Here is a 72089-nt window from a genome sequence, read left to right as displayed (position 1 = left end):
TTAAAAATTAAAACGGACAGAAACAATTACATATATGATTGAGTTCGTACCCTAGTTAATACATTGCTCTTTACGCTAAATTTTTCTTAGTAATTTCATAAAAGTTATTTACTCTAATTAACGGTCTTTGTGATTAAGAGGTCATTCTTAAAGAATCGGGTAAAAATTTGAACTTTAGCGTAAAGAGCGAGGTATACGTAATAGAAATATACGAATATAGAAGTTCGTTACGTAAGTGAAGTCGTAAGTTACGTATATTTATTACTAATAAAAACGTTCGTAAATAAAATTAAACAACTTTAGAGAAAGCCATTTAGCCAAAATAAAGTAAAATTAATATGGAATTTTTTTTTAATTATTTATATACGGTGAGCCAAAATCAAAAGCTGCATTAATTCAAAAAAGGTCAGAAATTAAATATAAAAAAATCAGGTTTTTTAACTGAAAGTGAGGAGCGGCATTAAAACTTAAAGGAACAGAAATTATTCCGTATATGAAAGGGGCTATTCCCTCCTCGACGCCTCGCTTTTTACGCTAAAATTTGACTCTGTCTCACAACTTTATTTTTAAAAACAATACAAAACTTTAGCGTAAAGAGTGGGGCGTTGAGGAGGGGATAGCCCCTTTCATATGCGGAATAATGTCTGTTCGTTTTAAGTTTTAATGCCGCTCCTTACTTTCAGATAAAAAACTTTTTTTTTTTTTATTATTTAATTCCATTCAAGGACGAACTCAAAGAGTATGGGTAACTTATAAGAGTTGGAATTGGCGCTAGTGTCGGCAAAAAAAAACTATCAACGTCATCTAGCATTTGGCGACACTTGGTATTTTAATAATACTTGGCATAGTAATAATAAGAACACTTACTTTATTACTGCTACTACTAATAACTCACCACAGCACCAGGCCGCCTGAGGCCAACACAGCTACGCACGCTCCTCCTCCATCCCAATCTACTGAAAGCTTCCCCTTTTACATCCTCTCAGGAAGTTGCCATTTTCTTTAAATCTTTCTTTATGACATTCTCCTACCCCAACCGCGGACGACTTGCTTTCCGTCTAGCCCTAGACGGTTGGCCGGAAAGGACTATCTTCGGCTATCTGTCTTCCTTCATCCGCACAACGTGCCCTAGCCATCTCAACCTTTCTTTCATTACAGCCCTAGAAAGCGGGATTGAACCACATTTTTTGTACAATATATTGTTTGAAATACGGTCAGTCAGCCGTGTACCAAGAATAATCCGTAGGCAATTACTCTGGAAAACATCTATCAAAACCTTCATCCGTTTTTTGGAGCGCACATGCTTCAGAGCCATATTTGACCACTGTCATCACTGTGGCTTCTAATGTTCTAATCTTGGTTTGCAGACTTATCTTCCTATTCTTGCAAACTTTTTTTTAACCCTGAAAAAACACCCTGAGCCTTGGCTATTCTACTTTTAAAATCTTCACTGCTCCCACCGTCTGAACTAATAATACTACCTAGGTAAATGAAGCTGCCCACCTGATCAATCTTTTCGTTACCCAACGTCACCTTTTTATCTTCACTTATTCCTAGTCTTAGTGACTTAGTCTTCTTAACATTAATTTTCACCGTATTCTAGCAACCTGAACTCGCAAAACCTCTAAAATTTCATTCATTTTGCTCATATTTTCATCTAGGATGCTTAAATCATCAGCATAATCTAAGTCCAGGAGATTTTTTCTCCCTATTTGATTGCATGGCCTCCCATTGCCTTTCCTCTGCTTCTTAAGACGAAGTCTATCAAAATGATCCATATAAAGAGGAATAGAACACAACCCTGCTTAACTCGGGATTTAATACAAAACCAACTGCTAACCTCACTTCCTACCTTAACCACAGCAGTGTTAATCTCGTACATCGCACTAATCACTTTAATGTATTTGTCTGGTATACCATACAAGGATAAGACCTTTTATAAAGCTCTTCTATCAACAGAATCAAACGCTTGCTCATAATCTATAAAACTGAGGACCAAAGGTGTTTGACAACTCAGGTTCTTCTCAAATATGAACCTAAGAGTGAAAATTTGGTCGACACATCCTCTGCCTTTCCTAAAACCGCACTGTTCTTCTCTTTAAACTTTGTCTACAGCATCTCTCATTCTAAAAAGTATCAAATTACTAAGTAATTTGCTACCTACAGAGGCCAGACTAATGACTCGATAATTACCACACTCACTCTTATCCTTTTTTATACAGTGATTTAATTAAGGGTTTCCTAAAATCGTTAGGTACTTCCCCTTTTTCAAAAATCATATTCATAATCTTCAGTAAAGTATTTATAACCTCATAGCCACCATATTTAAGAAACTCATTTACCACACTATCAGCACCTGGAGCCTTATATTTTTTTAATCCTTTTAGTACTGTCGCTAATTCTTCGTCAAAAAGCAAATCTTCCTTCCCCTCCAAGGTATCACAAATGTTTTCATTTTCCTCTACATCTTTTCCTGCACCTCTGTCTCGGTTTAGGACATTCTCAAAATGTTCTGACCCTCTCTCTTTAACTCTTTCCTTATCACTAACTGTGGTCCCGTTCCTATCTTTAAGAGGGACAAGTCCTGATTAAATACTCCCTCTTAATTTATTAACATGCCAGTACAATATTTTACTTTTATAACTTTAATAAATATTTTTTATAACAACATTTTTACTTTTATGACTTTAGTAAATCAAATAATATTAACATTTTGATTACTAAACATCAGTATGTGTATGTAAAACTGACAATGCAAATTTATTTGTATTTTTTTCAGCAAAGTGTAAATTATATTCTGGCCTTGGGAAGGCATATGGGTTTTGAGCCCTACTCATGTTAATCTCTGCTCGTTTTGAGTTTGACTCGATTATTTATTGTAATTTCTTTTCGTTTTAGGTTTCGTTTATTTATCTATGCTCATTTGTGGTATTTTTACGCTTGATAGATTATTTTATTCTATTTTTGCTCATTATTGGTCTATTGGAGCTCTTTACTTTTCTTTGACAAACTTGTTTTATGGAAAAAGTTTTTTTAATTAATTTCTGTTTATTTTATATTAACATAGCATTTTCAGAGAAATCTAAAATAATAGTTTAAGTATTTTCGTTTTCCATTAAACTTTATAGTTAGGCCTACTATTTGTATGCTGGATAAAATTTTTCATCAGTTTTTTAACAACATATACCCTTCTAAAAATCTGGATATAAATATTAGGGTTTAATTTAGTTTCATACCTCCTCTAGTTGACTTGAAATGGAAAATTTGATACCATTCGCAAAAAAATCTGTTAACTTTCTTTGATACCTTGGATACACTTACGCTATTTTGATTTGGTTAAATTTTAAGAGCAGAAGTAGTCCCGAAAGTTTGAACTTAATACCCTCAGTCTTCTTGGGATACTGCTGAGATGCCTTATTGGGAATTGGCATTAACACAGTGCATTTTGATTTAATCTTAAGGCAACATGTAGTTTTTAAACATCTTAATCTTAAGGCCTTTCGATTTCCAATCGAATGAACCCTTTTTGAAACGACAACGTTTACTATAAACACTTTATATGCCCCCAGGACATAAATTACAACCCTTACCCTAAGGGCTGTTAGGGTGGTTGTCATCCTCTAAGACCTAATTTCCAGAACTTTCAACTACGTTAAACACACAATTTTGATTTGATGTGCTTGGGGAAATGATGGGCGTGAGAGGGGCGGTAGTCACTCTCCAATGACTTTCAACTATTAAAAATGGACCTAGCCCTTTAAATTTCCAATCATATGAGCTCTTTTGAAGTTTCTACAACAACACTTTCAATAAAAAACTTATATGCCCCAGGGTATAACTTACAACCCTCGCCCTGAGGGCTGGGGGTGTCATTTTCAAAGACTTAATTTCCAGAACTTGCTACTACGTTGAACAATATGGCTATCTGAAAATTTTGATTGGATGTGTTTGGAGGAACGGTGGGCGTGAGAGGGAGTTAGTTACCCTCTACTCCCTTTCGACTATTAAAAAGGGCACTAGCCCTCTCAATTTCCAATTGAATGAGCCCCCTTTTGAAGTTTTACGACAACTCTATCTAAAAAAAACTTATATACCCCTTGGCATAACCTACAACCTTTGCCCTTCGGGCTCTGGGGGGTTTGTCATCCTTAAATACATAATTTCCGGAACTTTCAACTACGTTCAACAAAACAGCTATCTCTAAACTTTGATTGAATGTTTTTAGGGAAATGGTGGGCGTAAGAGGGGGGTTAATTACTCTCCACTCACTTTCGACTATTAAAAAGGGCAATTTCAATTTCCAATCAAATGAGCCCTTTTTGAAATTTCTACAACAACTTTCTATATAAACTTTATGTGCCCCCAGGGCATAACTTCAACCCTTGCACTGAGGACTCTGAGGGGGTTATCATCCTAAAAGACCTAGTTTTAAGAACTTTCAACTACGTTGAACAAAATGGATATCTCAATATTTTGATTAGATGTGTTTGGAAAAATGGTGAGAGGGGCGTTAGTCGCTCTTCAATCACTTTCAATTATTAAAAAGGGCACTAGCCCTTTCAATTTCCAATTGAATGAGCCCTTTTGAAGTTTCTACGACAACGCTTTCAATAAAAACCTTATATGCCCCAGGGCATAACTTACAACGCTTGCCGCGGGGGCTGGGGGAGGGGTTCTCATCCTTAAATACCTAATTTCCAGAACTTTCAACTACGTTGAATAAAACGGCTATCTAAAAATTTTGATTGGATGTGTTTGAGGAAAAGGTGGGCGTTAGAAAGGGGTTAGTTGCCGTCAAATCACTTTCGACTATAAGACTGGGCATTAGCCCTTTGAGTTTCCGATAGAATGAGCCCTTTTTCAAGTATCTATAACGAAGATTTCAATAGAAACCTTATAAGCATCCAGGGCATAACTTATAACCCTTGCCCTGAAGACTGTGGGGGAGTGTCTCATGAAAAACATCATTGCTATCCAGGGATCAGCTACACCGAACAAAATGGCTGCCTAAAAATTTTGATGAGATGTGTTTTGGGGTAAAGTGCGCGCGTATTGGGTGTTAGTCGTCTACTGAACACTACCAACTATTGAAAAGAACGATAGATACGTTAAAGTCTAGTTAAACAGACCTATTCTAATGATATAATGACAACTGCTTAGACACGAAGTGCCCTGCTCTAAAGGAAAAAAATAATAAACAATACTTTGTGCCAACATCGTTCTTATATGCCCCCAGGGCATAACTTAAAACCCTTGCCCAGAAGGTTGTGGGAAAGTTTCCTCCTCAAAATCATAATTTTCTATCTGGAAATCAACTACGCTGAACAAAATGGCTATCTCGTAATTTTGATTGGATGTGTTTGGGGGAATGATGGGCGGGGGGGGGGGGCTGGCTAGTTGCCCTCCAGTCACTTTCGACTATTAAAAAGAGCACTAGCCACTCCAAGTTCCAATCGAATGAGCCCTTTTCGAAGTTCCTACGACAACTCCTTCGATGCGAAGTGCCCTAGTATGGAAAAAAAATAATACATTGTGCCAACATCGTTCTTTACTTAGGCAGCGCAATCGCGCTGCCTGTGATATCAATAACAATACTCCTATATACCATAGGATCTTGTATTGATCGTGCCAGTCTTCGGTTTACTATAACATAACTAATAAGGTTAGCTGTCTTACCATCACGTAAATACCATGTTAACTTATGGACTATTTTATGACCAAACACCGTATTGGTTATAACTAGATTGTTAAAACTAAAATTGTCCAAGTCCGTAGCCATTACTGTTTTCTTTTCCTACACCACATTTACCCAGGCCAGGATACCATCTATCTCTATTTCTACCGACCTGGGCGTTAAAATCTCCTAGTAAAAGCATCATATTTCTGCCTGGGACCCTGTCTATTTGCTCCTGTAACTGTAAGTAAAATTCATCTAAGTCACTAGTATCTTCGTCAGCCGTTTCTACATGGGTATATACTGCTATAACTGATACACTGAACTTTTTAGTCATAAAATGAGCAATTAGTAGGCTATTCTATTATTAATACCTTCCCAGCCTAAACAAGAATTAGCAGCTTCCTTATTCATCATGAGCCCTACTCCATGTCTATGTACCCCATCCTTCGTGCCTGAGTAAACAAATTCTATATCACCTAATTTCATGCTTCCTACCCCTGGGATATGAGTTTCTGAAACTCATAATACGTCCAGTTCGAATCGTCTGAATTCGTCAGTGAAAATGTTCATAGCCTACGAATAATGCGATAGTCATTTTTTAACGTCGTAGCATTCCAAGTTCCAATGTTCATGTTTATTAGATTATTGAAATTATTTTGGCCTGAGGAGAAGCAAAGATCCCAGATACCAGTGCAGGACGGGGATCACATATCTTCTCCAGTCTACACCGGTGCGCTTAAGCCGGCTTAGAACTGGACAGCAAGAAGACCCTGGGACCTCCAGTATGAATGGAGGCTTTGTGCAATCCTTGGCCCATCTTGGTCACAACATGGTTTTCAACACTGGCGATGCTCTTCCATCAACAAGAGTCGAAATCCTGCACAGACAGTCTCAAGCCTATTACCTCCGACTGATTATATATTTATACCTACAAATATTATGCTTCTACGGGGAGACAGCCCATAGTAGATAAATTAGCTAGGGAGAGGTTTTTCAGCCCAAAAACGATCGTCAAAACAGACCAAACGCAGAAAAATTATCCATTAATCAGAATACCTTGCGAATGCTTTGTCGTTTACAAGGCTATACTTCTTCGAGGGGCGCCACTTGTCAAGTGGGGATAGAGTTGACCGCAAGGTCCCCAGTCTTGCAGGTACTCTGAAAGGGTCAATGCAGCTCTTTGTAGAGGCCGTTGTCCATAGATCTGGATCTTACGACCTGCCGCAGTTGTCCTCCTATAAGGGATCCTCCCAGAACGGTGTTCTGCTTCACCTTGCAATTTAACCCATTACTGGGAGGCTTGTAACTCACGGGACTTCTGTACACGCCGATGTGCCCTCTTGAGTGTACATTTGAAGGGTCTTCTTCCTCCTCCACCTGTATTTATGGCCCCGGGCGAGGGTGCCCTAGTTTCTATTATGGACCCCCCCCCAGACAATTGGTAAAATTTGAGTAGTAATAAGTATCTGATCTCAGTTCCTGACAGAAAAATGATAACAGAGCTTGAAAAAATGCCAAGTGCCGTCAGACGCTTGATGGTGTTGATGTTTTTTTTGTTTTTTTGTCGACACTAGGCCCAGTTTCCAATCTTACAAGTTACCCATACTTTTTGGACGAATTGCTATTTTTGCTCCATATGAATATCCACTAAAGCACAATGTTTGGCAACATGTCATCCTTCATCTAGAAGACTTGAATTGGGTTCTTAACCTTTCTTTCATTATAAACCTTAGAAATTGAGATTGAAACATTTCTTCGTAAAACTTTTTTTATGTACAGTCAGTCAAACGAGTTTTTAAAACTATTCTTAGACAATTCTTCTGTAAATCTCTGTAAATCCTCTCTAAATCCCTGTAAATCCGTTTAGTAAATCCCCACCCTTTTAAAGTGCCTGTCTTCCACCGCTCAGTGAAACAGTTTTTCAGATGATTTTAGCTAGAAATGGGATGCCAGATTCTTCGCCAAAATCTGGAACTTATTCCGAAATACAAAAGTGATACAAAAGATAGGTTTCGTTCTGAACGTTTTTGATGCTTTTAAGTAAGGTTTGGTATTCAAGATTGATAAGTTGTATCGATCGAGGATTAATTTTAGTTCAATTGACAGCAGTCTTTTATTTAATCATGTGTAGTTTTGACAAATATTGCTGAAAGTGTTTTCAAAAATCAATTTTCTACTCTGGTCTTTTTTTTCAGCAGAAAATGAAATTATATAGTGACTTACCTGGAAGAGCTGAAGGTCTTAGAAATAAATTCGACTTGGCAAAACGAGGATGGACTGATGATGAATTAAAAAATTCTTCCAGAAAATGACAATATAGTGTGATAATTTTCGAAAAAAAATATGTTTGAAAAACAACTTGAATTTGCTTATGATTCTTGTGATATCGTGAAAGAAGAGGGATTGGGCAAGAAAAGGAAAATTGTGAGAGTTTGCTATTTGAAGTGTATGCCTTTGCACTTTTTGCTTTTGATTTTTGCTGCCGAGAAGGAAGTCTCAGATCATGTTTTGTTTTCCCAAAGATGTAACTAGGGTATTGTTCACTTACTTTTCGTCAAGTTTGATCAATATTGCTCAGTCCACATTCTGGTAGCTGTTCTGATGGTAAGAATTTAGCGGCCCCTATAAAGTCTCATTTTCAAACACTTTATTTAAGTTGGCCTCTGTAGATAAAAGAAGTGTAAGCAGCAGGTCTTGTAGTAAGAATTTCACATACTTTCTGTGGTCTGATGGAGCTGAAATTTTGCGTGCGCATTGATATTGAACTGAAATATATCTTAGTGGGCCCGTGACCTACTCGCCGAGCTCACACAGCTGCCTTTAGATCAATACCGAAATTATGTTTGAAAATCTAACTCCCGCTTTGTACATTGTTTAGTTTTAGCACATTTGTAATATTAAGTTTTTTATTATTATTATTTATTTTATTATTGAAGAACATTACGATTTTGTTCACAACTCTTGTAATACAGTGTAGAAGACAGTGTAATATATATATATATATATATATATATATATATATATATATATATATATATATATATATATATATATATATATATATATATATATATATATATATATATATATATATATATAATTTAAGCTTTCAAAAGGTGCTTACGCTTTAAACCATTTGACTTGTTGAAACTAGAGGAGTAAAATCTAGTTGATGTCGAGGGGTGACTAAGTAAAATCAGGAAGACATAAAATTATGTAAGTTCGAAAATCTGAAAGGAGTCTGGATTTACGGGAGCAACCATTATTAGAAAATGAGTTTCAAACATCAGATAGAGGAGCTATTTAATCTGCTATTCATTTATTAATGGTTAAAGTTTTTATTTAGGTTTAAATGCACGAAGGAATTTCCTAAGTTGAGTTTAAAAAATAAATACAACTAATTATAATTGCCTTATGTGAAATTCAAATGGAATTCCTCGTGAAGATGAAGGTGCTATTCCTTTTCGGAAATTCTCCTTATTTTGTAATTTTAAAATATGATCTCAAGCCCAAAGGGAGGAGCTCCCCAAAAATAATACAATGCATTACCAGGAGACCAGGTGACCATCATCAATACTAAATTTTGCTTTTATTTCCATCATTTCCTCTATGAAATTAAAGATAAAAATCAAAATTCGGAACTTATTATATTTTTATTGAATTGATTGCGTTTAAAAGTAGGTCATAATTTTGTTGTCGTGTATAATGGTCGTATGTGACATATTCGTACTTTTGAAACAACTGTAATACCCCTTTGCTAAGCTATTCTAAAACTGAGGATCAACAGGGTAATGTAGGTCAATAAGATCAAAGTATAATTGAATGTTGCTCTGCTAATCTTCCTTTTGAGAATAGGTTAGCAAATGGTGTTTTGGAAATTCTCTCTAGGGTGAAAATATCAGATATAATCTTTAGGCGTTGTAGCAATGGTAAACTGATAATTATGAAAGCTTCTACTTGATAAGTATTATCATAGAAGTGTGTTGAACCCAAAGTTGGGATGTTTTATTTCGTGCGACTTGCAGACGGTTGATGCAAAAGTGTGTTACACCTCCTGTAAATGTGCCTAGGCCAATTTGAAACTTTTTTTTACTAATTTCAGATGCTCATTGTGCAACTATCACGACTCCATTCTTTCTTTATTCATGCCTTATGTTGATGTATCCTCTTTTGTTTACCTTCATCCGTATGTTTCACTGTATACAGTACTCTCCCTTCCCATCTCGTCTGATAATATTTTTTATGCACAATCATCATTGGAATTACTCTTCCATGCGTGCTTTGTTCTAATTAAATAAAAAAAAACAAGTTTTTAAACTGAAAGTAAGGAGCAACATTAAAACTTAAAACGAACAGAAATTATTCCGTATATGAAAGGGGCTGTCCGCTCCTCAACGTCTCGCTCTTTAAGCTAAAGTTTTTTATTGTTTTAAAAAATAAAGTTGTGATAAATAGTAAAAAATTATCGTAAAAAGCGATGCGGTGAGTCGGGGACAGCCCCTATCATATAAGGAATAATTTATGTTAGTTTTAAGTTTTAATGTCGCTCCTTACTTTCAGTTTAAAAAACTTGTTTTTTTTTTATTTAATTTCTGATAATTTTTTAGTTAATGCAGCTCTTATTTTGGCTCACCGTCATTGAATGAGTAAACAAAATTTGCATAAAAATTTTACTTTTCTTTTGCTAAATGGCTGTCTCTAAATTTGGTTCTGACGTAATTTACAAATTAACTTACGTAACGAACTTCTATATTCTTCGTATATTTTGCTTCTGGCAAAAAATACAGAGCTGCATATTTTTACAGATATGAGCTTGAAACCTACGTTCTTGGGTTTTATGATACACTGAATTTGATGGTGTTAATTTCAATAAAATTCTTACACTTTTAGTGGATGTTTCCACCCTCCTTAAAAAATCAGGTCAATTTTCTCAGGCTGGTAGCCTTTGATGAGTAATATTAAACTTAATAAAATTCATATATTTAGAATCAGCATTATAATCCCATTCTTTTGATATATTTATTGACATCAAAGTTCCGTTTTTAAAAGTTTCGATTACTATTGAGGCGTATCGCTTGTTTTTTTTATTGTTTTTTTTTTTACGTATATGTTATTACGTATATGATGGGGTTCTCCCCTTAGTCAATACCACGCTCTTTACGTTAAAAGTTAAAAAAAATTTTAATTCACAAACCCCTGAATCACAAAGGCCGTTTAATTTTTTATTGTTTTTTTTACGTATATGTTATTACGTATATGATGGGGTTCTCCCCTTAGTCAATGCCACGCTCTTTACGTTAAAAGTTAAAAAAAAATTTAATTCACAAACCCCTGAATCACAAAGGCCGTTTAATTGGGGTTCTCCCCTTAGTCAATACCACGCTCTTTACGTTAAAAGTTAAAAAAAAATTAATTCACAAACCCCTGAATCACAACGGCCGTTTAATTAGAATAGATAGCTCTTTTGAAAGTACTAAAAAAAACTGTAGCGTAAAGAGCGATGTATTGACTTGGGGGAGAACCCCCTCGTATACGTAATAATTTCTGTTCATTTTAAGTTCTAATGTTGCTTCTTACTTTCAGTTGAAAAAACTTGTTTTTTTTAATTTAATTTCTTATCGTTTTTTAAATAATGCTTGGAAATGTCCGAAATGTTGGAAACGGCGCCCCCTTCATAGAAATGTCCCTTACCCCAAAGAAACATCCTCCACGGAAAGATTCTCCCGAGTAACCCCCTCCTCCAGCCCCCCCCCACCAGAAAAATTTTTTTTCCTGAAAATGTCTGTATACTTCCCAATAACCAATACAATATGTAAGCAATGGGCAAAGTTCATAACTTGCAGCCCTTCCCCTGGGAACTGTGGGGGATTAAGTCATCGTAAAAGACATATTTATTAGATTTTCGACTATGCTGAACAAAATGGCTATCTCAAAATTTTAATTGGGTGACTTTGAGAAAAAAATGAGCGTTGGAGGGGGCCTAGTTGCCCCCCATTTTTTTGATCACTTAAAAAGGGCACTAGAACTTTTAATTTCCGTTCCAATGAGCCCTCTTACGATATTCTAGGACCACTGGGTCAATACGATTACCCCTGGGAAAAAAAAAAACACAAATAAACACGCACCCGTGATCTTTCTTCTGGCAAAAAATGTAAAATTCCACATTTTTGTAGATAGGAGCTTGAAACCTCTGCAGTAGGGTTCTCTCATACGCTGAATATGATTGCGTGAATTTCATTAAGGTTCTATAACTTTTAGGGGGTCTTTCCCCTTATTTTCGAAAATCAGCCAAATTTTCTCAGGCGCGTAACTTTTGATGGGTAGGATTAAACTTGATGAAACTTATATATTTGAAATCAAAATTAAAATTCGATTCTTTTGATGTATCTATTGGTATCAAAATTCCGTTTTTTAGAGTTTCGGTAACCATTGAGCCGGGTCGCTCCTTACTTTTACAGTTCGTTACCACGAACTGTTTGATAGCAAGAGGAAAAAGAGTTGTTTCTTCAACTGTATGCTGTATATGTTGAGCATAGAATGAAAATATCTATGATTCTGAAATTCCTTTCAGAGAGCTGGTGAAACGAGCCTAGGACGCTTAATAGATATTTCTGCGGTAATCTGTCTTCCATCTATGTTTTTCTCAGTGTCCCGCCCACTCTTTAGCCAAAAAAAAAATTACTGTCGTGGATGTTTTCTATCTATATCCTGTCCCCACCTTTATTTGTTCTTTCATTATATTATGAGAAGGGATGTTTTTTATTTATGACCTTATTTACAAGGTTATTTACAAGGTCACTTTGTTGAGCCTCCTTGCCATTGATTTTTTCTTAGTTATTTTAATTTTTAGTTATTTTTTATTATTATTTTTTTAGTTTATTTTACTTATTTTTTCTTAGTTATTAGTTATTTTGTGATTTCAACTCATGTACTTAATTCTTATATGTCGCCAAGCTTGTCAATAAATTATTTTGTATCATTAGACTGTTTGGAGTATCGACCTTAGTAAGTTAGATTGTTTTGTTAGATATATTATGAGAAGGAATATTTTTTATTTATGACCTTACTTACAAGGTTATTTACAAGGTCACTTTGTTGAGCCTCCTTGCCATTGTTTTTTTTCTTAGTTATTTTATTTTTTAGTTATTATTTATTATTTATTCTATTTACTTTTATTATTTTTTTTGTTTATTTTACTTATTTTTTCTTAGTTATTAGTTATTTTGTGATTTCAACTCATTTACTTAATTCTTATATGTCTCCAAGCTTGTCAATAAATTATTTTGTATCATTAAACTATTGTAATATATGTGTGTTTATTTGAGATACTGTATCAGGGAAGGATGTTTGGAGTATCGACCTTAACAAGTTAGATTGTTGCTAGACTTGGCTGTAGCCAGGTTTCCTTTGATTTGACGAGACTCATCAGTCTTATGGGACCAATCCAACCGAATTTTGGGATTGAGCTACTTTTACTAATATTTTACCACAATAGAATTTTTTTTTTAAATCAATAAACCAAATTCATTTTTACTGGCACAACAGTTGAAACTCAATAGTCTTATCTAACCTGACAGTTCTGCTTCATACAATTATCCACGTTCCTTGATATTTCTCTTTTATAATTAAAAAAATTTAAACTAGCGTATTTTGGTCGAGTTTTTGGTTGTCAGGCAGAAACCAACAAGACAGTTATGTCGTGTTGACTAGGGGAACTAGAAAAAAATAACCTGGTTACATTTTTGACCAGACATTAGGATTTTTTTGTAATAAAACTAAATCTTAAAAAATGGTTCCGCTAAAACTATAAATCCTGAAAGTTTTGTTTACTTGCTTGATTCAGCATGATAAAATCTATTTGAAAAACTTATTTTGACTCTTGAAAAAGAAAAAAAAATTTAATTCGTTGGCTAGTCACGAGGGATAATTAGAATGAAAATATTGAATTTTAAAGGGCAATTGCTGGGCAATTATGGAAGTCTGCTGTAAAAAACACACCATACATGAAATATATTGGGAGAAAAAAAGCTTGCCTTTTGTTTAAGTATATAATCTTCAGTAATTTGAAGTAGGCTTTTATTACCTTTTTACCAAGAGTAAGAATTTTGTGTTTTTCAGGACTATTTCGCTTTATATATATATATATATATATATATATATATATATATATATATATATATATATATATATATATATATATATATATATATATATATATATATATATATATATATATATATATATATATATATATATATATATATATATATATATATATATATATATATATATATATATATATATATATATATATATATATATATATATATATATATATATATATATATATATATATATATATATATATATATATATATATATATATATATATATATATATATATATATATATATATATATATATATATATATATATATATATATATATATTGATAACTGATTCGCATAACTATGGAACTGGACATATATGGGATTTGAAAAGTGTGGATTTCACCAAATATTTTTTACATTTTATCCTTCCGGCACTCTGCATTAAAGCGCCATTTCTAGTTCGTCATCTTTTTCACACAATAAAGACAAAAAAAGGTGGTACGCGTACCCCCATGATTACGTAGATCTGTGTGGGAGAAGGGGATTTACGCAAAAAATAACAGTAATGGTGGAATCAATATATTGACAGGGTTGCGCCGGAGGTTACGTTCGTAACTTTATTATTTTTATAATTAATTCATATTGTTATTTAAATAACTGTAAGTAAAAAAAAAGTCTCACCATGTCTCGACTTTTTTATCATGGTTGCATCGGTAGCTGCAATCTTATAAAGAAGGAACCAACGCCAAAAGTAACCAAAATGAAAATGAAACGCGTTTAAATAAAAAACAAATAACTTGCTAGTGAAAAAGAATTGCAATTCGTAGCTGATTCAGAAATGGTAACTATTATCTAGATCTCGAACAGTTCTATTAATTTTTTCAAGGTACTCTGACAAGATTGAGTCCATGATAAAGAAATTACAATTTTGGAAATCCTTCCTTATTAAAAACCAGAATGAAGTTTTTGGCATACTTCACAGTTTACTGATGGAGAACAATCTCGAACTATTAGAGGAAATGAATAGTTCTACCAAAATGAAATGCTACCATATCACACTGAAAAATACTTGAAATGTCATTCAGGAAATGTTTTCCGGAGCAGAACAGTTAAGAGAACTGAACTTCAAATCCGTTTGATCAAACAGTTTTTGGGCAAGCAACCGACTTTTAAACTTGAGATAAAGAGGCATTAATTGAAGTTACAACAGATTTTTCTCAGCGTTCTGAGTTTATACATGCAAATCTTACTCAGTTCTGGGCATGAACAAGGAAAGAATATCAAAGCTTCGGTGACAAAGCTAAGAAGTGTCTCTTGCCGTTAAAATGTTCAGTGCTCATTGAGAAGGGATTTTCATCCTATGCATTTATCAAGAACAAACATGGAAATAAACTTGATGCAGCTCCAGATTTAAGGCTCTACCTTTCATCATTTGGTCCAGATTTTAAAGAGCTCAGCTTGAATATCCAAGCTCAAGAATCTCACTGAGAAGTATTAAGTTTTCTGTTCGTAAATATTCATGCTAAATTAAAAAAAAATATATGTAAAATGTTCTGTTGCTTTGAAATTATGTTAAAATGTGTCCAAGTTAGGTTTCGTATTGTTCTCAATGATCTTTTTCTTTTGACCTTTTTAGGGGGTATTCCACGTTTTTTTTTTTTTTTTTTTTTTTTTTTTTTTGAGGGGTACAGGCTTTGAAAATATATGTCTTAATAAAATAAAAGTATGATCATTATATTACCTATCTTGTGCCCTTTTCGAGTATCATATTTGCGTTTCTGACAATATAGAATGTTCTCATTTTCTATTCGGATATTAAATATCTGACTTACTTGACTTAAGTCCCATCCGTCCTTGAAGGTCCTCTTGGGGCCTCTTTCTTCGTAATGGCGTGGATATGCCTTTTGTATGCTTCACGGTCTTCTGCTAGGCGAAGATGGTCCGAGAGGCGGTAAGGTGCAAAGTTTTCCTTCCACCTTTTTGAGGGACGAGGACGAGGACCGTGAATTTGGCCTTCGATGGTGATTTTTGGGAGACGGGACCGACTCATCCGTTGTACGTGACCGAGCCATCGAAGTTGCTGGAGCTGGATCTTCATGAGAATTGTTTGTTGTACTTTAAAGTGCTCGAGAAGTTCGAGATTTTAAATTCTATCAAGGTAAGTGATCCCGCCAATGCGGCAGAGGCACTTAGTTTCAAATGATGCGAGTCAATGATTGTCATTTACCCTCAGTATCCATGTTTCACATGATCAGTTTGCGATAGGGATGACCAGGGTATCGACAAGTCGTGTATTATGCCGCAGAGACAAATCCTTGCTTTGCCATATGGGCATAAAGACTTTGAAACTGGAACTCGCGAGAGCGATACATCTTTTAATGTTTTTTCATAGACTTGTCGCAGGTGATCAGACTACCGAGGCGAGGGAACTCTTCGACCCACTGGATACTTTCTCCGTTAATTTTTAGGTCTGGCTTTAATGTATCCTGCGTCTTTCGTCAGCAGCACATAGCCTTTGTTTTTGATACATTTATAATCATTCCAAAAGAACTAGTGGCTTCGAAGACGTCGTTAGCAACGGCTTGTAGATGCTCGGGTGTTTCAGCCATTTCGTCAATATCGCCGGCGTAGGCTAGCTCTTCTATCTGAACACCCCCTATATGTGCGCCACAAGTTGCCTCCACCAGGGATAAGACTGCTGTGAGGAAAAGGTTGAATAGCTCTGGAGACAAAAGGCATCCTTGAAGGACACCTGCGGAAGTTTGGAAACTGTCAGTGAGACCTTCACTAGTCATGACGCGACACCCAAATTTTGAGTGCATATCTTTGATAAGATCTACTAGGTTCGTGGGACTCCGTAATGGAGGAGGATATGCCATAGGCCATTTCTCCAAATAAGGTCAAATGCTTGCCTAAAGTCGATGAAGAGCTGATACAGGTCAAGACCGAATTCCAGATATTTCTCTAAAATTTGGCGAACAGTGAAAATTTGGTCAACGGTCGATCTCCCAGGGTAAAACCCGGCTTGGTACTTTTTAATGACTAAGGACGACACGGCTCTGATCCATTGGAGTATAATTCGGGTGAAGATCTCGGCAGTTTGACTTGTTAGGCTAATAGGACGGTAATTATCACATACTGCCTTTGACCCCTTCTTGTGTAGTGGAACAATTGTGGCTTCGCACCAAGAAGTTGGGAAATGACTCTTTTGCCAGGCACCGGATACAATCTTGGGGAAAAGATCTATGAGTGGTTCACACTGGACTTTTAGCAGTTCTACCTGTATCCCGTCCGGGCCAAGGGCCTTGTTAGTCTTCAGGGCTAGGATGGTATCCTTGACCTCAAAACAGAGAGGAGGTGGGCCGAGGTCTGAGACACTAACGGGAAACAGGTCCAGGACAGCAGGGTTTGGAAGGATATCAGGATTAAGCTTTTCTTTGAAATGTTCCATCCATCTCGATCGTATACCTTCTGTATTTTGTATCTGGGAGCCGTTTTTATCTAGCAGTGCACAAGAACTGAGACTTTTCTTGCTTGTTAGCTCACGAACTCTCTTATACATGAAGTATGAGTCGCCTCTTTTAAAATCAGCCTCAAGCTGTTCACATTTGTGTTTAATGTAGGTGCGATGGGCTCTACGGGTGGCTTTTTCTACAGCACGCTTCAACTGCTTATATCTATCCCTGCTCTCTCTGTCTGACCTGTTATTGGGTTTTCGTTTCTCAGCACAAAATAAAATGATTTCTTTGGTTATCCAAGGCTTTTTATCACCCTTTTTGGTTCATAGGGCGGACAGCGCTACTTTGCTGATGATCTTAGAGGAGTATGTGACCAGTTTATCGATATCCTCTTTAGATGGAGTTACAGGAATATTAGAAAGAAGGTCCGATATTTGAGTAGACAGTTCATCGATGTAGGTTTGGAGAGTTTGAGGGTCTTTGAGAAGATGTGTGTTGAAACGCGCGGGTCTATTATTCAGCTTTGCAGAAGATTTCAGGCGTATATGATATTAAATATCATATATCTTTGATTGGTGGGGGGAGGATTCACTAAAAAAATTCATAATCCGATTGAGGATCGTTGGGATTGTAGACTGAGTCAAAGTTCGCAAAAACTGTGCCTTTCAACTCATAAAGCAAATCGCTACAAGAAGGGGAAAAAACAGAGCCAGGATTTTAACACAGGAGAATTTATTATTGTAATGGAAATTCTTCCTAAGACAAATTTGAATAACTTCTTGAAATTATCGTTTATGTACAAATTAGAGCACCAAAGTAAAAGACAATGAAAACTATTTTTTTAGATTGCTCATGTGAGAATTTACCCAACACATGCTTAAAAAATTGGCAAAAAATTAAAATTCAGTTTTGATGGAAAAGACTTCCGTTTGAGCGAACGTTACAAAGTCAACATTTTTTTTCATTATCGTTTGAGTCATGCCTTTATTGTCGACTTGGAATAGCATAATAAACACAATTATTCGGCGATAGTCTGAAATCATAATATTACTTTAAGACTAATTAGTACTAAATTAACCAAGTCTCAGCTTGTATTCAGTTCTTCAGCACAAAAACATCATTTTCTTTTCGCAAATGGATCCAATTAACCTTCCATTTTGTATTTGCTGAAACGTATTCTGAATTGAACGCTAGTCGTGTAGACAAAAAATTAAACAAAACGACAAAATTTCTTGTCATGTCAACGGAAGTTCTAATGCAGCTATGCAGTCTTAGGAGGTAGTGGGTGCCAAATTCAAAAAGAGAAACATGAGTGGAAAATCAGCAAAATTAAGTATAAAAAAGCTGGCATTAAGCGTCTTTAAAAAGTATAGTTGTCCTTGACGTCTGACAAAACCGAAGGAATGAAGAAAGAAAAAGAATCCAAACGAAAGTGACATTCAGCAAGGGAAAAAATAGACATGCTAAAGCAGTTTTTTGTTTTAGACTTCTACCAAGCCGTTCTCAGTCCAAAAAAAAGAAAGATATTTTAAAGTAAACTGTAAAGAACCAGAGAAGTGATTGAAAAAAAATCATTCAAACATTGTATTGAGTAGGAATTCATTCCCTAGCAACTATTGCAATCTGTTTAATGATTTAATTTGCATTAAGACGGCTCATTGGTCTTGTTTTAAAATGAGAAGGAATATATACTGCTGATAATACAAAAATATTTCCAGTATCTCTTTTTCATGTTGTGGGTTTATGTATGAGCTTTTTTTTGTATAAGCTGACTCTGTAAAAGATTATTATAAACGATTTAATATGGATATCTTATCAAGAATATGACATGAGTTGGGTGTTAATAGGTGTGGAGGGCTGAAGCAGAATCAAAATCGCCATTTCAATTTTTAGAATTTAAAGATTAGTATGTTGACAGCTTGTGTTCGCTTAGTCTTTTTCCAACCGTTGACAAATATTACCAGTGTAATAGTTATAATCTTTTCAAGGTTGAGCTCATTTTTGAAGGAAACAACCACAAAAATGGTTATCCGTAAGATCTTGTTTCTGTGAAAATTTTACGATTTTATCGCTGAGTCAGGGAATGGTAATAATATTGTAAATTTTTTATTTTCTTTTGTAAGGTTGATATAAGAATAAAAGATGGGCTTATTACTTTCATTTTTGTCTTTTTAATTTTACTTATACAATTTGAATAATAAGATTATTTGAGTAACCATTACAGAATGAGATTTATTTTATGTAATTTAGTTCAGAGACAAAATGAACATCTGAACAGGTTTTTAGAAACAGAAGAAGATGTAGCTTCAATTTCGGCCGATTTGAATAAAAAATAAAAAATAAAGCAAAAATAAGAATTTGAGTGACATCTAATATGACATGAATAGATATGACTTTGTTTTTCTATACATCCTTGTAAGTTCTTCCCTACAATACAAGATTTGGTAAAATTCAACTTTAGTTACTTTTACCTATCTTGGAAAGGTGTGAGGCTAAGAAGATGAAACTTTCAGGGATGGGTCTACAGGATAAAGTATGTCCTGGGAAGGTATTTTGAAGTACATATCTCCTCTCCTTCTCCCTCTAGAGGATCCTGAAATTTGCCTACATGACAGGTTGAAATGACCTACATGACCTATTGAAATTTTGACAAAACAACATTTTACCTTAATTTTCAGTTGTAAGATTCTTTTTTCTCTGGCTTTAGTTCTGGAAATGCAATTCCTGTTATTTGAGTAGTAGGCTATTTTAAGCCATATCAATGTTAATTTTCAAAATTTAGGAAATGTATTTGCATATCTTTAAAACTCTATAAATCAGGATTGAACAAAGTTTTGAAGCTGGAAACAATTTTGTTGGACTTCATTTTAAGTAGAAGATCTATATTACAAGGTTTCACTTTTTATAACACACCAATTTTTAAAGGTAATCAAAGGTCAGGTCCCACTAGAGGGAGAAGGAGTGGAGGTAGGTACTTCAAAATACCTTTCCTGGACATAATTTAACCTGTAGACCCATCCCTGAAAGTTTCATTTTTCTAACCAAACCCCTTTCCAAGATAGCCAAAAGTAGCTAAAGTAGAATTTTACCCAAGATAGGTCCTAGATCTAGACTAGTGATCTTCTAGTATGGAAAAGAAAAAAAAAGACTATTTTTAGGCTAGGTGAAGTTCTAGTTAAGGGGCTTTTGGATATCCTAAATAGTAATTGATCCAAGTGAATCAAATGTCATCCATGGCCCAAAGCATACCTATGAAAGTGTTTTCAAACTAACATTTCCTTTTTTTCTAGGGTTTTGAAGGTTGACATTCTAGGTTTGAGGCTCCAAAAAAGGCTAGCTTATCAGTTTAGTGATTGACCATTTCTAAAGGTAGGGTAAGATTTCCAGTACTTGACCAGTGCCAAATCTTGGCCAGAAATTTTGATTAAAAATATATTTCTTAGGCTAGCCTATGCTTAGACAGCAAGAACCAAATCTTGGATAGGGCATCCACCACATGGCTAATATAGCCTAGGAGTAAAGTTCATTTGTGATGCAAATGGATGTTATATTTAGATTGAGGATGCAATTCTAGGTATATATTTACACATTAGGAGGGTGGGGGTATATGTTCTGTGAATATATAGGCTCTAAGAAATTCATGAGTTTCTTAGAAAAAACTGGAAAAACAAGGAAAGAAGTGAAGATAAGGGCTCTCCCTCTGCAAAATTTGTTAACTAGGATTATTCTACATATTATGGAATAAGAATTGTTGGTAAAATTCTACTTTAGCTACTTTTGACTATCTCGGAGAGAAGTTAAGTTCGGAAAATTAAACTCTCAGGAATGGTTTGCATGCTCAAGTATGTCCTGGGGAGGTATATTGAAGTACCTGACTCCACTACTTCTACCTCTAGAGGGCACTGACCTTTGATGACCTTTAAAAATCTGTGAGTTATAGAAGTGAGACCTTGCAAAACAAATCTTCTGCTTAAATGAAGCATAACAAAATTGTTTTCAGCTTCACAACTTTGTCCAATCCCAATTTATAAGGTTTGAAAGATATGCTAAAACATTTTGTAAATTCTGGAAATAAAACCTTGATATGGCTTAAAATTCTGCTCAAATAACTGAAATTGCATTTTCAGAAAAAAAGCCAGAGAAAAAGAAACTGATAACAGAAAATTTAGGTAAAATGTTATGTAGGCAAATTTCAGGACCCTCTAGAGGGAGAAGGAGTAGAAGTAGGTACTTCAAAATACCTTCCCAGGACATTCTTTGGCCTGTAGACCCATACCTGAAAGTTTCATTTTCCTAACCTAAACTCATTCCAAGATAGCCAAAAGTAGCTAAAGTAGAATTTTACCGAATTGTTTTCTCAATATGTTTCTTTTTGTCCAGCTGGACTCCTAGGCTTAAAATACCAGTTGGCTAATTTAAAGATTTGTATATATATACACTGTCAAGTTAGCCATCTGGTGGTATCCCATCTTGGATATCTATATAGGATTAGATAGCTGTGATTGGCTGATAATTATGATAAGACCAGTTGGAATAGGCTGACTGTGCTACAATCTTGGAAATCATATGATTTTTTATATTTAAATTTAAACAAAAATTACCTCTAAATCCTGTCCTATTTAGGCTAAATGTAATTATTCTGTTTTACAATACTTGTCTTGGATTAAACCTAGCCTAAATTAAACCAAACCTAGGAGTTAAAAAGCATTTGACAACATTCAACATAATTAGCTTTGTTCTAAGATAACAACAGCAGGAATTGACCAAGAATTAGTAGATTGGCTGAAGGACTTCCTTGCTGGCAGATCTCAGACTGTACAACTCTTCACAACAGTTAGCAAATGTATATACTTGTAGCCCTGTAAAGTCCTAAGTGGTGTTCCCTAAGGAACTGTTCTTTGACCCACCTTGTTTCTTCTTTATATTAATGACAGCAACCACTTAACCCTTTACACTGATGATTCAAAACTATTTGTTGTAGGCGTCCCAACAAATCATCCAATGTGACCTGACCTTGATTGCAGAAAGCTGGCTTCTCTCTTTTAATATATTAAAATCTGTCAGTAATCATTTTGGCCACAATAATCCTCAGCAACAATATACTATGAATGATGACCAGACAGCATCCCCCATTCCTCTCCCAATTTGCACTAGTGGTAAAGACCTGGGAGTCATTATAGAAAACCTTCTAAAGATTCATACATACTCTTCATAGACTATTTTCAGAGACAGTTTGAGTCTAGGACTTAAAAGAAGAATTACTTGCCAATCACAAGAATTCTTCTTGAGACTATTTAAGGCAACTGTGAAGCCAGATCTTGACTTTGGAACATGCATTGCTGTTCCTTTTGCAAAAGTGATATACAGCTGATTAAAGGTGTGCAAAGGAGGGCCACAAACTGCATATCTGGACTTGGTGAGAAACCATACAAGAAAGGCTATCTACCCTAAAACTCCCTTCCCTGACATTCCAATGCAGGCACAGTGACATGCTACTCACATACAAACATGTTGAATAACCCCAAAATAAGCTTTTTACTCAGGTAGGCCTACCTAAAGAAGGACAAACACAAGGTCACTCTAAGAAGTTCTGTAAGCCTAGAGTTAATTGCAGAATCAGGCAATATATTTTTCTAGCCAAAAGTTCATCAATGACTGGAACTGTATAAATGAGGAGACCATGTCTTCAACATCAGCCAAAGTTTTCAAAAGGAGACTCAACAAAGATTGGCAAGCCAAACCTTCAAGATACAACTGGAACTGCCCATTGTCTGTCTCATATATAGTAATTAGTATATATGTATATATGAAGGAGTTTGGCTAGGATGCTGATGCTGCTTGTTATACCCAACCACTCACATACTCTTTCAAAACTTGGAGCTGTTTAGCAGTGTCTACTCTCAGGGGTGTAGCTCCAGTATTTTTATTGAGGGGGCAAAAAAGTTCCACATCCAGAGAGTCAAATGGCATGGGCTATATAAAAGCCTTTTTCCAATTTTTTTTTGGGGGGGGGGCAACTGCCCCCCCCCCTTGCCACCCCCAAACAACACCACTGTCTACTCTAAACCAAAGATGAATAGTACCCTTGATCATACATATTTATTGTTGCTGTTACCAAATGGGCTTAAATTATATCTATCCTAATAGTCTCCTAGTCATCATCAAACCAATGATGCCCAGTTTGTCTGCAAGCACCTAGCTAACAAATACGGCTTACCTGGTGTCCCTATTTCAAACATCTGCCGCCTAGTGAATCCCACTATCTCCATAACCCAAAATCCACTACACCCACCCCCAATCATGTTTGCTGTCCCCAACTTCAAGATTAAGAAGCTGATTCTCCAGAAATCTTTTGAGAAAAAAGGGGCAGTTCAGTTCAGAAATGATGTATTGAAAACAGACCGTGACAAAAGGCAGAAGTTATATGAAGAACTATACAGAAGGCGGGCAGGTGGTGAATCAAATATTGTTATTAAAGGCAACAAGATTGTCCCAAGAAACTTCCAGCAGCCTCCAGCTACGCTGGGGTTGCAGGTGATGGAGATCTAGGAGTTGATGCCTGTCAAAACAATGTAAATAGTACCGTACATAGAAACTTTAGTGTGAGTGATTCAAACACAAGCCCCACATTTGAGATCAATAATGATGAATTGTTTGCAAGTGCATTATCAAGTACTCATAGCAGAGAACCTTTGGATATTGGTGATGCCCATATTGAAAATGAAGAGGACTATTAATGCTTTACAGTAACATGGATTGCATAACCACAAAAATGGATGAAATAAAAGCTGTAGTTTAGGCAAGACCTGAAGTGAGTGTGTTTGCCTTCACTGAAGTTAAACCAAAGTATACTTCAGTGCCACTGACTGATGTGCAAATCCAGATCACCAGATTCAGAATAATCTCAAACCTGTCGAAACCAGAAGGAAGAGGAATTGTCCTGTCTGTCAAATCATCACTAAAGGTAGGAGACCTTAATCTTGGTTCTCAGTATGAGCTGTGGGTGGAGCAGGTCTGGATAAAAATTGAGCTAAAAGGTCACCCCTTAATTATAGGTTGTATTTATAGAAGCCCAAGCTCTCCCTGTCAGAAAAGTTCTCACCTCGTGATTGCAAATTCTATAAGTTTGGTGATGAGTCGTCCTTGCCATAATATTGTAATTGTTGGAGACTTCAGCCTGCCTCAGATCCAATGGATTAGTGGTTATGCTGCTACAGGAGATAATGATGACCAGATTGGCACACTCCTTGAATGCCTACAAGAGCATTCATTGTACCAGACAATCGATTTCCTGACTAGGTACAGAGAGGGCCAGAACCCATCTCTCCTGGATCTCCTATTTGTCAAAGATGAGGAGGCAATCCAAAGTATAGACTCAGAGACACCTTTTGGTGCAAGCGACCATATAGCCATAACTTGTCGACTAAAGTTGTACCCACAGATAAACAATTTTAGAAAACATGTGTATACAAATTACAACAAGGTCAGGCAAAATTTGGCTAACCAAGATTGGTCTTTTGTCAAAAAGAACAATGTAGAGGGAGCTTGGCTTGAGATGGAAAGGGTCCTCAGTGAGACAATCACAAAACACACAACAACCACTTGGAAACAAAGACCAAGAACGCTCCCTTTCATCACACAAGAAATCAAGCTAGCAGTCTGGAAGAAAAAGAAGTTCTGGAGAAGGTACAAGGACGTCCCAACACAGGCTAATCATGACAAATACAAAACAAAGTCCGCTACCTTACAAGAGAAGTTACTAGAAAGTATGAGGAGTCTTTAGCTTCAGCATCAAAAACAAATCCAAAGAAATTTTGGAAATATGCCTCCACTCAAAAGCCCAGAAGACATTCAGTAACTGAACTCTCAGTTAATGGGAATACCATAAGCAGCCCTAGAGATAAAGCTGAAGCTCTGAACCAGCAGTTCAAGTCACTTTTTACACCTCCAGATATTGACCCCTTGCCACAAATGCTGGAATATGATATTCAGAAACCGATGCAAATTATTACTGTCGGCACTTTGGATGTTGAATCACGGCTCAAAAGATTGAACCCAAATAAGTCAGTTGGCCCTGATGGGGTTCACCCTCGAACTTTGAAAGAGGCTCATGCGGAGCTTGCTCTCCCCCTAGCAAAACTGTTCCAGAAGTCTCTTGACACGAAACAAGTACCTCAAGATTGTAGAAATGCGAAAATTACACCTGTTCACAAGGGTGGAAGTAGGAACTGTGCTGCCAATAACCAACCAATTAGCATCACCTTGACAATCTGTAAAATCTTCGAAGGAATTACGAACACCGCTATTACGAAGCACCTGATTGACAATAAAATACTTCCTAATAGCCAACCGGGATTCAGATCTGAATACTCGGTCGAGACAAATCTGATTGATGTATATGAATATGTCACAGAACTGCTAGACCTGGGTATCCCTGCTGATATGATTTTATTAGACTTTGCAAATGCTTTTGACAAAGTTTGCCATTGTTGTTTGAGGGCTAAACTTTTAGCTACCGGGATACATGTGGAGGTTGTTGAATGGGTGATGCAGTTCTTCTCAGGAAGAAAGCAGAGAGTTAGTGTTCGGGGATAACAGGCAACAATTTCTCTCAGAAGTTGCTGGAGTTGATAGTGGTGTCCCCCAGGGAACGATCTTGGGCCCAACACTTTTCAATATTTACATTAATGATGTTCCACAGGCTGTAAGAAATAAGATGAGCCTCTATGCTGATGATTCAAAGCTTATTGGGCCTGCAGAGTTGTCAGCGACTAGAGCTACCATACAGGAAGACCTGGATGCACTTTCTCTTTGGGCCCATCAATGGAAGCTTGAGTTTAACATCCAGAAGTGCAAGGCAGTATATTTCGGGAAAAAGAATGAGAAGTGGCAGTACCGTATGAGTGGGGGGGATGGCTCTAGACAATCAATTGGTTCCTTGGTAGCTGAAAGAGATTTCGGAATAGTCGTTGATGAAGAATTAAAATTCAACAAACACACACAAACAGTGGTTGCCAAAGCATCTCAGACCCTCGGAATAATTAAGCGTACAATACATAGCAGATCATCCAAAGTCATGACAAAGCTGTACAAGGGTCTTGTACGACCATTGCTGGAGTTTGGGATGTGTGTTGCCACGCCCCTGAATAAGGGTGAGCAACAGAAAATAGAGTCTGTTCAAAGGAACACAGCCAAAGCTATTGATGGATGCAAGAACCTCAACTATCCATCTCGCCTGAACAAACTACAGCTCCCAACACTCGTCTACAGACGGCAGAGGGGCGATGTCATTATGGCTTACAAGCTACTGCATGCTAATTCCTCTTCTCAGAGTCTTTTCCAACTTTACAAATCATCCAGGAAAAGAGGGCATAGTAAGAAGCTGCTCAGGAAGAGAGCTCACAGCAGACTCCGCAACCACTACTTCTCCAATAGAGTGGTGGGCCCCTGGAACAGTCTTCCCAATGCAGCTGTCACCGATCCCTCTGTCAATGCGTTCAAGATTGCCATTTATAAGAATTGGTCCACCAAACCATGTAAAACAGAGTGGGACGCCGCCAAACCAGTAACTCCCCATCATCACTGATCAGCGACTCTACAGGATCTTTCCTTATTTCGCTGGACAATGCAATTTAAGGTAATTTAAGGTAATAATGTGTATTACTGGGCTGTAAATACAGTCACAGCCCTCTTTCTTTATAAACTTAGTGTCAAGTGTTTGAATTGCCATTTCAACAATGAAGCCAAACAGACACAACATTGGACCTTACTTTGCTATGAAGTGTGAATTAAGGTAGGATTGTCTGTGTCTCCGATTAGGATATATTGTTCTAACTTTTAAACCCCATGTCAAGGATTAGACACCATTTTCTAAGATTAGGCTCAAACTTTAAATGTGTGGCCAAAATTAGGCTCTATTGTTGTCTATAAGTATATTTGAAATTGTGAGTTTTGTACATGGTTAAAATATTCATGCTAATCACATGCTTGTTAAGAAGATTTTGACACATCAAATGGTGAAACACTCCACTTTCTTGGTTATATGATGGAGATTTTACAATGACTTAGGCATTAAACTATGGATTAGCTAGCTGACTACTGGGTATCTTACCCTGATGTGCTGGGCATAGTAAAATTAAAAGTAGTTACCATGAGAATTCTCATTTGGTGCTCTAAAATTGTTGGTAACTTCGGAGGAGAGGATATAGTCTAAAAGAAACATCTTAATAAAATAAAATTAGTGCCAGTAGATTGCTTATTTTATGTGCTCCATCAATACAATATTTGTTATGGTCCCATATATACCCTAGCCATAAGAACATATTTTTTTTTATCTCTTGATGAGTTGTATAATGAGTAGTTTCTGTTTAGACTCAAAGGAAGCTGGTTTTGCCTAAGGAGTTAATTGCATTACTGAATGAAAACATCATTTAAATGGCATAAAAATGTGGATAACAGTAGAACAGAATATGATAATCTGATTAATAGAAACATGCTGCATATTTAAATTTATTATGTCATTGTTTTAGTGTTTTCTCTATTTTAATGTATCCATCATATGCCTATTTATAGGACTGTCTGGGGGGGGGGTGGTGGTGATGGTGGCAATGTCAGGATAATGACTTTTTTATATTAAAAAAAACATAAAAATAGTAATAAAATGGTACTACTTTTTTTATATTAAGATGTTTTCATCAGAAGAGCCCCTGTCCTCTAGTTTTGCCAAATATCATGATCACTTTCCTGACAATGCACCCCACCCCCCTGATAGTCCCAGACACATCCCTAGAATAAATGAAAAACTAAAAGAAAACCATAAAACAATGGAATTCACACCATATATTTTGTAATATGCTCATTCAAAATGTCCCATTCACATTTTTAATAATGCAAGCCCCTCCTAATGGTCCAAGGTATAGCCCTGGGATATATACAGAACTAAAGGAAAACAATATTTTACAATATGTAGTATTTTTCTATTAATAAAATATCATCTTTTTCCATTGTTATCAACATTTTAAAGTCATTTCAAGCAATGTTGCATTGTAATCACTTAGGCAAGACCAAATTTCATGGAATCAAGACTAGAGCTACCTGTTATACAACACATTATGATATGAAAAACAATAAAGAAATATACCATTGGGGCTATATATAGGATCTTCAGGGGTATGGAGTGCCTTGTCAGAAATAAAATATGATGTTTGAAAAGAGCATAAAATAAGGAATCTAGTGGTATTAATACTTTTATTTCATTAAGATGTTTCCTTCCAGCTAGAATTGTCAGGGAACAAAAACAAAATCTAAACCTAAATGGAAAGCCTATATGATAGAGGCAATAACTATGGACAACAACTTGTTAACTTTCTAATTTCCAAAAGTTAGATTGATATTAAAAAAGACATTTTTGCACATACAACCTTTTAAAATAAAATCTTTGGTACTGTTCTATTATCTGGGAGACCCATGAGATATTGTATAGCAAACATGATAAAAGAAACTAGTCAAGCAGGTTCTTTCAATAGAGAATTCCTATGCAGAGCATTGCAAATAGTGGTTTCTAACTCCATTTACAATATTTAAACCTTAATTTTTTGGTATTGAAGGGGCAAAAAAAGGTACCTAGTTTAGGCTATGTATTTAATATATGCTATGCTTTACCCCCACCCTCATAATGTGCAAATATAGGGCGAAATTTGTTTCTAAATTATTATATTATCATCATATTTTGTTTTATTTCATTAGCATTACCTTAACGTCACTTCTCACGGGTCTCCCAGCTAATAGAACAGTACCAAATCTTTTTTTTTTGCATATGCTAGTCAAGACTATTTCTTTAGTACATTATAATTCTTTTAAGAAAGCTGCTTTGTTGAATCTTTATATACAGTCCTTTTTAGGAGAACTTGTTAGTATGTTCTTGAACTCAAATCTGAATTAGGTGGTGCTAATTTTGCCAGTTCTAAGCTGGAACAGGGTATTGTGGAACCCTTAGGAAATTATAAAAAACATCTTGTCCACTTATGGATGCCTAATTGAGTACCAACAGTATAGTAAATAATGACAAATTTTAGTTCTGATATACTTGATTGCTAAGGAATATACTATTGCATATTTATGTACATTTTCTCCATGTATTAAGATGGGGACTTTAATTCCCTACAAATATCATGGAAAGATGGATTTGGTTATCATGAAGATGGTGCAACACAACAACCATTCCTTGATTGTATATATGACCTCTGCCCATATGAAGCTGTTGATAAACCAACAAGATATAGAATCTTCCAGAACCCAACCCTATTAGACCTTATTTTCCATAATAACCAAGACCTTTTGGAACATATTGAGTACTTACCATCCATTGGTAAGAGTGACCACATAGCTATAGAAATGCAGCTCTGTCTAAAGGCTGTGACTGATAGATTTATTATAAGGGTCTTCACAGATTACAATTCCATCAGGAAAGAACTAAAAATGGTGAACTAGAGTGAGATTCTACAGGGATCAGTGGAGGAGCAATTTGAAAATTTCAAATCAACTTTACATAGAATCCAAGACAGCAACTTTTTTGTCTGTTATAGGAGAAATCCAAAGACTCTTCCATACATTACCAAGGAAATTAAGAAGCAGTTCAATAAAAAAAGAGATTTTGGAAAAAATACAAATTAACTGATAGCCCAGAGCTTAACAAGAAGTTCCAAAGAGCAAGAGATAAGTTGAGAAATTTAACCAGAAAACTTTATCAGAACCATGAAGCCACACTGAAGAATATTGACATGCTATGCTTGACGCAATGCTTATTAAGTGCACTGCCTGTGCTTGTAATTTCTTGCTTGCTTATATATGATTGGTGCCGTGCTTACACTTGCTTGATTGTTTATATATGCTTTTTGTTGTAGGTGCTATCTTGGGTTTCCATTAAACCATTAATCTGAACCAAAGATATTGCATGGTGTCAGAAGTGGTTGTAGAGCTATCCATCTGCTACAAAGAATGCAAGAAACAGGTTCACCAGTTTCATGTGGTCAACACTGATTGCAAGCCAATCCTTAGCAGAAAGACAAGTCAGTATATGAACTTGATCAAATTCATTCTGAATGTACATAACGAACCTGCACCCACAATGAAACCCAAAACGGCCAGAATACTTGACGAATGTAGAGATGGTTTTGAAGGCGCAGGAAACTCCCAGGAAAGGGTAAAATCCACGTGAAAGAAGGAGCTGTACCGACAGTACAACCACCAAAAAGAGTCCCATTTGCCCTGCAAGAAAAACTCAAGGAAGAACTTGATCGCTTTGAATTCAAGGGCATCATTGAGAAGACGCCTACACCAACTCAATGGGTGAACTCAATCGTAGTTATCCAAAACCCAAATGGATCTCTCAGGATTTGTTTAGATCCCGCTGATCTAAACAAATGGGCGCAGCGTCCTTACCACCCAATACCATCATTCGATGATGTTGAAGCAAAATGTTCTGGAACCAATACATTTTTCAAATTGGATGCAAGACATGGATACTGGTCCATCAGGCTAGATGAGGAGTCATCTCTAATAACCACCTTTAGCACTACGTTTGGCAGATATCGCTGTAAGCAATATCCATTTGGAGTCAAGTCGGCACAGGACGAGTTCCAACAGAAGATGGAGGAAGTCTTTGAGGGACTCGATATTGGACTCATAATAGATGATATTGCTGGAACTGCAGCAAATACAGAAGATCATGACGCCAAGTTGAGGCTGGTATTACAATGAGCAAGAGAAAAGGGAGTAAGGTTCAACCGAGATAAATGTATTTTTAATGCTGTAAGCATTCCATACTTTGGGCAGTTGCTGACCACTGAAGGGATCAAAGCAGATCCAGAGAAGACAAATGTAATTGCGAACATGCCAGCACCAGAATCACATGAACAGCTACAGATGCTCCTTGGCATGTACAACTATTTAGTAAGATACATCCCAAACCTCTCGACTTTAAACCACCCTCTGCATGAACTGTGTAAAATCAAGACTTACAACAGGACAGCCCAGCATAAGAATGCAAGGAAGCAAATCCAAGCCACAATCTACAAGAACCTCTCATACTTTGACTATAAGAGCAGAAATGTGGAAGTCATAGTAGATGCCTCTCAACATGGGTTAGGAGCCCAACTAGTCGTCAACAGCAAAACAGTTGCCTTTGGATCCCGCTCCCTCATCAGAGCAGAAAAACGGTATTCACAGATTGAGAAAGAAATGCTAGCCATAACATACGCTTGCAAACACTTTCGCCAATACATATATATATATATATATATATATATATATATATATATATATATATATATATATATATATATATATATATATATATATATATACATACATATATATATATATATATATATATATATATATATATATATATATATATATATATATATATATATATATATATATATATATATATATATATATATATATATATATATATATATATATATATATATATATATATATATATATATATATATATATATATATATATATATATATATATATATATATGGTAGGACACAGATTGAGAAAGAAATGCTAGCCATAACATACGCTTGCAAACACTTTCGCTAATACATATATATATATATATATATATATATATATATATATATATATATATATATATATATATATATATATATATATATATATATATATATATATATATATATATATATATATATATATATATATATATATATATATATATATATATATATATATATATATATATATATATATATATATATATATATATATATATATATATATATATATATATATATATATATATATATATATATATATATATATATATATATATATATATATATATATATATATATATATATATATATATATGTTTTTTGTAGGACAGCCACCATAACCACCAACCACAAGCCTCTCGAATCCATACTTAAGAAGCCAGTATCCAAGGCTCCACCACGACTTCAAAGAATGATGATTGAGGTTCAGAAGTACGACATACAAGTCATATATCGCCCTGGCTCTGAGATTCCGGTTGCAGATGCCCTTTCCAGATTACACTTGCCTGAAACAGATACAGACACACAGCATGACCCCGAATTTGCAGTACTGAGCTTTCTCAAATCTTCCACGATTCGCGACAACAAGATCAAACAAATCATAGAGCAAACAAGGATAGACCTACAAGTGTTGGTCAAGACCATCGCTGAGGTATGACCCAATCATCGCCATGAATGCACACTGCAATACTCAAGTTTTGAAATCACAGAGATGAACTAACATACATGGATGGTGTGATTCTGAAGGGCAACAGAATTATAATCCCAGAAACACTTCAGAATGACATTTTAAACCAACTACACGCTTCCCATCTAGGAATGGTCAAAACCAAAGAACGAGCCAGGATGGTAGTGTTCTGGCCAAACATTACAAAAAATATTGAGAACATGATTGGCAGCTGCAATACTTGCTGTAATATGGCACAAAACCAAGCCAAAGAGAGTATGATAACATCCGAAATCCCCACCCATCCATACGAACATATCGGAATTGATATTTTCGAATCCATGGGATCTCAGTATATAGTCACTGCTGACTATTACAGCAGGTTCATCGAAGTCGATAAGTTAACAACTAGCACATCACAGCAAGTGATCACCAAACTGAAGGCCCACTTTGCCAGACATGGAATCCCGAAAACACTGACGTCAGACAACGGGACTCAGTTTTCGTCAAAGGAATTCAGAGAATTCCTAGACAAATGGAGCATTGACCACAAAACGTCAAGCCCAAACTATCCACAGTCAAATGGATTTAGCGAAAAAGCGGTACAGATGGCAAAACGGATCATGTCCAAAGCCGTAGAACACCAGTCTGTTCTATACTTGGCCATGCTGGAGTACCATAACACGCCAGTCGATGGGCTAGCCTCACCAGCACAGTTACTGATGAGCTGACAACTCAGATCCATCTTACCAGTTCTTCCCAAACACTTGGATTCCAAGGTCATTCCACCTTCATCTTTCCAACAAGCCAGAGAAAGACAACAGAAACTACAAAGTGAATCATATAATAGACACTCAAAGGACCTAAAACCACTGCTCAAGGATCAGATTGTCTGGGTAAAGCTCAACCCCAATGCTAGGTGGCAGAAAGCACTAATTCTGAAAAGTATGAATACGCGCCACAATCCTACATTCTTCAAACAGAGAATGTAAAGATCTACAGACAAAACAGGCAACAGATCAGAGAGAGAAACCAACGTATGCCCACCTAGCCGCATTTTGGAGCAACATCGCTAGAACCCAGCATGCCTGGAGACCAACCCCACGCATCTCTTCGAGCCCAATAGGAATCTAACATCCACATAACGCCCCGTCGAGTCCCACAAAGTTCCCAACACCACCTCGTGCTGAAACAACACCCGCCAAAAGATTTAATACCCCAATAGCAGATGCTGCCATGGCAGAGTCTCCTCCATGATCCCCTCCGTACCTAACCCAATGACCAAGACAGCCGCTACGCAACACCACGCGTTCTGGCCAAATCACAAAGCCACCCACCAGGCTCAACCTTTGAAGTTATCAAAAGAAGGAGGATGAGGAATATTGACATGCTATGCTTGACGCCCTGCTTGTTAAGTGCACTGCATGTGCTTGTAATTTCTTGCTTGCTTATATATGATTTGTACCGTGCTTACAATTGCTTGATTGTTTATATATGCTTTTTGTTGTAGGTGCTTGCTTCGGTTTCCATTAAACCATTAATCTGATGCAAAGATATTGCACACACTAGCTAGAGAATGCAAGCATAACCCAAAGAAATTTTGGCAATATGTGTCATGTAAAAGTCCTGGTAGGCGATCAATATCTAAACTAACTGCTTCAGGAGTTGAACTAACAGATGTCAAAGAAATTGCAGATGAACTGAACCGCCAGTTTCTGATTGTTTTTAGTAGCACATCAGATACAGACCTACCCAATGTTGAACCTACACAAATCCACCACCCAATGGAGCCCATTGAGATGGATAGTTCAAATATCCTTAAATGACTTAAACTGGTAGATGTCAACAAATCATTTGGGCCAAAAAGATGACAACTATATCTTCTAAATTAAATCACTTATGACACTCCTAAGCTATTCCCCAAATAAATCAAAGCATTCCTTATTACCAGGCAAGTGCCAACAAAATGGAAAATAACATCTGTCACCTCTTTATTCCAAAAGGGAAAGAAAATCAGTACAGGAAACTACCGTCCCATAAGCAAAACTTCTGCTGTTACAAAAATCCTGGAAAGGGTGGTAAATGACTCTGCCATGAAGCATCTCAAACTTAATGGGATACTATTGCCCAGCCAACATGGTTTTCAACCAGCAAAGTCTGCGGAAACACATTTACTGGAGACTAACGGTGTCATAACAGGCCTGATTGATCACGGCTTACCTGTGGATGTCTTGTTGCTTGACCTTGCAAAAGTATTTGACAAAGTTCTACACCCACACTTATCTTATGTGGAATTAATGCAGACCTTGTCGTATGAAGCTAAGAGAGGAAAGGAAATAATAAATAAAACTAAAAAAGGGTGAGAAAACGAGGATTTTGTCAGCCAGTGGTAAAATGTAAAGACGAAAAACCAGCAAGCATTTCGACTAGGACCTCCGCCAAGTCGTCCTCAGTGCTAAAAAAAAAAAAAAAAAAAAAACCCAAAAATAATGGAACAATTAATATTTCACACTACAAGATCTGAACAAACATTGAATGAAAGACCAAAGCCGAAACCAATGAAAAAAAAGGATTTTACCGAAGAGATTGTGCAAGGGTGTTTTGCCTAGAAATACTTTTTGCTCTTCTGCCATTTCGGTTTTCATTAGATATGTTAATAGGTTCTCTTAAATTTGATTGGGTGCAAATATCAAAATAGTCTTTTAGTATTAAATTGTTATAAATTGGGCTTAATGAATTGTCTCCAGTTTCCCTATTTATAGCCAAATTCCTGTGTATATATTTTTGTTTTTATCTCAATTACCTCTTTTAAAGATTGAGGTAGGCCGCAATCTTTCAAAGAGGATTATAAAAAATACTCCTAGCCTTGAATTTTCTATATACAGAAAGCCGACCCATAATGATCGGTATCTACACTTCTCGTCAAATCACCCTCCTTCTGTTAAAAGAGGGGTAATAATCTCTTTAGTCGACAGTAGTTTTAAAAATCTGTTCACTTAATTATGTAAATTCTGAATTAAATTATATCAAAGATATTTTATTCTGCAATGGCTACCCAATAAACCTTATTGAAAATATCATAGATTGACGATTAAAAAAGATAAAAAAAGAAAATAGGGAGCCCGTCCCCCTTGATTCAATCGTTCCGGCAATTGAGAAAAAAAAATTTCGCCACTCTACCATACATTTCAAAACTTAGTGATAAGCTTGTAAAAATTTTAAATAAACACAATTTCTCTGTTGCTTTCAAAAGTGAACAAAAATTTGAACACTTTTTCAAATCAGGAAAAGATAAAACTGACCATGTACTGGGTAGTGGTGTCTGCAGAGTCCCGTGTTCATGTGGGAAATTTTACATTGGTAGGACCCATCAACAACTTGGTGAACATTTGCATGAACACAAAACTTCAGTAGATAAGTCCCTGAGATTGAAAAATAAAAATGACAGCTTTCATTCCGCATTGGCCCAGCATATTTTCGAAAATCCTACACATCTTGTCCTTTTTGAGGAGGCAACTTTAATATCTACTGTAAATGGCCTACCGCAATCTTTCAAAGAGGTAGTTGAGATAAAATATATATAAACAGGAATTTGGCTATAAATAGGGACACCGGAGACATTTCATTAAGCCCAATTTATAGCAATTTAATACTAAAAGACTCTTTTGATATTTGCACCCAATCAAATTTAAGAGAACCTATTAACATATCTAATGAAAACCAAAATGGCAGAAGAGCAAAAAGTATTGCTAGGCAAAACATCCTTGCACAATCCCTTCAGTAGAATCCTTTTTTTCATTGGTTTCGGATTTGGTCTTTCATTCAGTGTTTGTTCAGATCTTGTAGAGTGAACTCTAAAAGGTCAGATTCTTTTTTTTTTTTTTCTTTTTTTTTTTGCAGTGGGGATGACTTGGCGGAGGCCTAGTCGAAATATGTGCTGGTTTTTTGTCTTCATATTTTACCACTGGCTGACAAAATCCTCGTTTTCTCACCCTTTTTTGGTTTTATTTATCATTTATTATTTCTTTTCCTCTCTTAGCTTCATACATCATGTATAGCCAGTGTGGTCTTAGAAAGTATTTGCAGACCTGGTGGGCTGGATCTCAGCTTTTCTTACAGATAGAACACAGAGACTGAGGCTTTTTACTAATAAAGGAGGATCACCAACAACAGTTTGTGGTTTACTGCATGACTCCTGCCATGTAGTAAACCGCTGGAATAGTCTCTCAAATAAAACAGTCTCAGCACCCAATAATGAAGATTTCAAGAAGTCATTGTATGTTGAATGGAATGGTGTTCCCTGGAAGCACCAGTGGAATGCATTTGATGTTTAATCATTCACATCATCAAGTATGGAGCAATTAACAGACCAAGATGGATCTTAATTGGCTCCAAAGTGCAAAATAAGATAATCAATTAAGGTAATAACCCATTATGAAGCAGAACTGATGGAAGTTTGTATAGGTAGGGGGAGTGAGATTCAAGCATCAAAAAGTATAGTTTTATGCCCAAATTTCATAACTCTGTAAGCCTTCAGAGAAATATAAAACAAGGTTTGGGAGATAGGGATTATAAATTAATCTATGATCCCTCTTGATTCCTGGGAGAAGTTCTGGGAGGAACTAAATCTGTTATGTTCATGCTGGGAAGGCTGAGCACCCTTCTTGTTGCACAAAATGTTTTGCTTTGTAACATGAAAGAATAAATTCACATGCCTACTGGCACAAAGGTAGCCTATCTAATCAAGATTCTCATTAGTGAAAACCAGCATTCCACAAGATGCTATCCTGGATCCTATATGTTTATTATCAGTACAGATATATTTCAATAGCTGTGTAGTGACTATGGATTCTTAATTGCTTTGCATTACTTGCTATGCATTGCAGCTGAAAAATTAACAATAACAAATTTTACCCTGGACTGAGGTATACCAGGGGACTGAGCTTGGCTCTGTGATTGTTATTTGCTTGTTTTCCATTGTGAAAGAATGATGTAGATAGGTCATGACTTCGGAAAAATTTGTTTAGGGCCTTAACTAATTTTGAAAAAAAAATTCATTTGAATAACATCACTAATACCCAGACATCCAATACTCTAATGGTTTTACCTTCTAAATCAGATAAAATGAAGTTAAAGTTGTTTTGTGAAAGAGATTAAAAATGGTCTTTCTCTTCACCACATGGACCTTGGTCCTCTTTTATACATCAATAAGAGTGCCGGACTGTCAGTGAAAGGGTAGTATCGTGAGAGCTGCTATAATACCTTGTAATTGCCTGAGTACAGGAAATAGTAAATCCAAAATAAAAAAAAATACATCGAAGAACCAATGGTCTTAGCTCCTTCCCTATGCCTGTGGTATAAGCTCCAACCTAAATGTCAACTCTCTATAAAAAGTGCATTCTTGATGGAAATTATGCAATGAATTTGATATGTACAATTGCCCTAATAATAATAATAATATAATGCAAAACAAATAGGCCACAGGGCCTCTACAAAAATCTTTTAAACTGAAAAAAAATTGTAAGCAATTTCACTATAGTATTTGTCCAGTTCGTGCTTGAAGGAGTTTAATGAGTTGGAATTGATGACTTCAAAGTGGAGGTTGTTCTAGTATTCTGTTACTTAGGTCTTGAATGCCCAACGGCCAATGTCCTTTTGGAACCTTTCCTCTTGATGCTTGAGGTTGTGACCACGAAGGTTTGTGTGGCTGAAGCTGAGAACATCGGTAGCCTGAATGCTTTCGTAGGCGTCGTAGCAATAAGGTAAGTTTCTCAGAGTCGGACAGAACTTTGTTATTCGTCTTTGAACTTTTTCGAGAGCTTCGATGTCTTTGTTGTAAAAGGGACGTGTAGTGCAATGACCATATTCAAGGATTGGCCGTACTAAAGCTTTGTAGAGAAGGTAAAAGGGTCTTATCATTTCCAAAAGTGAAGTCGTGCCTTAAAACTCCTGCAACACGATTTGCTTTCCCAATAATGCTGTTGTAGTGGGCCTGGAAGTCGAGATTGCTGTCAATGACAACTCCCAAGTCGCGCTCCTGGCATGATGTGATCCGTAAGTCTCCTAGTCTATATTCATAGTGGATAGTAGGTATCCCTATCGTCAGCTTGTGGCTTTTGTCGATATCGATTTCCATCAGCCAGTTGGACATCCAACTATTGAGCTTGTCAAGGTCCTCTTGCAGAGATTGTGCATTGGCAGCTGTTTTGATTACTTTATACAGCTTTGTGTCGTCTGCGTACAGTAGAATCTCTGAGTTGATGCCTTCTACTAGATCATTGAGATACAGATTAAATAGGAGAGGGCCAAGGACCGAGCCCTGGGGAACACTGCTGATTACCTCTACTTCAAGTGTACTCGAAACTCTGTCTACTGATATTGTTTGAGACCTTCCAATAAGAAACTGTTCGATCCAATCAACTGTGGCTCCCAGACCAAGGTTTGTATAAGAGGCGACGATGAGGTACTTTGTCAAAGGCCTTTTTAAGGTCTATGTAAATGACATTGACTTGATCACTCTTATCTGCGTGCATTTTCCAGTTTTCCACTGCCAGAGGAAGCTGTGACTCTGCAGACCTTCTCTTCAAGAACCCAAATTGCTTGCTAGTGATTATCTTTCTTTTGCTCATGTGCTCAAGGATGTGGTCAGATATGATAGATTCCAGTATTTTGCAGGTTATGCAGGTTAGACTGATCGAGCGGTAATTTAGAGGATCTTGGCGGTTTCTCTTTATGTGCAATGGTATCACCGTTGCCTTTTTTCAGATACTAGGGAGTTCATTTGACTGTAAGGATTTTTGAAAAGTCATCGATAGGGGCTCTGCAACTAGATATGCGGTTCTATTTAACACTCCGGGATGAAGTCCCTCCGGACCTGGTGATTTCCTTATCCATAGTTCTTTGAGTTTCTTCAGGACCGCCTTTGGGTCTATCTCGACCCTGGGTGTTTTGTCAAAGACTGTGGTTTTCAGGGTTGGTAGTGATAACTAAATAAGCTCCTGGGAGAAAACGGTAGTGAAATACGTGTTTAGTTTATGTTCTTTTTCTTCAGATTTTTCAATCAGTAGTCCACTCATAGGTTTTTTTAAGACTGAAATGTCTAGCTTTGCAATGTGTTTAGTATGTATGTGTTTCCAAAACATTCTGGGGTTTGTCTTGATAGATACTGTAAGGTTTTGTTCTCGCATGCTAGCTGATTGCCTGGTTTGTCGCCTACTTCATTTCGTAGCCTTCGGTAGGCTCTTGCTTTGAGAGGGCTCGACTTGTCAGCTACATAATTTTTCCAACAGGCTTGCTTTTTCTTAATGAGGTCCAAAACAACGCGTGGTAGGGTTGGTCTTTTATATTGTTTGGCAACTGATACGTGTTTCTCCTCAGCCTTGTTTCTCCAGAGGAATTTGGAGTACATTTCCTTACAGCTTCCAAATCTTTGTTGATGGGTCAAAAATGAATGAGAAGGTGGCAAGTGGTGATTTCCTTCCTCACCTGAAAATTGCAATGGGTGAGAGATTGTATAATAATGTATCTATAATGTCTGGTGAGTTAAATGCTATAATCATGGCATTAGAACACCTTACGGAAAACCAACATTTGATTGCTAATTCAAATAATATTATAGTTTATTCCAACTCTTTATCAAGCCTTGAGTTGCTGGCCTCAGCTCCTCAGTATAAGTTAGACATTGACACTTATCATTGTCTTAACATTATAGATAATCTTGCTTCAAGTGGCATAAGATCTTATCTTCAGTATATTCCTAGCCACTCTGGTATACGTGGTAATCAACAGGTTGATGAAATAGCAAAAAATTCTATAAATATTGACCAGCCAAGTGGGAGACCAATCCCCATTAGAGATATTTACCGATGGAGACTATCAAATATTATGTTTAATAAGATTAATCCTATCCTTTCCCCCTTTCCCAGTAAGTATTTTTCTAAAATTTATCATAGAATTCATTCTGGAGCAAATGGACTAAACTTTCTTGTATTCTCGTACCAGTTTCCTAATTCAAGTGGTTCGGTTCCCCTGTCCCCTCTTTGCAGGTATTGTAATATAAATAATGAAACAATTGACCACTGCCTATTTGAATGTAATATGCTGACGTCTGCACAACATACCTTGCTTTGTAAACTGTTAAAATGCTTCAAACACCACAAAATCTCACTATCGGCCAAGAGCCTAGCCAACTATACCTGCACACAGAGCATAGAAATTGACATCTATCACCTTATATTTGAACTCCTTGAGTCAAAAGATCTACTGAAAGATATATGAGAATATCTAATAAATAAGAGGCAATCAAGCCAGTAGCTCTGTAGCCCACAGAGTGAAGCAAAAGGAAAAGGGCTAAATAGTAAATACTGAAAAGCCCGCCAGCTGTGAAATAGAAGAAGAAGAAAGAAGCTTTCAGTCGAACTGAACTTTTTTATAATGGCCCTATCTATCACTGAATATCAACTTCTGTGACATCTAAGACCTAAATGTTAAGGAGAGCGACTGCACTTTTTACAGAGTTAGGAGAGTGGAAGGATGAGGATATTCTCCACCAGAGTTGTAAACACAAACCTTCTACAATTATAGGCCGCATTCTTTGTTAATAGAGGAGGGGGAGCCTTTTGGCTAATTTTTAGAAAAACACTCTATTTTCCCTATGTGCCTAGGTATGGATACTACCTTTTCTATCTAAACCTGTTTTTGCATCAAAAGCTTTTTATGGTGAATATCCTTTTTAGAAAGTTTAAGACCTAAATTCAATTGCATGCAAAATAGTCCATTGCCTGAGGCTAAATGTTTAAATACCTTCTTCATTCAACTTCAATTGGAAAATTTTGTCTTTGGATATTTAGGCCTGCATGGGGAGATCTAGGGTTGATACCCTAAGATTGATCCAAAAGATCCGCTCCTCCCTACTAGTAAAATTGAAAAGAATCACCACAAAAATGCAGCATCTCCTTTTTTTTAACCCCCCCTATTCACAGCAGAAGCTTGTTTGCACATATTTTCTTATTTGCATTAACAAAAATTGTATAGGTCCTTACAATTAGTGTAAACATAATAAATGATTTGGTATTTACCTATTGCTTTCTATTACAATGTTGCTATCATAAATTATATATAATTCGGTTTCGTTTCAGATTGTCTGTCATTCGACCAATTTGGAAGCTAAGAGAAAGCTGAACGGAATACAGTGTCAGAGACAAAAGGTAAGTTCTCTAATATATCAGTTTTAAAAGACAAAAAAAACAAAACAAAAAAATTGATTCATTGTCGGTGCTAAAGAATACATTGCGGTAAAATTCAGTCACTTTTTAGCTTCTGTTAAGGTCACTGCTGAAAGTTGGTTTTTCTTTTATAATATATATTTATGCATTTTACTTTTTAGCATTGAGGACGGATTAGCGGTGGTTTTTGCCGACATATCTGCTTTGTTTTTCATTTATTCATTGACTTAAAATTATCCTTGTTTTGTTTTGTCTTTGTTTTCTCCATTTTTTTCGTAATTCAATTTTTCGTTAGTGATGTAGAGGCGTTATTATTATTGTTATTATTATTATTATTATTATTATTATTATTATTATTATTATTTATTTTTCACCATGCTATGCAACAGTATAATACGTGGATTAAAAAAAAAAAAACAGTGAAAACAAAACAAACAAAAAAGTGAAAACAAACCACAACTCAAAACCCTGATAAGGTGGTAAAAGGAAAAAAGAAATAATATGACATTAGACTTTGCAGTCCCTACCCATGGTGCTGATATCTGTTTCATGGCCCTTCATCCAGGAAGTGCAATGGGGGGTTGGGGTCCAGCCATTCTGTGCTTTTGAACACTTCCTGTTTACCTTCCCCAGATTTCTCCTTCACCTATTTAGAGCTGGGTCGACGCTGGCTGATAAGGTGGTGATACAGAGAAATGTAGACACCTACTGTGTTTGAGAGCTTTCTGTGCCGTACTTCCAGTTTTACTGTAACGTTAAGAGCTGGAAAGTGGACTGGTTTTTTGTCCAATGTGGAAGAAACAACAAAAATTTACAAAATCTAAAGTTCTACCTTAGTGGTCTCATTTTAGAGTGAACAGTGAGTAGGCACATATTTTTGGGGACATCATAAAACCTTGATATTTCTGGGGAGAAGTATAATGGCCTGACTGTGTGCGTGTCTGCTTCACATAAGTAGTACCCAACTAATATCTTTTCTATGATTTGAAAGCAGGTAACTTGCCCATTTCCTGTACCCTAAATTAGGTAATTGATGTCTCCTACATTGGCTTTAGATTTATAAATTGTGTTGATTGCTGCTAATTTTCAGTTTCTTTCAACTTTTGTTCAATTTGAGTTCTAGTAGAATGCAATATTGGTTAGCCTATTATTCACACTTTATATATAAAAATATCATTCTGTTTGCTTAATCTATGCTCATAATGCTGAGACAATGTAATACTTATTTCCTTTGTCTGCCTGTCCTTCTAACATTTGAAGCAGTTGCAAAAGGGCTGTTTAAAAAAGACCTACAAAAAAGTAAAGCAGGGGGGACACCCTACTATAAAATTCTCATTGCTTTTTCTATAATCTTATGCAATTCTTGTTTAAAATCCGTATTCTTCATAGTTTCGTGAATTCAACTCCCCTGAATTTATTTTTGAACAACATATTGCTCTTTTATGCAAGATATTTGGTCCATCACCCCTCCCTGCATCACCTAAAAAAGACATGGGGATGCTGATGGTTTAGGAGCACCTCTGATTCTCGATGACACAACTTTATTTGCTTCAGTAATATAATAGTTTTTTTCTCTCTTTTCCATATCAACATTCAAATACTCCTTTTTACAAAAAATGTATACAAACTAAAAAAAAAACCTTTTTTTGTGCGACTAATGCGCAGATTAAAATTATACCCTGAAATTACAGCTAGGTAAAAAGTTAGAGATAAATAACATTTGTTCCTATTCAAATGGAGAAATAGCGAAAATCAGAATTTTGTATCTTAGATGTTAAGACTAGTCCTCATTAAGCATGGTTTGTGCTCTTTTAATTTGAGTCCATGATTCCAATTGATTTGTCGTGTCATTTCTAGCTCTTTGATCCAGGCATATATGCTTGACTAAAATTGTAAAATGACGGGATCATTACAATTCATCCTTTAATACTAAAACTCCCATAAAATCATCCTATTTGTGTGCGTTTTCTGGCCACAGTCTCCTAAAATCAACTCCTATATACATACTTAGACATGTCAACTTTCATTTATTTATTATTTGCATCGCACAAGGACACCGATGAGCTACACTCTCTGTAGCTCATTTTTTATTGGAAGCTGTAGTGATGACAGTGGTCGAGTATGGCTTTGAAGCATGTGCGCTCCGAAAAGCGGATGAAGATTTGCTAGATGTTTTCCAGAGGAATTGCCTTCGGATTGTTCTGGGTACCCGGCTAACTGACCGTATTTCAAACAGGAGGCTGCACAAAAGTGCAGTTCAATCCCGCTTTCTAGGGCTATAATGAGAGAAAGGTTGAGATGGCTAGGGCCCGTTCTGCGGATGAAGGATGACGTAGATAATTTCGGAGACCACACTGTCATTCCATGACGATAAATAAAAGTTCAAATAGGGATAAAATTCTTTTAATAGACAGTGATGATGATAACAGTGATAGAAATTCACAAAAATACTAGATATTTCGGTCACATATGCAGTGACCGTCATCAGTAGTAACACTACTGAGTAAAACTATCATCGTCAGTTTTACTACTGATGACGATCACTGCATATGTGACCGAAATATCTTGTATTTTTGTGAATTTCTATCACTGTCTTTTAAAATGATTTTATCCCTATTTGAACTTTTATTCATGAAGGATGACAAATTGCTGAAGATTATACTTTTCGGCGAACCGTCTAGGGCTAAACGGAAAGCAGGTCCTTCTCGTCTGGGGTGGGAGGATGTCATAAAGAAAGATTTAAAGGAAATACGAACTTCCTGGGAGGGTGTAAAGAGGGAGGCTTTGAATAGATCGCGACGGAGGAGGAGTGTGCGTAGGTGTGTTGGGATCAGGTGGGTTGGTGCGGCGGTGACTTGTTAGTAGTAGTAGTAGTACCATCAGAAAATGACTTCACTATTATTCTGTTATTCACTTCAGTTTTCACAAGCTTTCCTTGTTTTTGCTTTTCGGAACGTTTCTCCAAAGCCATTAGAAGAAATTACCATTAGAACAAAATTACTTCCGTGGAAAATGTACTGAGTGACAAAATCAATAGAATTGTTATTCGTAATAACAATAAAAAAACAACCAGAAAGTCCTTTTAGGATAACATCGTGATTCTAGCCCTCTTACTACTTTGGGATCAGTTTGACGTGGTTCGAGTTGATTTTGGATAACTATGTAGTCTAAATATCTGGAAAGTGATAACTTTATAAGCAAAGCCAGGGACCTATTTGAGGGGACCAAAGAGCCAAGTTCCTACCTGAGCAAAGCAAGGGCACATTTGCTAGATCAAAAGAAGAGCTATACAAGCAAGGGACATAAGAAAGCAAGGCACATAAGAAGGCAGGTTGGACTTGATGCTGCCAAAGCCAGTTCTTTTGCTAGGGTTTAATAAGAAATATAATAGGTAAAAATCTCCATATCTTATTCTTCCTAGTGTGTCTAATGATAATGGAAGAACAAAAAAATTGGGTTGAAAATATAAACATTTTGGAACAAGAATTTTTAGAAAAGAATATACCGTTCTCCTCGGTATGGTCCCCAGCAACTTCTAATCTTGTTTTTTCACAAGGCTGGTTCTACTTCATCCTTTTTATGGAAGACAAGAACACAACCTCCGTCATACTTTTTTGGTACCATTCATGTGCCTTATTCAAGGGTTTGGGACTTCATACCAGAAGCTGCAAAGGAAGCATTTCATCTGTCAGATGCTGTCTATTTTGAACTTGATTTGACTGACCCTTACACTGTTGCAGCGTTGACGAAGTGTCAGCTGCTACCCAAAGGGAAAACGCTTAGTGATGTTTTACCAGAACGGATCTATGAACGACTTAAGAGGCATCTATTGAAAATAAAGGTAAGAAAAACCTGTAATATAGAGAGTTGATTTGACTGACCCTTACACTGTTGCAGCGTTGACGAAGTGTCAGCTGCTACCCAAAGGGAAAACGCTTAGTGATATTTTACCAGAACGGATCTATGAGCGACATCTATTGAAAATAAAGGTAAGAAAAACCTGTAATAGAGAGTTTTTAAAAAAACTGTTTTTAATTTCAGTATCAAATTTGCCATTAAGAAATCATTGATAAAAACATGAAAATAATTAATTTATACTGTTGTTGTTCTTTTGTTGGCAATTTATTTCTATTGTCGCAGGTAAATTACCAAAAAAAAGTATTTTCAGTGAAAATACAAAAATCGCACTAGCGCACCCCCTCCAATTAACTTCCCTGTCCAAATCCCTTGTAGATATATACAAAACTTGTACATGCTGTGAACACAAATAAAGCGGGTTATTTGTGGCAAGGTGTCTTATTGACTAAAAAGTGCCAGTCACAGATACCCTTGGAAAGTGAAGCTGAAAAAGTAATTTATTTGAAAATTAACCATTTTTCCTTTGTCCTAATCGGCCTATGCCAATAATCGGCCTGTTTGCAAATGATGAAAATTGGAAAACACTGGGAAGAAGAGAAAGTAACAAAATGATTGAATTTGCACTATATTTGAAATTTGACTCAAGTTTTGCGGTTTAGTGTTTTTTTTTACGATTTTTTTTTTTAATCCTAGAAGGGGTAAACTTTTGGCCTTCACCATGAATAGGTAACTGACATTCCTTTTTCAGGTTTAATTTGTAATATGCTAGATTTTAAATATTTCTATAGCTCAAGTGTTCTGTTGCTACTTCACATGTTGAGTAATGACTTTACCAAATTCCATAATTTTTGTCCTATTCGTATGTAATCTGCTGGTAATACTAGATTATTGTGCTTTTCCCACCCAAATTTTTGTCAAGTTTTTAGATCTCTTTAAAAGTTCAGTTTTTGCTATGTCAACACTATTAAACGTTGCTACTGTAAGTAAATTCGTATAATTTAAAAATAATGGTGCTTTCACACTACGTCGTAGAACCTTTAACACTAGAATAGTTTAAGGTTTTATGTTACTTTGCGTTACAGAGCATCCGTTACGTTACGTTTCGTCTATAATTTAGGCAGTTCCAAGTAAGCTTGAGTTTTATGTAAGTTTATATTATGTTATGGAAATATGAGTATAATAGCAAAAAATAAAGAATGGCACTATGAATTTCTAGATGAACAGTTTATTGATTTTGGAAACAAATTAATACACTTTCTTAGAAAGCCCTTCATGCTTGATCAGAGCTTGATTCTCCATCTCCATTCCTTATTGTAATTTCTGAGTGGTTTACTATTTTGATGATTCTAGATGATGATTGTGATGAAGTTTTATGTTAGCCCAGTGTGAAAACACTTGTTTAAGTGTGAAAGTTACTGCTTTACGTAACTTAATCACTTAGCAAATAAAATTTTGAAAATTGCGTGTTCTAGTGCCCTGTCTAAGAACTGAAAGTGATCCAAGGGCTGCTAGACGAATTCCTTCGCCCAACCAAGCCCTTTACGACCAAAAATGTTTCATGTTAAAATTTCACGTTGGTTTCACGTTGTTATTTTACGTCTTTTCACGTTGGTTTCACGTTGAAATTTCACGTTGTTATTTTAGTTATAAGGACGAAGTATGAAAAAAGACCTATGTGAGAAGGTAGCACTATTCATGTGTCCTTGCCTAGTGTAAGGGGCAAACGTTGTGACAAGCTGTTCATTTTATAGATAAGTGCTAATTAACAAATATTTCAAGAAAGGTATAATTTTTTATACAGTGTTTAACTCGGGATAAAGCTGAGATTGTTTGAAGGTTGTATCTGCTGAATTTGAACTGGACAGTAATTTTATCCAAGGAATTTTAGGATTCTAGTTTAATTGATAAATTTCAGAAGACACGTGAGCATATTGTAAAATGGTAAATTAAGCATTGAGAGTAGATGTAGTCCTTCATGATTGACATACTCTATGCCCTCGATTTCTCTATATCTGGATCGAGCCGACAGTAGCTGGAAATTTGAAGATGGAAATTCTGAGTTCAAGCGCTCTTTATATGAGTAAGAAATTATTGTGGGGTAACAAGGCCCCTTCCGTGCCTTTTTTCACTCCATAACCCGTCATCGCAAAATATGATCTGCGGTTGCAAGTTAAAATAGTTATTTCAATGAGAAAGAATGAAGCTTATAAAATTATGTATCTAGAGGCAAATCTCCTGGAAGACCCACAATATGACTTAAGAATGAACAGAATTTAAATGTTTTTTTCTCCCATGAAAGTAACGAGTGACTTAAAAATTCAAAAATTAACATAAATCATTCTATAAATGAGGAGGGCTGTCAACCGTCACTATCTTCTATGTTTACCCTAAAGTTTCACTTTTTCCCACCTATGCTTCAAGAACCAATAGTCATATAGAAGAGCTAATAGAAGTTTCGTAACTTTGTCACACCTTCAAATCGCGCCTTTGTCATTTTAAGCTAGAATACTCGTGCTTTGGTAATTCTGCACATCAAAATTGGTTATGTACCTTGAAGTAGGTTGCAACAACTTGCCCTGAAAGTTTTAACTTAATGTTCTTATAAAGAGGTACCACTATATAAATTATACTATCTGTGGTAAAAACTACCGTAAATGTACTACTATTTTGGATGAACTGGCATGTCACTAGTCTGAACTAAATCTACTCAAAATAGAGCAAATATACTGTAGGTTGCAACAAAACTTTGGTGGCTTGCTCATATGCTAAGGATGTATAAGGAGCCCACCTCATGAATAATTTTCCTATATAGGCCTTACAAGGTAAGATAAAGGTACAGTTTCCTAGGATAAGGTGGATTAGACGAAGAAAAGACAATATTCTTATGCTTTCTTGGGAGTTTGGAACAGTAGACGTTTCCAACAGATTGGGATGGAAAAGGGGTTTTCACTAGTGCACTGCCCACAAGTAGCTTAGCCCTGTAAGAAGTACAGAGCAATAATAATAGCACCTATTAATATTTTATTTAGAGTAAGCATGCAATTGTCTCTCTTTTCAAGACAGTTATGTCCCACTGGTTGTCAGATACGCCACGGGCAGCTGAAAGTCGAGCTGAGCAGGCTGACCTTCTCTTCCGCCAAATAACACTTGACTGGGAACGCAAACGACCTGTTTGGGTTCTACTAATGTTGAACTCCCTCACTGAGAGTGATGTTAAAACAAGAGGAATTCCTGTTCTGGACCTATATTTGGCCCAAGAAGCAGAAAGAAAGAACAAGTATACAGGAGCTGTGGAAAGCGTGAACGAACAATGTGCACCGCTAAATAGGCTCAATTTGAACCAGGTAAGTTTGTTGGGTACTGAAAGCAAATGATTTATTTTTAAATTTGTTGTTTGATGTTAAATTACCTAGGAGAAAGTTGGAATCATTAAAATGTTTATTACATAGAACGAAAAAGAAACTATCTAGAAAATTTAGTCTAGATTTTCTTTGATCAGATTTATTTTGTTACATTTACAGACCTTTTACAGATTTTTATTTACAGACTAAAATGATTGTTTTGTGAAAGCAAGTGGGCTTTAAATTACGGCTGTTTTTTTTTCCAATATTTTGCACGAGAGAAAGGAATAAAAAAGAGAGTAGCCGTGAAATGTTGGTGCTAATAAACTTAAGAAAAAATCCCTAAAATAATAGACTTTGTCTGATATCAGCCAAGGCTGATAGATATATATTCCATATCAGTTGATCGATATCAGCCATACCAGCCAACGCTGATTGATATGTTTTCTTGCATTTTGTGCCAATTGGAATTGTAAAAAAAAGCAAATGTTTAAAGTTACTCTGGTAAATACATTAAAAATTAGGTGAAATATTTAAGTTTTTTAAAGTTTTTTTTTTAGCAATCTTCTGCTGATTCCTCTCTTTGAAGATGGTCTTTGTAGGATGGGAAGTGGTTTGCCATGGTATCATTTTTTTTGCAAGGGACTTTTAAACTGGATGATGTCCAGGTCTTTGGTAGATCTTATTATATATTACTCATATTACTCCTAATCCTGGATATGGCTGATTTTTATATTTCCTTCTCTATGAATTTCTAAAAGAATCGGTGGGATTTAGATGCGTCTTAACTAAAAATGTGGTTGGTAATGAGTGATTTTAAGATACACGTTGAACTTTTTTTTAAGGTGATAAAGCCACCGGATGGATTTATGTTCTCCCACTCAAGGGCGCCAGTTTAGGTAGGATGTCAGGGGGAGAGCTTATGGAGTACCCCCCTCCCCTCTCTGTATTTTTTTCACCCTGCCTCCTTCCCCCTTTAAGATTTTCTAAAAATACTTTATTTTGGAATGTTTATTGAAGAAACTTTTTTTAGTATGTTCATTAAAATAATCGGAAAAACAATGGAATTTCCCTCCCGCTATATTTTGTGAAATATAACTTGCTCCCCTCCCCTACATTTTAACTCCTAGAGAGTAATGCTAGTAGCTGCTAGTATGCCTTAATCTGAAAATCGAAATGTTAAATGACTTGACTGAGTCCCATTAAGCTTGAACTAACCCGAGTCAGTTCAAACTAGAATGACTATACGTTTATAATACATCAATAATGCATCCTTAGCAGCACAGATAAATCTCAATATTAGAAAAAGAAACTATTGGAAAAAGTAGCAATTGTAAATAAAGGAAGTATTGGCCTGTTTTTGTCAAAAGAATGAACAAAAGAGCGCTTAGAACGGCGTTCGAAACTTCATCTGGAAATAGATGTTTAAGACTCCATTTCTTGAGAAACAAAAATATCAAAAGGTGACGAGTCTAGAAGCATTAAATACTTCGTTTTTGCAAAAGATTGCAAGACCGCAGATCCTTTTGGGCCATGTCTGCAACTTGGTTTTATTTAAAAATGGATGGATGCACACCTATTTTACAACTGGTCTGCACTTCGGTAAAAAAAGAAAAAATGAAAAATGTTTCAGCGAATTCTTGTAACTGAAAAAAAGAGTGCGTTCAACATTTTTAAAGATAGAAGCAACTATTTTTTTACGTAACAATCAAAGATTTTCATCTCTTTTTTTGCCTTTGCTATTTTAGAAGATTAGCTAAGGTATAAAGAACCTTGAACATTAATCCTACCACAGCCTGGGATCGTTACTTCTGCTATAATTACTTTTTGGTAATTAAAATGGATTAGCCGGTTTTGTTTATGTACGGCTAAACCACAACGACCTTTAATTTATCACCTGGGAAATATCAGAATTTAAACAATTTCTTAAATAAATTATTTTTATGTTTGTATAATTGAATAGTTTTGCAGTTTGCAGGCGAATTCATCCATTTCCCCGCCCAAAATAAACCTAATCGTACGTGCCTGTGCAAAAATATCATTTGTCTGCTGTTATCAAGAAGTTCAAACGAGATTTAATAGTAACAAACTACCTTGTCGACTCACAAAAGATGTTTGTAAAATAAATTCTTCATTAGAAAATTTGTAAAAGGAATTTTCAGATCAAGAGTTGGATTGAAACACCAAGGAAATGACAAATAATTAGATTTTGTTGTATGATTAGGTCGTACAGTGGACTTGGGCCCGCTTAAATGAGAAATGCTCTCTCATTGGTTGATTATATCAATCTGGATTCCTAGTAGTTAACATAACTTTAGTAAAGCTGAAGATGGCGATCTTATGAGGAGATAGTTTGAGCAATCCACTTATTTATTATTTATGATAAAGAAAGTGCTGAAAGTGACCAGACCTTGGTTTATCAAAGACCAGTTGCGTTTTGACAATTGGTGCAAGTGAATTTCTTTAAAAAGAGTTGTAAGCGTAGTAAGAGCAGCAAGTAGAGTAGTAAGAAAAGTAACGTGGTGACACGTTTTTTTTTTATTGACGTCATTCCATAGATGGCAAAACTTTATTATTAATTTAATATTATTTACTGGTAATTTTGTTGTCGTCACACCTTGCTCTAATCTTAAAAGAAAGGAAATTCAAGGAAAGTTACCTCTACGGAGAACTTCACCTCCATGGAAAATTCTCCCCGGAAACTACCCCCCGCATAAAATCCCTCCCCCGTGGAAAATTCTCCCTTGGAGAAATCCCCACCCCGCGGAAAATTACCCTTTGAAAATTTTCCCCGGCAATTCCCCTCCACCCCCAGCGGAAAATTCCTCCCGGAAAATTTTCCTCACATGTAAAATAACAATAGTGTCTTTAAATTTAAAAGTATTTAGAAAATCAGGTTAAGGTTATCAACTTACTCGTCAATAAGTTACGACTGAAGTTATTATTAACTAATTCTTACCGAAAAATTCCTCCACCGAAATTCCTTCTCCTCCACAATTTCCTCCTAGAAAACTTTTCCAACATGTTAAACAACGATCTTTTTTTTAATTTAAAAGTTTTTTAAAAGTTTTTAAAAAATTCGGATTATTAACTTACCTGCCAGGCATTGTTGGATAATCAATATCCAGAAAATTAGAATAATGTCAAAAGACGGAACTGTCAAGTATTTGTGTTCAGGGGTCTCTAATTTCAGTCAGCGAGAAAAATATTAAGAGCGCCTTGGGGGGGGGGGGTGATTTTATACCTAAAACCTTCGCAAGAGTGTACCCATCAACTTTTTAAAGTTACTTGGCGATCGGATGAACAGTCTAGCAATGTATTTAGGACACACACATAAACAAAGATTCGATTTTATATGTATAGGTTGCTAAAACCATAATGACATGAATTTAGTTCTTGGCAAGATGTTGCTAGGATGCTGCTTAGATGTTGCTAAAATCATGTTGACATGAATCAAATTCTTGGCAAGACGTTGATAAGATGTTGCTAACATCATTGATGATCAAGCGTGGGCCAAAGCTCTATACTTTATAATTGACAAATCATTTTGACATGAATCAACTTCTTGGCAAGATGTTGACAATATGTTGCTAACGTTATTGATGATCAAGCGTGGGCCAAAGCTCTATATTTTATAATTGACACTGAGATAATCCGTCCAAACAATAAACTGAAAGAGAAATTAGGACTGTGGGGTGAAAAGCTTTAAATACAACATCAAAATTATTTAAGAAGAAATAGTTATGACCTGAATTTCTCAATGCTTTCTTTTCAGGTTATATTTGTGTTGAATCAAACATTAAAAGCGAAAGAAGCCCATTTTTCAGATACGAGTAACAAGCCACGATCATCAATTGCAACAGAAGAGCTAATCAAGCACTACCAGTGTGGCAATTTGGATTCAGTTATATTTAATCAAGATACTTTGCTGTCACTGGATCATGCTCCTGAAGCTGAATCTCGAGAAAAAATTGTTGGAAGGAGGATTGATCAGTATTTTAGAAACGAACTTATTTTGAAAAGGAATGAAAGGATGGGACAAAGAGTAGCTCATTTGATCAAAAGCTACCCGCAAAAAAGTTTCTTTTTCGCCTTTGGTGCTGGTAATACTTATAAATTTTATATTTCATATTGGTGCCTAAATCTCGTGTGTACTATCGATTACCTAATAATTATCCTGAAATTATGCAACCTATTATGAGTTTTGTGGCAAGATCTGTGATGCCACCAATCTTTAGATAATACGACTCTAGTTTTTGCAGTTAGATAATTAATGACTCTTGGGATTGCTGACCAATAACACATACAGGAATTATTCAAACCTCACCTTTTGATCAGTGACCTTGTGTTCAACCTCCCACAAAGGTTGCCCTAATCAGATGAATCTGGAGGCATTACCTTGCAGCACTTGGAACACTTGAACTCTTCTGGCAGGCTAACCAGTCCTGTGTAGGTGATCGTTCCCGCCACAACAATTATTATTATTGTTTTTTTAGAAGGCCTCAAGCTCGTAGTATAGAGCCTACCATTAAAACCGAAAATGATAAACCAACATGAAGTAAAGGGGAGGCTGGAGACTTAAATTGTATTTCAAATAAAGCCTTTTGATCGATCAACATAATGACAATTCCGGCAAAGATGTAAATCAAGGTAGTCATAATGAAAAAAAGATTCTAGAAAATAACAATAAATTCTATGAACGAACTCATACATAAAATTGTCTGTAGTAACCTAAAAGGGATAAGGCTTATAGTTAATGTGGCGCCGAGTAAAGGGCGAGCCATGACGAGTAATTTTGAGGTCGTGCTTACCTGACGCATAGTCGGAACTACGAAAAATTCGTTCTAAATGTGAATTTTACTTGTAGGGATTTTGTAGGAAAAAGTTGTTCTTTGGTAATAGGTAAATTATCCAGTTTGTGTAGTTTGTCCCTATTTTTTTAGATGGCGTGCGTTTTTAGGAATCGTATCAGAACTAGTTTTCCCTTAATCTAATAAGCCTTTCAATCTTTTTCATCAGCTTCATTATGTCATTAACTCTTGTTCCCTTCGCTATTGGTTCTTTTTGCTGCTCCTTTGACTATATACCGCATGAAGTGTATCCTGTTTCATTATCAGTTCTTTCTGAACCGGGGCTCTTAGAAATCATAAAAATTCGCTTTCAGAATATATCTTTTCGTCTTGGTCGTTCGAAAAGTGGATGCGAGAGAGTTGACGCATTCTTCGCTACTACAAGTGTTGCCTTCAGGAGTAAATACTACAAGTTCGCTAAATCCCTTGGTTTGAGGAACATCTGGGACTTGAAATGCCCGCTCAAGGATTTTTAACAAGGCGATTTCAATTGTGTCCTTTTTTCAATTTGACATCATTTTCTGGGGTTTCATTCTTTTTTTCGAAATTACCAGAAATTTCTGTTTGCAATTAAAATTAGTGTTAAGCTTGATTTCAGTAGAAATTATTATTTTTTAATGCTAAAATTAGACATATTTGTCACTAGATAGTTTTTTTTAAAACGCGCATTTAAAATTTCGGCTATTATGGGCCTTAGTTAATTCGTTACAAGGTTGTAGGCATCATGTTTATGTTAGAGTTTAGTTTGATGATATATAGCGTCGTAATATGTATTGTTTTTTTTCCTTTCATTTTTTTTTATTAATTTTCCAGGCCATTTCATAGGGAACCATTCCATTTTGGATTATGTCACAGCTGATGGACTAGCTATTGATCCTGTACCCATGAAATTTGTCTCTGTTCCGTATGTTTTTATCTTTCTAGTTTCATGTACCATTTGTGCTTTTGTATCAGTTTCGTTTAGTACAAGCCCTACCTTTACCATTTCTTTTAAACTTACAAATGTCAATATTTAATGAGGGTGCATCCTTTTTTTTCTGAAATTATGCTGAAAGCCTCCTGAGAGGTATTACAAAAAAGAGGGGTATGTCAGAGCCAGGGTTGCCACCACGTTCAGTTCTTATAGTGCTACAATTGCCCAAATTTGCATGATACACTGTGATTTTCCGCGCTACAGTCAAAAAAATTTTTAACGTGTCGTGGAGCAAAGGAACAAAAACGTATCCTAAGCGGATCAGAGTGTTGAATGGGAAAATGTACGCACACGCCCATAGCCCGAATTTAAATGTATTTAGATTATTGTCATGCAGAAAAAAAGTTTTTATTAGGACTTTGTAAATTTAATAATTTTTAAATTTAAAGGAATATAATTTTAAAATAGAATAGAATTTAAATTTAATAGAAACCTCACTTGCAGCTTCCTAGGTCTAGGTCTCCTCAGTATCTCACAATTTTTGATTAAACCCACTAGAATAAGGGCAAAAAATAAGGTCAACCTCCCCTCCCCCCGTATATGGCTTTGAACCCAATTAAAAAAAACAATTCTGACATGTATTTTGATGTGACACATATCATGTAATTGCATTTTATATGTCTTTATTTTCAATTTGGTCATGTAAGAGAATAAGGGCTACAATCAATTTAGCACGTGCTAAAGTCCTATATATGATTAAATAGCGCTAAAATAGCACTTTCACGCTACAAGTGGCAACCCTGGTCAGAGCTTTTTAAATCCCTATCTCGGATTTAAGTAAATACCTATCTCGGTAGGATTACATGTCGTCTTAGCTTTTGCGACTAGATTGCGGCGTTTTTTTTTTCAAGGTTTACGTCATAAAATAAACAACCAATAGTCAGAATTACTACACGTCCTTTTGACAACTTTTGATGCAGTGTCAATTTTCGGGTTTACTCCTCCACATGCTTTTCTGACAGGTATGTAACAAAGGAGAGAACGCAATGTTTATTGGTTTTTGGCGCATTAATTGAAACAACAAAAATGCTTGCTTTACAGTGATTTTCTTTTGATTATTGATTAATATACGCAGAAATTCCACTGGGGGGGGGGGAACCATTGTAAAATTCTCGAAAGCTGTTGAATTATACGGAAAACAACCAAAAATAAGTTATTGAGAAAATTGTTCGCTTCCTAAATAATTATCCTATATTTTAGGGGACTGCTGCCTTCTCGACTCCTTGCTCTTGGCACTAAAATTAAGTTCTTTTTGCGAATATTTTTGATTGTAGGTCTGTACCACAAACTGTTTCACTAAAATTATTCATTTGATCTTTTCGTAATCGCGTGAATAACCATGGCATGTCAAGTTCTTTCAGAACCTGTGAGTTTTTTTTCAAAATTAATCCCTTGTTATTCTCATATTTTGTATCGCGCTATCTTCAGATGCATATGTTTTTGCATTTCAAACTTGTATTCCAGATATATTAGTACATTATTTTCAGTTTTGTATGTAAAATGGCTACCTGAAAAGTTTGACGCGACGATAAGTTTTGTAGCGGTGGGCTTGCGAGCCGAAAAATGGTGCAAGAGGGGAGAAGCTGCCTTCTGATCCTTTTTGGCTCTGAAAAAGGATACTAGAGTCTTTGATTCCCATTCAAATGACTTCTGGAAATTTACGAGCACCCCTTGTTAAAAGAAACAAAGCCGCAATCATGACATAAAGTTTCGTTTAGATCTTAAAATCCTGGTACTCTTGCATTATGCGGCCTCTCGGGTTAGCCACTATAGAGTAGGCAATGATAAAACCCGTTTTTGACATGTTTACCGCTATAGACTAGGCAATGATAGCGTGGTTTTCATTGCGTATACGATATTAAACTGTGGGTTTTTGGGGTTTAGGGGGGGAAGGTACCTAGGTTAGGTTACGTATTTAATATATGCTCATTTTTCACTTTTCGCTGTCACTTTTCATTTTATTTGGGAAAATTGGCTCCAACTTTACACCATCCCCCCCTCCAGTATTTGTTACATAACGGTTTATTGACATAAACCTGACATAAAGTTTCGTATTTTTTAGCTAAGGGTTTGGACATTCTGTAAGAGGTTCTTTTTTTTACAGAATTCAGTTACGTAATTTTCGTTAAGATTGGATTATTTTTGTTTTTGGGGTATTTCTCCCCTCTCTAGAATTATGCAAATTCGCTAATGAGATTAATTCTTAATCTGTAAGTTCAAACTTAATAGATTTTGGCATTTGGAATCAGTATATAATGTAGACTCTTCTAATTTACATCTTTGTTTTACACTCTTATTTGCTAGTATTTTGGTTACTATTTCCATGGGCTGCACTTTACTTACAGCTCTGTGCCGCAAACTGTTTAATAAGTCCTGATATTCCAATTGAGTTCTAGATTTAAGCTTATAGAGAAAATAAGACATAGAAGTGACTATTTTTGTGTATTTTACGTAGCCAATAGTGACGTTTGAAAAAAAACTTATTATTTTTTTGTTTTTAATAATCATTTCAAAAATTTGAATTTCTGATGTCCTTGATTTCAGTATCCATATTATAGTATTTCTCTTCAATATCACAAGTTACGCGCAACTGCAGTTCGAAGTTTCTGCAATAACGCAAAATACTTTAAAAAAGGTGGGTTCTCTGTGTATATGCACCACCCTTATGTCTTCTGCACCCTAATAGAGTTTCTGAGCACCTCTGTGAGCGATAATCAGACTGCTAGTTACCTTTTTTCATACCCTTTATCCTACCAGAAGATAAAAACGTAGAGCGTGATATGCCATTAATCAACTTCTTCTTTTTTTCTCTGTTCTTCTTCTTCTTCTGTATAGAAAAATGTACGGACCTCCCTGAAGGTCCTTTCACCACTTGGGGGTGGCCTTTAGACAGACGCGCATCCAGGATTTTTGTTCGGGGGCCTACTAATTTTTTTTTTAGGGGGGGGGTTACACATAAACCTCAAAAAACGCAAAAAAAATGTGTTTATGTCCAATTTTTTTACGTTTTTACGAGTCAAAAAATCATTTCGGGGGGGGGGGTGGTTAAAACCGGGTAACCCCCCCCCCCCTGGATAACCCCCCCCCCACCATTTCCCCTATAAACAGAGTCAATAATCTTTATAAGTACTATAAACATCTTAAATAGGAAGATGATCATTTAGTCACTGAATTGCCTATACCATCCAAAACAGCTGTTCTACAGGCAAGGCCGTATCCAGGGGGGGGGGGGTGGTTCAAACCGGGTAACCCCCCCCCCTGGATACGGCCTTGCCTGTAGAACAGTTGTTTTGGATGGTATAGGCAATTCAGTGACTAAATGATCATCTTCCTATTTAAGATGTTTATAGTACTTATAAAGATTATTGACTCTGTTTATAGGGGAAATGGTGGTTAATAAAAGCTCAAAAATTTTTCTTTGATTTTGCATCCGGGTAATATTGCTTTAAATCCTAGGAGCAGTAGACTTACTGCTTACCTAGGATGTGACTAAGAGTATACTATTAACATCAGCATATAGTCACATATCAAATTAAGACTTTTATTTGGGGGGGGGGGGCTGAGAATGCCTCAAAACTTATACAATCAAAGAAGGTAAAAGAATTTTCACGTGAAATTATTTTTATGAGAAGGGCGCTTCTTGAAAAAAAAAAAAATTATTAACAATAGTTGTCAAAGAGAAAGAGAAATTTATTGTAACAAACAGACAACAACTGCAGTTTAAATACGACTCCAAGAGGTAAAAAGCTTGTCTGGGGTGGTGACAAAAATACACTAAAAAAACAAAACAAAACAATTCCACAACAAATTTTTTAATTGGCACCACAAACCTTACAACTAATCAATTTCAATAACTATACTATTCTATTCATACTCTGAGGGGGCACAATTATTTATTTCTATCTTTAATTTACACCTTCTCCACTCCAAAAAAGTTTCATACATACTAAAAGTAATTTCTTTAATTGTTCTCTTAAGTAAAGAAATATCAACGATAGTTTTTAAGCTATAATCAAGATGATTCTAACTCGAAATCTCATTAGGAAGCACTGGAAACGTCAACGGGGTCGAAACAACTGGTAGAGCATTAATCTCAGTAGAACATCGAGTTTCATAATCGGGGAACGAAAATCTTAATTTGCTAAACTATCAAAAGAATGAAAGATTTTAATCGTATTGTAGCCTAAAAAAAGAAAAAAGAAGTGTGTATAGCTCTTAATCCAGAAGCTGACAGTATCTTTACTCGCTCATAGGGATCCTTACTAAAATTGGATATAGATATTCTGTCGTCAAGTCAGTATTATTTCGGGGGAGTTCGAATATATTGCAGGTGGCAACCGTGCGTTTAATTTTGAGTACTTTATCTAATTTAAAGTATTTACTTATACTGAGTTTATATCCGTTTTTTTTCGGGGGGGGGGGTGTTTGACTACCTTGGTACTCGTGTATCAAATGAATTTTGGCATTAAACATTGGGCATTGAGCAATGCCTATTTCAGGCAGCTGTATGTTCCCGCCAGCACATAAATCCCTCTATCAAGGCTTATCGCCCTCCAAGGACGTGGTTAAGATTAGGCCTATATCTATTAATATTAATCTATAATGAAATTATGGAATTAGATTTTCTCTAGTCAAGAATTCCTCATAAATGCTATAGTCGAATGATGAAAAGTGATTTGAAGAAAATTGTGCTAAAAAACAACGTAGTATTTCAATAAATAAAATTTTATAATATGCTGCTGTAAAATTAACATTGTTTTTTTAATGGCTGCATAAATTAATTACGAGTATTTAAATCAAGCGATTTCAGAGCTTTTAATAGACGAGTTTTAAATAGACGATGTTTTTAATAGACGGTGATTGAATTTGCATTTCATTATCTTGTAAATTTTATTTTTATAAAAATCAATTGCAGTTTAGTCTAAACTTCATTCATCTTGCTAATATGCGACAATACCTATATAATACAATAATCAATGTATGTACATAGTCAAACTGCATATAAATCTTTTATATATAAGCGCTTTAGTAGGCGAGGGGGCCCGAAGACCTTCCCCCCAAGAGAAAGTCGAAGAACTGTTGTAACGCATTACGATTTCAGACTTGCTGCTGCTTTTAAGGAGAAGAGAATATCGTTATAACCTAAAATCATATATTGCAGTCTTTTTTTTTTTTTTTTTTTTTTTTTTTTTTTTTTTTTTTGTGTGTATAACTACTCTATGCAGGAGTTTGTCTAAAATAAAAATTCAGTTTAGCTTGATTTCTTCTATTTCACAAAATTCTATTTTGAGAATAGTTTCGTCATTGAATGTGTTTTCTTGAAAGTTACCGTCAATTTCAGCTGTAAGTCTGAGCTATGAAAAAGATTAATTCTTGATTTTAAATGCCAAGTTTTAATATGTATCTTCTCCTATAGAAAGCTACCAGTCAAAACTCGAAAACCTGTCAGATCCCGTCCATCTTTAGTGCCGTCTTTAAGTACAATACAAGACTTCAGCAACGTCCATTCAGCTACTGTGGATTCCAATGACGAATTTTTCAAGCACTATTTTACTAGACTACAGAAGCACCAAGAACCCCCAAATGTTTGGCTGGAATTTTTGAACAGTGGTGGAAAAAGATCAAGCTCTCACAATGACAGTTCCCTTTCTCTGCCAATAAGTTCTACAAGGGAACATAGGCATTGGTTTCACACAAAGCGGAAAAATTTCAATGACCTTTGGGTCAAATTAGAGTCGATGGAGGAGCCGAGCAAACTTTCTAGCAGGTGAGTAAATAGGAAACTATTCCATATGAAGGACTTGCTCATCGGATTTATTTAAGGTTTGCTAAATACCTTTTGCCTATGGCCCTATGGACTGGTAACTATTTTTTGCCCCAAAATTCAAACTCATTTTCCAGCTATAATTATTGATAAAAGTGTGGAAGATTTCAAATCTTCTGCCAGTAGATTTAAACATGATTAGTCTTCTCTGTTTTTGTGAGTTTTCAGTGTATAATTTTTTTTTATGTTTTTCTTTTTTTCTCTATTTTTTTCCATATTTTGTATTCTATTATTTACGGCCTTTTCGCCCTTTTTTGGTTTTAAAGGTTGTAAATAAATTTAACTGAATTGAATTAAAAATCTTAGGAGTAGAGCTTTACCTTTTTATGATATGGAATATGATTGCTTGAGGGTGGGCCTTTAGGAAATGAAGCCCTGACCTTTCAAATAAAAGTAGTGTGACACTGACGGTTTTAAAGGCTCGTTGAAGGCATAATTCACTCCAGAAAATTCCAGTACGCGTAGGTACATATATAATACGCAATACCATAGTGTACACAAGTGAGCCATTAGTGGCCTCAATAAAAATGCTCTAATAGAAATTTCTAAGGAATGATTGAGCAGAAACTTTATATACTACCACTATTATAACAACTATACTACTAAGATAAATTAGTAGTGTAGATAACGTTAGATAACGCCCCCCCCCTCGGTACGCCCCTGCTGGTGGGTGAAGAGGGGGGGGGGGATTTGGTAGAGATTTTTTCAAACAATTCCTAAACCTGAGTTCGGGAATAAGCTTCAATAGTTGAAAAACATACCAAATCATTCTATTAACAGAGCACAGACGGCATAGAGAAAAAAATGCATCAGCTGAATAAAATTCTAATCATTAAGCTGTATTTTTTATTTCATAAGGCGCAAAAACCCTAAAATATAAAGTTTTTTTGCGCTCGAAAAGACAGAGGAGGATTTATTAGATATGTTCCTGAAAGATTGTCAACGGATTGTTTTGGATACCCGTCTGACTGACCGCAATTCAAATAGTAAGCTGTATGAAAAATATGGTTCAATCCTGCTTTCTACGGGTATAATGAGAGAAAGTTTGAGATGACTAGGACGCTTTCAGCATATGAATGATGAAAAATTGCCAAAGATCATTCAATCGACAAACCATTTACGGCCAAACGAAAAGCAGGTCGTCCCCAAATGGGGTGGGAAGATGTTGTAAGGAAAGATATAAGAGGAATTGGAACTCTCGGGACACATACAAGTATATTTCACTCATAATAGTGTTAATGGTAGTTTTGACTAGTTGATCCTTGCCAAATTTATCCTGAACTAGTTTTGGAATTGTACTCGTCATTGACTCTTTTATTTTTGTTTTTCTATTTTTACTTCTTTTTCTCTATTTTTTCTTTTTCTCTATTTTCTATTTTTATTTTTTTAATGTCGTCTTCAGTTGTGACGGATTTTGCGACTAAATATTCCGGTAGACGGTTCAGATAAAACTGCTTCTTTTTCCAAATTCTTTTTAACCACTTCAGATGCGTATTTTAGAACCAACAAAGTTGGACCCCAGACTTGGGATCTGAGTTGAAACCCAAAGAGTCGAAAAAGAACAGAAATTACCACCAATTAAAGCATATACTATAACAACATAAATAAGAAAATAACATAGCAAAACTAGCACAGGCAACTTAAGCCGTAAGGATGGAAAATATCTTTTTAATCTGGAATACTTGTGTTTCCGAGAATTATAAAATAGAATTAAAAAGAATAAGACATGAGTAAAAGAGAATTATTAAATAGTGTATTCTTTAAAAGGGGTTAGTAACCGAATTAATTGCTAATTGTATCTGAATCGTGTTACTTATCGCGCCCATGTTGCTCAAAAAGGGCTTTGTAAAGCTTTGTTGGAAGTCTTTTTTCTCTTTTAATTATACTGTTGTGTGTGTTTTTCTATTTTTACTTCTTTTTCTCTATTTTTTCTTTTTCTCTATTTTCTATTTTTATTTTTGTAATGCCGTCTTTGGTTGTGACGGATTTTGCGAGTAAATATTCGGTAGACGGTTCAGATAAAACTGCTTTTAGCAACCCCTAAGTTTTGGAAGCTTTCTTATAAATATCCAGGTTTTGGATAACTTTTTAAAACCAAATTCTTATCATCTTTCTCCTTCAAAGTGCGACGGTTATCATCCTTGTATGAAATAGAGACTATTCTTACTTTGTGCGGAAATATTAAGTAGTTTTTATCCTTTGATACTCACGCAATCCGCACGGGCTGTAACGGAAAATCCTCAAAAATCGTAAGCCAAAAGTGCTTAAATTTTGATACATCTTAAGCCATGACGACATGGAAAAAACAACCACGGCAACACTGCTGACGTGGAAAGCCCACAGTGGCAGTCAGCAATTGACCACAATTTTTAGTGAAAAGATATATTGCAATATCTCTTTTTTCTTATTAAATAAAAAAACAAGTTTTTGTAACTGAAAGTAAGGAACGACATTAAAACTTAAAACGAACAGAATTATTCCGTATATGAAAGGGGCTGTCCCCTCCTCAACGCGTCGCTCTTTACGCTAAAGTTTTTTATTGTTTCAAAAAATAGAGTTGTGAGAAAGTCAAACTTTAGCGTAGAGAGCAAGGTGTTGAGGAGGGGACAGTCCCTTTCATATACGGAATAGTTTATGTTCGTTTTAATGTCGCTCCTTACTTTCAGTTAAAAAACTTTTATATTTAGTTTCTGAACGTTTTTGAATTAATACAGGTTTTGATCTTGGCTCACAGTACATGAATAATTAAAACAAAATTTTCTTAAGAATTTACTTTTATTTGGTTAAATGGCTTTCTCGAAACTTGTTTCATTTTATGCACGAACGTTTTTATTAGTAATAAATATACGTAACTTACGAATTAACTTACGTAACGAACTTCTATATTCATATATTTTTAATACGTATATTAGGGGGTTCGCCCCCTAGTTAATACTTTGCTCTTTAAGCTAAAGTTTGAATTTTGTTCCAATTCTTTAAAAATGACCGCTTAATCACAAAAGCCGTTAATTAGAATAAATAGCTCTTATGAAAGTACTAAAAAATCTCTGGCTTAAAGAGTGAGGTATTGACTAGCGGGTGAACCCAATCATATATATAATATTTTCTGTTCGTTTAATGTTTTGATGTTGCTGCTATTGCAGTTGAAAAACTTGTTTTTTTATATTTAATTTCTCATCTTTTTTTAAATAATGCTGGGAAATCCGGCGTCCCCTTCACAGCAATGTCCCTTCCGCCATGAAGACTTCCTTCATGGACAGATCTTCCCACCTAACGGCCCGCCCCCCCCCCTACCAGGAAAAATCTCCCCTGAAAACGTCTGTATTGTATACTTCCCAATAATCAATACTATATGTTAACAGTGGGTAAAGTTCATAGCTTTCAGCCCTCCTCCCGGGAACTTCGGGGGATTAAGTCATCCTAAAAGACATACTTATAATATTTTCGACCCTGCTGAACAAAATGGCTATCTCAAAATTCGGATCGGGAGACTTAGGGGAAAAATTAGCGTGGGAGGGAGCTTAGTTGCCCTCCATTTTTTGGTCACTTAAAAAGGGCACTAGAACTTTTAATTTGCATTCCAATTAGCCCTCCTGCGATATTCTAGGACCACTGGGTCGATACGATCACCCCTGTGAAAAAAAAACCAAATAAACACGCACCCGTGATCTTTGTTCTGGCAAAAAATGCAAAATTCCACGTTTTTGCAGATAGGAGCTTGAAACCTCTACAGTAGGGTTCTATGATACGCGGAATATGATGGTGGGATTTTCATTAAGGTTCTATAACTTTTAAAGGGTATTTCCTCCTTTTTTCAAAAAGTCAGCCAAATTTTCTCAGGCACGTAACTTTTGATGGGTAGAATTAAACTTGATGAAACTTATATATTTGAAATCAGCATTAAAATCCGATTCTTTTGATGTATCTATTTGTATCAAACTACCGTTTTCTAGAGTTTCGGTTACCATTGAGCCGGGTCCCAATAACCAATACTATATGTTAACATTGGGTAAAGTTCATAACTTTCAGCCCCCCCCCCCTGGGGGCTTCGAGGGATTAAGTCATCCTAAAAGACATAGTTATTATATTTTCGACCATGCTGACCAAATTGCTATCTCAAAAGTTTGATCGGGTGACTTTGTGAAAAAATGAGCGTCGGAGAGGGCCTAGTTGCCCTCTGTTTTTTGGTTACTTAAAAAGGGCACAAGAACTTTTAATTCCCGTTCGAATACGCCCTGCCGCGATATTCTAGGACCAATTGGTCGATACGATCACTCCTGGGGAAAAGAAAAAAAAACAAACAAAAAAACACGCATCCGTGATCTTTGTTCTGGCCAAAAATGGAAAATTTCACATTTTTGTAGATAGGAGCTTGAAACCTCTACAGTAGAGTTCTTTGATACGCTGAATATGATGGTTTGATTTTCATTAAGGTTCTATTACTTTTAGGGGGTCTTTCCCCCTTTTTTCTAAAATCAGCCAAATTTTCTCAGGCGCGTAACTTTTGATAGGTAAGAGTAAACTTGATGAAACTTATATATTTGAAATCAGCATTAAAATATGATTCTTTTGATGTATCTATTGGTATCAAAATTCCGTTTTTTTAGTTTCGGTTACCATTGAGCCGGGTCGCTCCTTACTTACAGTTTGTTACCACGAACTGTTTGAAAATTCCAATATATAAAAAGTGGCATTTCTATTGGATGAAACATTAAATTAAAAATAGAGTATGAATCATGGAATGCTTAGCCAATAAAACAGTTCATGGTAGCGGAACTATAAATAAAGCGCATCTCTGCCAATAGTAACCAAAAATCTAAAAAAATGGAATTTTGGGAACAGTATATGCACCTAACGAATCTTTCCCTTTTATAATTAATCCAAATATGTAACGTATGTTAGGCTTAAAGGTACTCATAAAAAGTTATTGGCGTAAGGACATTAGCATAAGTTCAGAAAAAGTGGGGAAACACCACCAAAACGGGCTTGATCATGATGAAAGTCGCACCTTAAAATTTGGATGCCAATAAACCCCTAACAAAATTTCCAAGCCCTAAAATACGAAAATCCAAAATTTTGTAGTTTTTACTTGATAAATGTGGATTTATTGTTTTTTTTTATTTTGCCGAGGATGATTGTATTGAGACAGTGCATAGAACTTCGTCTCATTTTAACAGAACTCGTGAGTTTAAGAGCCAAAGGAGATCAGAAAGTACTCTGGCCCCTCAAGTGCTATTTTTAGGCACCTTGGCGCTTCTCGATCAAAATGATGTCGAAAATCACTTTGGTTCCACTTTATCGAAAACCACTTTGACAAAAAACTTGAAATATAAAAAAATATATCTCAAAAGGTAGTGCGTCTCATACAGCCCTCGGCTAAGGGTCCCATCCTTCCCTTTTTGGCATGGGTTTCCATCATGGTGGAACATGATTTAAGATTAAATTTTCATTTTTTTTTTGGGAGAGACGGGCTTTTAATTAAATTAAATTAAAATGTAATTTTTTTGTGGATTGATTTCTTCTTTATATATTTTTGCTCTCTGCTGAAACTAGGAGCTACAACCTGGAGGAATCCCCGCCTTCCCTGCATATGGATTGATTCTAAACAAGCTCTATTGTATCTCCTAACCTTTTCCGGGTATAATTCTTCAATAGTCGTTCTTTCGGGCCCTTATGCCAAGAATCTAAATCTGCTTATGGTCTGAAATACTTTCAAATCTTAAAAATTTCCTTTGAAATAAACTGATCCTTTTCCAAGAAAAAAGAAACAAGTTTTCAATCTAGGGATGACAAGATTATCAATTGACTTGGTCATTATCTTCTAATCTATTGCTGCGTTTTAGATTATAAGATGCTTTTCTTTTGGATAGACTTTGACTCTGTATATTTTCTGTTTATTATAATATCGAGAAGTAAGATCTCTGAGCTGTGGAAACAGTGGCATAGTCAAAGGGATCAAGAGCTCTTTACTACTCAGCTTAGTCCAAAATATATACATACCAATTTCGGTATATAAGCTCTTTAGTAAATTGTCAATATCGTGTCAATAATAGACTATAAATTAAAAAAAAAAAACTATCTTTCTTCTAATCTTGCCCCCCACCCCCCTTCCTAAAAAAATTACCCTCTCCAGAATAAACTTCTGTGTACGTATCAACTAGTGGAATAAACCTATGCGAAAACAACGTTGTTGAAGTCGTAAACTACGAATGTGAAGTCGTAAACAACGTTGTTTAAGTCGTAAACTACGAATGTGGAGTCCTAAACAACGTTGTTGAAGTCGTAAACTACGAATGTGAAGTCGTAAACAACGTTGTTTAAGTCGTAAACTACGAATGTGGAGTCCTAAACAACGTTGTTTAAGTCGTAAACTACGAATGTGGAATTTATATTTGAAACTTAGTTTCTAGCATTTTTCTGATTGTATGCACTTTCTTGTTGTTGGTTTTGATATTTACCACTCCTGTTATGTTTCATTGTAAAATGCTATCACTTCACTTAAAGAGGATTTGAAATAACTAACCAATTTTGACGCATCATAAATGGATGCTGTACTTGATTTACGTATGTAAATCAATCTTTGCTACAAAAACGAATTTTCAAAATCTCAGGTGTTGTAGGGATTCAGCTTAACAGCTTCTTGAACAGCTGAGAAGCCAACCAATCTTATCATGGTTACAGCAACAGCTGCAATATAAGAAAGAGCAAACCACTGCCCATATTAGCTGAAAGTTTTAAAAACGGGTTTAAACAAAAAACTGTCAAGTGAAAAAATTTATCGCTTAATTTCTGAAAAGAAACGCCAAAACTCACTCTGGGATAACTCAAAATTACTAACTGAACGTACCTTGGTCAGATATGATAGGCATAAGAGACTCCCTAATTAAAATGCCGCTTTAACGGAAGCAGGATTTATTGTTATACGTCTTTTGCCTTAAGCATGGCGGTGTTATCTTCTTTTAAGAATTTATTTATTTATTTTTTTGAATTATTTTGTTATTTGTTTTTCAGTTTTTTAATTTTTGATTTATAAGTGAAGCATGAATATATGGTATTAGTAGACCGAAAGGCTGGAAACAACAATCATTTATAACCCTACGGGTTTCCCTGATGGTTGTTTAAAGATGACGCAAGCATTGTTTTTTTTTAGTAAATTTGCTTATCTCTCTTGTAACTTTATAGTTTGGTTTTAGAGTGACACAAATCCACTGTGTCTTGCAAAAAATATCTTAATCCAATATCTACCAAGTTCTTGTAAACAGAATCGGTTTTGGACTTAAATTAAGAGCAAGTTTTGTTTCAGTTGGCTGTAATTCTAGAAGTTGTAGCTATTTAAATATAGGAACGCATATTTTGAATTTTGTTATGTAATTAAATAAGAGCGACCTATATTACGAAACTATAATCAAAGCTAATTATTTTTGTTGAATCCTTAACAACAAAACTCTGGGAATAATAAGGGAAATGTGACCAGATCTACCAACCGAATAGTTGAGAAAATGAGACTCAAATTTTAAAAAAACGATCACCAGGTAAAAAAATAAACTGATAAATTACCTAAACGTTTTGTGAAGCTGTGGTTTTTGAAGAAATTGTAACAAAATTTGAAAACCGATTGTTGTTTCATATTTTTTAATGCAATTTGCTTGAGTATGTTAATATAATTTCGTTATAGAGCTTTGTTTACCTTATGATTATTATTCCATCTTTTATTTCAGTTCCAATCCATGGGATCATCCTCGAGCGGACATTATTACTATCCATCAGACTTTCCAATCCTTCAGCATGTCCAACTCCAACTCTGTGAAAAAGCAATCCCTGTTGATAATGATCTGTCTTTACTATGCTCTATGAAAGAGGCATTGCAGTTATTCCCTTTTGGAAGTCGTTTAGGTTCTGGTGTGTACTAATACGGCCGTGTTTAGTGTAAAAGGCGTACAAAATTATTTTGTTTTTGGTTTTCGATCTGAACAATGCCAATGAGTCAATCTGTGTAGAGATTTGTCGAGGTTCTTAAAGGTGAAATCGATTTTGGGGTTTACATAGACCATTTTGCAAAACCATTTTGCTGCCTCAGAAAATTCAGAATAAAATGTTGCATTTCGCACATAATCGTACCGCTTATGTACTTCTTCTAAAATGTCAAGATTACAACGGTTTGTAATGTGGTTCAATGAAAGAGTTCAATGAGTGTGATCAATCGAGTTCAAAAGATGTGATCAAAAGGTGTGATCAAAAGAGTTCAATCAATGTGGTTCAATGAGTTCATTTTTGGGATTATACGAGTAAAGATAGAATTTTTTATTTAATTTATTTTCGAGTATCTTAAGAATGAAAAAAATAAAAGTAAAAACAGGATTCTTTCAACTTTTCTCCTGAAGAAAAAAACAAACCTTACTTCAATACTATCCAAATAAGAATTATCTTCAGTAGCTACGGTGGACATATTTATTAAAATAATCACTACCAAAAAGTTGGGTTTCTTAAAATATGTTTTTAGGCTTAGGTGGGTATTCAAGGAGTCATTCAATCTTGTACCTTTGTAGAAAAGCATATCGTACTTAGAAATAATCTAAACTAATTAACAAAGTATAGTAGATACTATAAGGGACATCATTAAAATGTTTCCTACCCAAAGTTTGGTCGATTGTCGTAGGTCTTTTAAGGTAAGCACGATGAAATAGTTCTTATTTCTAGGTTTATGTTTTTGTATAGGGGTAGGCTAGAGGTCTTTAAGTTTTTCAAGAAGTTGACCCAAAGATTTCGCTCTGAATGTGGCCGTAATATACTTATCCTAGAGACCTCATATTACCGGTCTCCAACTATGCGTAAAATCACATAGAGTAAACATTGATGATGTAGATTTCTCATGGGTAGAATGTGCTTTATCGGATATGATGAAATTCTTTTATTCTTTTCTAATACTACGCCTTCTAAGATATATTCTGCCAACAAGGAAACAACGTGTTAAGACCTCTAAAATTAGTGTTATATGTGGCATATGGTATTCTGACGTCTTCACATACGCCACAGTATTGTCAACATGACATTGTTAGTTGTGTTACCTCAACGTCGCTATTTTTTTTATCGCTTGCAGTTTTTTTTTATTATGTATGAAAACTTGTGGCTCATCCTGTAATTTTAATCGATCGAAGTTATATGTACGCGAAATAAATATTTAGATGTATTTAGTGCCAAGATGTATGATGTCTTAGCCAAGTGTCTTAGCCAAGATGTTTAGATATATGATGTGTTTTGAATAGTTGATATTCAGAAGATCCCTTTTGTGGTTCAGGCAATCTCAAAACTTTGACAAAAAAATGCCTGTTAACTGAAGCTTATTATAAAAGCAGGATTTTCATTATCTGAAGCGTAAAGCCTGGAGTTGGAAGCCTGAATTCAGAAATACTGATTAAGTTTTATCATTTCTTTGACGCTGTAAACCTTACCTTTAGATGTTTGTTAACTAAAATTTTATTCGCCATTTACTGGAGAAACGTTTGCTAGAGAATTGACATTTAGCGATAAAATAATATTCAACTTTATTTTGACATAGCTTTTTGTGAAGAACCTGCAGCAAAAATGAAACATAAAATAAAAAAAGAGAAAAAAGCCTTCTTATACCTTGTTAGTTATGGTGAATAGCTGCATCCAGGATTTTTTTTTCGGGGGGGGGGGGGGGTACACAATTTTTTAAAAAAACGTATCAAAAATTTGTTTCTGTTCATTTTTGTCACATTTTTTACGAGTCTGACAAAAATTTCGGGCTGGGGGGTTTAAACCCCCTACCCCTCCTTGAGAGAGAGAGATATTTATTTAAAAAAATAGCTATCACAAGCCCACAAAGGGCCGAATTCGGACTTTGGAGTCGACAACATAAATGGTTACACTAAAAATGCAAAGAACAACAACAAAATAGAGAAAACCATAATGAACAATCATTTAAATGATTGTTCTCCCCTGGATACGGGCCTCGAGTTACGGTGCTGTTATTCTCCTTGTACTGTTAATTATTTTTAATTGTGGACCATCAAACTATACGATACGATTGACCTTCTGTTTTGTTAGAAGTCCTAGAGCTCAGTTTTGGGAAAATACCACTACATATATGACCGCAAGCTATATATACTACAGCTTACATATACTAAATTATTCCCATTATTCTGTTTTGTGCGTTTTTTTCTTATCGTCAGCGCGCTTTTGCCAACTTGGGGTGAGTTGTTCTGGAATACTCTGTTAAGGTGATCTTGGTGAGTTTTGTCTTCATGCGTAAGACGTAATTAGAACTTTGTCCTAGTACTCGCTGCAAATATACCGTTTTTCAATACTTCAGCAAAGATTCGGTGACCTTTCCTCTTCTCCTCTAACTTATATGCTAAAATATGTATTCTTATATAAATACGTATTCTTATACGTTTCTAAAATACGTATTCTTATATAAATTTAGTATTAAAAAAAATAATTCTTGTCACCCTTCAGAGGGAGTCAATTTTATTGAGGTCTTTGGAAGGTTGAGGATTTTTTTTCGGGGTATGAAATCAGACACGTGGGAAGGATTTGTCTATAGAGGGTGTTGAATTCAGTAAAACAATGAAAACTGAAAATGTGGAATCTATTGCTGGAAATCAAATTTATTGCAGGAAAGTGAGTATTTAGAAGGCGTAAACACAATGCAAGTTTTTTTTTCTGGGAGGGGAGGGGGCAACGCAGGTACCCTGGTGCTCGTTCCTGCTTGGAATATCTACTCTGTAACAAATGTTACATCCGTCCGTTTGGGATCTCTTTTTGTCACCTCCATAGTTACTTCAACCGAGAGGATTTCAATAACATATGAGTGCCTATTTAAATGCATACCTCTGCGTGTTTTTCCCGTACATCTTTTTTCTATCATGTGCCAAATGTATTTATCTTTTAGCTTTTGTTTGTGTTTTACTTATATTTTTTTAGCGTTTTTCAACTGAAGATGCAAACAAGTTGTGCCCTGTTTTAAATAAATTAATCCTTTAAATGATTTCTTCAGTTGTTATTTGTTTGCAATTTCCTGGTGTTAAATGTGTCCAGGACTCCTGTAAGTATGACAAGTTTAAACATCATGCCGTATAAGTCGTAGGGCAGGGGAGGGTAAATATCATCTCGAACTTAGATTGATTTCAATTTCACAATAAATGCTTTGCATCCCTAGGAGCGCAAATAAGCCAGAGGAATAAGATTGATCAGACTTAGTTCTTATTCACGTATGAGTGGTTAACTTGGTTGTTTCCGCTCTCTTCCTCAATCCACTTTCTCCGTTCTTTGTTCCACTGTTTGTCCCAACACCTCTTGAATGTCTTTGAGGGAATGATTGGTACAATTTCCTCTGTTATATCATTCAAAAATTGGAGATATGCTTTAAAAAAAAAAAAAAAAAAAAAAAAAAAAAAAAAAAAACGTTTGGCTCGTTTGGCTCTACGAAGCTTGTGGACTTTTAAGAAAATATTCCTTGGTACAGTTCTTTGTGTCAACCTTCAACCTTCAGGAA

The 72089-nt window shown here is 35.6% G+C and overlaps 2 protein-coding genes across 5 annotated transcripts in view; both read left to right on the top strand.

Moving 5' to 3' along the window:
- Positions 1 to 8657, top strand: part of LOC148951532 (uncharacterized) — a 92511-nt gene extending 83854 nt beyond the window's left edge. For 2 of the 4 annotated variants that reach the window (XM_089090318.1, XM_089090320.1), the window contains exon 5: positions 7873 to 8657. In XM_089090318.1, coding sequence (XP_088946444.1) covers positions 7873 to 7989 — 117 coding nt within the window. In that variant the 3' untranslated portion in view covers positions 7990 to 8657. The remainder of the gene's footprint in view (positions 1 to 7872) is intronic. The other 2 variants (XM_089090319.1, XM_089090321.1) reach the window with 2 other exon arrangements.
- Positions 8658 to 19575: 10918 nt separating this feature from the next.
- On the top strand, positions 19576 to 71582 carry LOC148951531 (metalloprotease TIKI1-like). The gene is made up of 8 exons (XM_089090922.1): positions 19576 to 19661; positions 41639 to 41707; positions 45282 to 45566; positions 48643 to 48927; positions 52700 to 53027; positions 54588 to 54678; positions 60164 to 60514; positions 68290 to 71582. Exons 1-8 carry the CDS (start codon positions 19626 to 19628, stop codon positions 68423 to 68425), a joined length of 1581 nt encoding a protein of 526 aa, XP_088947048.1. The 5' UTR covers positions 19576 to 19625; the 3' UTR covers positions 68426 to 71582.
- The last annotated feature ends 507 nt before the right edge of the window (positions 71583 to 72089 follow it).

This window comes from Artemia sp. Qi Xiang Cuo, chromosome 6 (genome assembly GCF_049724085.1).
Source record: "Artemia sp. Qi Xiang Cuo chromosome 6, ASM4972408v1, whole genome shotgun sequence".
NCBI lineage: Eukaryota > Metazoa > Arthropoda > Branchiopoda > Anostraca > Artemiidae > Artemia > Artemia sp. Qi Xiang Cuo.
This window is presented reverse-complemented; position numbering and strand designations above follow the sequence as displayed.

Coding starts and splice junctions, on each gene's coding strand:
- LOC148951531 (XM_089090922.1), top strand. CDS start 19,626: ATGAATAGATATGACTTTGTTTTTCTATACATCCTT. Junction 41,708..45,281: donor TACAGTGTCAGAGACAAAAG/GTAAGTTCTCTA, acceptor TTTTTTCACAAG/GCTGGTTCTACTTCATCCTT. Junction 53,028..54,587: donor CTTTTTCGCCTTTGGTGCTG/GTAATACTTATA, acceptor TTAATTTTCCAG/GCCATTTCATAGGGAACCAT.